The 72,089-nt window shown below is 40.0% G+C and overlaps 2 protein-coding genes across 4 annotated transcripts; both read left to right on the forward strand.

Annotated features, from left to right (window-relative positions):
- The first annotated feature begins 8,095 nt into the window (after positions 1–8,095).
- On the forward strand, positions 8,096–19,505 carry kbtbd8 (kelch repeat and BTB (POZ) domain containing 8). The gene is made up of 5 exons (XM_061874941.1): positions 8,096–8,223; positions 11,642–11,849; positions 11,922–12,228; positions 15,596–16,415; positions 16,777–19,505. The coding sequence occupies exons 1-5, from the start codon at positions 8,208–8,210 to the stop codon at positions 17,238–17,240; spliced, it is 1,815 nt and encodes a 604-aa protein (XP_061730925.1). The 5' UTR covers positions 8,096–8,207; the 3' UTR covers positions 17,241–19,505.
- Positions 19,506–22,336: 2,831 nt separating this feature from the next.
- LOC133535269 (monocarboxylate transporter 2-like) lies at positions 22,337–57,458 on the forward strand. 3 transcript variants are annotated; one of them, XM_061874943.1, is made up of 6 exons: positions 22,366–22,502; positions 26,677–26,835; positions 28,948–29,168; positions 42,026–42,169; positions 43,967–44,779; positions 49,476–57,458. In XM_061874943.1, the coding sequence occupies exons 3-6, from the start codon at positions 28,952–28,954 to the stop codon at positions 49,769–49,771; spliced, it is 1,470 nt and encodes a 489-aa protein (XP_061730927.1). In that variant the 5' UTR covers positions 22,366–22,502; positions 26,677–26,835; positions 28,948–28,951; the 3' UTR covers positions 49,772–57,458. The 3 variants fall into 3 exon arrangements, with proteins under 3 accessions (XP_061730928.1, XP_061730926.1, XP_061730927.1); XM_061874942.1 differs by lacking the exon at positions 26,677–26,835 and having other exon boundaries at positions 22,352–22,502; XM_061874944.1 differs by lacking the exons at positions 26,677–26,835; positions 28,948–29,168 and having other exon boundaries at positions 22,337–22,502.
- The last annotated feature ends 14,631 nt before the right edge of the window (positions 57,459–72,089 follow it).

Here is a 72,089-nt window from a genome sequence, read left to right on the forward strand (position 1 = left end):
AGATGCTACCTCAGTAGAAACATTTAAGTCTCACCTTAATACTCATTTGTATACTCTAGCCTTTAAATAGACCCATTTTTAGACCATTTGATCTGCCGCTTCTTTTCTTTTTCTCCTCTGTCCCCTCCTCCCTTGCGGAGAGGGTCCGGTCCGATGACCATGGATGAAGTACTGGCTGTCCAGAGTCGGGACCCAGGATGTACCGCTCGACTAAATACTTTTTTGCCCCACTGTATATTTAAATTCCGACATACATACATGCAAACCTTTTTCAAATTGAATTGTACACTAGCTGAACTAAAATGTCTGCTTGTCACTTTGACTTCTGGGTCCGAAGTAAGTTTTCCATCAGTTTGTTGGTACACAATTCTATTAATCAAATTAAAGGGCAATTTTGTTAAAAAGCAAAACAAAAAAACAACAACAACAAAAAAACAGTCCCTCCAGGATTATGCAGGGATTTTTGTGAATGTTGGTGCTTAAAATGCCTATTTTAACTGCATTATTTTCTAAAAATCTTCTGAAAATAGTGGCGATTAGGGCAAAGTTTCAATACTGCGCATAGTTTGCGTGATTTGATTGAGTTCCTGTGAATTGGCGCGATCACAATATTACAAAATCCTGGAGAGATTGGCTGGTATCATGAAGTGGCCCCCCGAGGGCTTCATAATTAAAATAGGTTATACACTCTTGGCCTACTGGTTCTGGTGGCTTGTTTTGAATTTCAGGTTCAATGCTATGTTTTTTAGTGTTGTACGGTGTACTGGTATTAGTTGTAGTACCGCGATACTAATGAATCATATGCCGTACTATACCGCCTCTGAAAAGTACCGGTCCGCCGCCACCCCTATTTCATTTAAAGGGGAACATTATCATCAGACCTATGTAAGCGTCAATATATACCTTGATGTTGCAGAAAAAAGACCATATGTTTTTTTAACTGATTTCTGAACTCTAAAAGGGTGAATTTGGCGATTTAAAGGCCTTTTCAATTGTCCGCTGTCGGAGCGATGACATCACAACGTTAAACAATCTGCCTTTTTCTCAAACACATTACACACACCAAGTCAAGTCAGCTCTGTTATTTTCCGTTTTTTTTTACTGTTTTCTGTACCTTGGAGACATCATGCCTCGTCGGTGTGTTGTCGGAGGGTGTAACAACACGATCAGGGACGGATTCAAGTTGCACCAGTGGCCAAAAGATGCGAAAGTCCGTCGTTTGTTCTGCACACTGTACCGACGACGCAGCTATGCTACGACGAAGATGTCAGAGATGGCAAGAATGTGTGGATATCCTGCAACACTCAAAGCATATGCATTTCCAACAATAAAGTCAACGAAATCCCAAAGGTGATTTTTGTTCATGTTATTGACTTATGTAGAGTGTGCTAATCAGACATATTTGGTCACGGCATGACTGCAAGCTAATCGATGCTAACATGCTATTTAGGCTAGCTGTATGTACATATTGCATCATTATGCCTCATTTGTAGCTATATTTGCATCCAGGCTTTCCCTCCACCCACATTTAATGCCAAACAAACACATGCCAATCGTTGGTTAGAAGGCGATCGCCAAATTAGTACGCGCTTCCTCCCGTGCCGCTGTCTGTCGTGATATGGCTCAATAGCTTCAGTTTTTTCTTCAATTTCGTTTTCGCTATCTGCCTCCACACTCCAACCATCCGTTTCAATACATGCGTAATCTGTTGAATCGCTTGCGCCGCTGAAATCCGAGTCTGAATCCGAGTTACTATGCTATACCTTTCTGAGCTATCCGCCATGTTTGCTTCTGGGGGCTTCACGCGGTGATGTCACAGGACAATAGACGAGTGGATATAACGACGGTTAAAATCAGGCACTTTGAAGCCGTTCTTCGGGATATTGCGTGATGGGTAAAATTTTGAGAAAAACTTCGAAAAATAAAATAAGCCACTGGGAACTGATTTTTATTGGTTTTAACCCTTCAGAAATTGTGATAATGTTCCCCTTTAAGGACTAACGTGCAAAAAGGAACATATGTTTAATGTACCGTAAGATTTTTTTGTTAAAAAAAGCCAAAAATGCAATTTTTTTGTGGTCCCCTTTATTTAGAAAAGTACCGAAAAGTATCGAAATAATTTTGTTACCGGTACCAAAATATTGGTATCGGGACAACACTAATTGTTTAGTTTTTTTCTTTTGCATGGTGGCTCTTTTCAGTGAGACACAGTTTATTCAATACAGCAACAAGGTCATGTGATTTATGGAAAAAGCCCTCTGGCCATAACAAGCCAGCAAATGTTTCTGACTATTACATCAGTTTTCATTTTGATTTTTGCCTATGTGTCAAATTAGTGCACCCATATCACTTGATAATAATTATTGATAATGTCAGCGCGGGAAGAAGACTGCAACAAATAACATGGCAAAACGATCACTGATTAGCAGTGATTAAAATTGGAAGCGATTACACGGCGATAAAAAGTATCAACTTTACCTTTTGACCGGAGGTCTTTTCCATCCGTCAGTCTGGAGGGTTTTAGTTCCGCAAAGAGAAAATGTTCTGTCTTAAAAGATAGAAAGTGTTGAACGTGTATTGATTTGACCTAATCCACCTTAAGTGAGTTTGCACAGGAAATCATGTAGTTTGCAAAGTATTGTGCAATGGTCCACGGCCACCACAAATACATTTTTTATTACCTTCTTCGTTGAAATAACATTTTCCCTCACCCTAAAATGTAAATAGAAAGATAAGCTCTTTCAATTTGCATACTTACATTGGGGTTGCAATGTACAGTAGGGAAGGTATCCATTCGGCCCCATTCCTGGGTGGATCTCCCCGGACAGGAAGAAGCAATGCAGTCTGATGAAAATTATGGAAAGCACATAGCTACTGATGCTGTGGTCAAAGTTGAAATTGCCACAAAACACCTTTTTAAGATATTTAACACCCTACTGCCGGTAAAGTGGACAGTGCAACAACCCATTTTTTCACGTTTCATGTGTCAAGCAAACCATGACGAATGGGGCCATATGAATACCATTCCTATGGTACAATTACGAAGTGGAGTAAAAGAGGGAGCGGGTGATATTGTAATCACAATTTCCGGTAAATACATTAAACTACCTTCACAAAATGCTGAGGAATTAAGTCTGCAGGGTAACTAGTATACACATTGAAGTGTAAGTATGGGAGTTGTGAATTATTTCCAATCATATTTCCTCACTGTTATTTGGACAACTACCTGTTTAGATATTACTTTTTAATGTTACAACCCTTAACGCAGGGGTAGGGAACCTATGCCTCTTGAGCCAGATGTGGCTCTTTTGATGACTGCATCTGGCTCTCAGATAAATCTTAGATGACATTGCTTAACACGATAAGTCATCAATAATTCCGCTGGTAATCACAGTTTTGATTGATTAATTGATTGATTGAAACTTTTATTAGTAGATTGCACAGTAAAGTACATATTCCGTACAATTGACCACTAAATGGTAACACCCGAATTGTAAAGACTGTGAGGCATAGCGTTCTTCTAAGGATGCGCCAGTAAGAACACAGTAAAAGATAAGAAATAAAGATTTATTAAACTCAAAAACAGGCTACAAAAAACACTGGTGCTAATAGAAAAAGGCAAACAAATGGCGTTAGCATGGAGGCTAGGAATAACAAACGGAAATACAAATACTAGGCACGAAAAGGGAAAACAAAACATTAGCATGAGAGCTAGAATAAAACAAAGGCGTAGCGTGTAAGTTAGCGAGAATATACATACAGATCAGTCGTCACTTGTTGCACGAAGGCAAATTAAGAACCCAGGATGAACAACGAAAAGGGGCGAGCTTAAATAAGGGAGGTGATTACAAAAACAGGTGTACGTGTATAGCAAGAGGAAGGTGAACTAATGAGCTACCATGGTGACAGACTAAACAGGAAATAAGGACGTCAAACAACAGAGTGATACCAAAAAGGAACAATAAACAAGAATATGTAAAGATCCGAACAGCGGATCGCAACACCAATATGTTTTTCAACTTGTTCAAGTACGGGTCCACGTAAATCAATTCATGGTACGTGTTAAAAACAACGTTGAAAATATAAAACATTCTCATGCACTTTAATCCATCCATCCGTTTCCTACCCCACCAGTTCAAGAAGTCGCATTAAGAAGTATTTTATTTATTATTGGTTAGCTTCAGAATAACACTGTTATTAAAAGAAGAAGGGACTTATTGTACTCTAAAAATGTTGGTCTTACTTAAAAATGCACGCATTTAGTTGTATTCAGTGTTAAAAAATATGATATGGCTCTCACAGAAGTACATTTTAAAAATATTTGGTTTTCATGGCTCTCTTTGCCAACAAGGTTCCCGACCCCTTATTTAGAATGTGCCGTGGGGCTGTTAAAAAAACAAAACATAAATAGTATGCGCCTGCCTTGAATTACTGCTGGGTCAAACTCGCTTCGCAAAATAATTAGCGCATGCTTAGTATTACCGCCTGGTCAAACTCGTGACGTCACGAGTGACACTTCCCCTGTCATCATTTTCAAAATGGAGGAGGCTGATTTCAATACCGGTAATTTGAAATCGCATAAAGGGAAGAAGATTGAGTAGGATTCAGTAGGATTTAAGGTCCAAGCTTACATCACACTCAGTTTTTTACTGCATGCCTTTGGTAAGTGCCGGAGTGAGAAAAGGTTTTAAAATAATTAGCGCATGCTTACTTTTACCGCATGCCTTTGGTAAGCGCAGGAGTGAGAAGAGGTTTTAAATTAATTAGCGCCTCGGCGGCAAAAAATACGGTAATCATCGACTTAAAGTGCCCTCTTTGGATTGTAATAGAGATCCATCTGGATTCATGAACTTAATTCTAAACTTTCCGTCACAAAAAAATACATCTTTAACATCAATATTTATGGAACATGTCCACAAAAAATCTAGCTGTCAACACTGAATATTGCATTGTTGTATTTCTTTTCACAGTTTATGAACTTACAATCATATTTTGTTGAAGTATTATTCAATAAATATATTTATAAAAGATTTTTGAATTGTTGCTATTTTTAGAATATTTTGGAAAAATCTCACATACCCCTTGGCATACCTTCAAGTACCCCCAGGGCAGTGGTTCTTAACCTGGGTTCGATCGAACCCTAGGGGTTCGGTGAGTCGGGCTAAGCGGTTCGGCGGAGGTCAAGACACACCCAACTCATCGTGTAAATAAACACTTCTCCCTATTGGCATATTACGGATACGGCAACAGCAGAAGTAATTTGTTGTGAGTTTATGCACTGTGTTGGTGTTGTTGTTTGAACAAGGTGATGTTCATGCACGGATCATTTTGTGCACCAGTAAAAAAAACATGGTAACACTTTAGTATAGGGAACATATTCACCATTAATTAGTTGCTTATTAATGTGCCAATTAGTAACATATTGGCTCTTAACTATTCATTATTAAGTACATATTAATGCCTTATTCGGCATGGCCTTATTATAACCTTAACCCTCTAACCCTGGCCCTAACCAAATAACTCTAAATTAAGTCTTTGTTACTTAGAATTAGGGCTGCAACAACTAATCGATTAAATTGATTATAAAAATAGTTGGTGATTAATTGGATCTATGCTATGCGCAGAGGCTACTTTTTTTCTTCTATTTAAAAAAAAAAAATATATATATATATATGTATATATATATTTTTTTAAATAAACCTTTATTTATAAACTGCAACATTTACAAACAACTGAGAAAACAATAATCAAAATAAGTATGGTGCCAGTATGCTGTTTTTCAATAAAATAATGGAAAGGATAGAAATGTAGTTTGTCTCTTTTATCCGATTATTAATCGATATATCGAAGTAATCATCGACAGATTAATTGATTATCAAATCAGTTGTTAGTTGCAGCCCTACTTAGAATATATGTTCCCCTGGTGTCCAAAAAACTCTACATTAAGTTTTTGTTACTTAGATAATCGGGTTGTATTTGTATAGCGCTTTTCTACCTTCAAGGTACTCAAAGCGCTTTGACACTACTTCCACATTTACCCATTCACACACACATTGACACACTGATGGAGGGAGCTGCCATGCAAGGCGCTAACCAGCACCCATCAGGAGCAAGGGTGAAGTGTCTTGCTCAGGACACAACGGATGTGACGAGGTTGGTACTAGATGGGGATTGAACCAGGGACCCTCGGGTTGCGCACGGCCACTCTCCCACTATTCCCCATACAAAAGTGTTCCCAAAAACATATACCGTATTTTTCGGACTATAAGTCGCTCCGGAGTATGAGTCGCACTCACGGCCAAACTATCAATCAATCAATCAATCAATGTTCACTTATATAGCCCTAAATCACTAGTGTCTCAAAGGGCTGCACAAACCACAACACAAACCACTACGACATCCTCGGTAGACCCACATAAGGGCAAGGAAAACTCACACCCAGTGGGACGTCGGTGACAATGATGATTATGAGAACCTTGGAGAGGACGAAAGCAATGGATGTCGAGCAAGGTCTAACATGATACTGTGAAAGTTCAATCCATAATGGATCCAACACAGCCGCGAGAGTCCAGTCCAAAGCGAATCCAACACAGCAGCGAGAGTCCCGTTCACAGCGGAGCCAGCAGGAAACCATCCCAAGCGGAGGCGGATCAGCAGCGCAGGGATGTCCCAAGCTGAAACACAGGCGAGCGGTCCATCCTGGGTCCCGACTCTGGACAGCCAGTACGTCATCCATGGCCATCGGATCGGACCGGACCCCCTCCACAAGGGAGAGTGGGACATAGGAGAAAAAGAAAAGAAACGGCAGATCAACTGGTCTAAAAACATAGTCTATTTAAAGGCTAGAGTATACAAAAGAGTTTTAAGGTGAGACTTAAATGCTTCTACTGAAGTGGCATCTCGAACTGTTACCGGGAGGGCATTCCAGAGTACTGGAGCCCGAAATGAAAACGCTCTATAGCCCGCAGACTTTTTTTGGGCTTTGGGAATCATTAATAAGCCGGAGTCCTTTGAACGCAGATTTCTTGCCGGGACATATGGTACAATACAATCGGCAAGATAGGCTGGAGCTAGAGCGTGTAGTATTTTATACGTAAGTAGTAAAACCTTAAAGTCACATCTTAAGTGCACAGGAAGCCAGTGCAGGTGAGCCAGTACAGGCGTAATATGATCAAACTTTCTTGTTCTTGTCAAAAGTCTAGCAGCCGCATTTTGTAACAACTGTAATCTTTTAATCCTAGACATGGGGAGACCCGAAAATAATACGTTACAGTAATCGAGGCGAGACGTAACAAACGCATGGATAATGATCTCAGCGTCTTTAGTGGACAAAATGGAGATGAAAGAAGGCCGTTTTAGTAACGCTTTTAATGTGTGACTCAAAGGAGAGAGTTGGGTCGAAGATAATACCCAGATTTTTTACCGAGTCGCCTTGTTTAATTGTTTGGTTGTCAAATGTTAAAGTTGTATTATTAAATAGAGGTCGGTGTCTAGCAGGACCGATAATCAGCATTTCCGTTTTTTTGGAGTTGAGTTGCAAAAAGTTAGCGGACATCCATCCATCCATTTTCTACCGCTTATTCCCTTTTCGGGGTCGCGGGGGGAGCTGGCGCCTATCTCAGCTACAATCGGGCGGAAGGCGGGGTACACCCTGGACAAGTCGCCACCTCATCGCAGGGCCAACACAGATAGACAGACAACATTCACACACTAGGGCCAATTTCCATTGTTTAATTTCATTAAGACACGCCTCCAGCTGACTACAATCCGGCGTGTTGGTCAGCTTTAGGGGCATGTAGAGTTGGGTGTAACCAGCATAACAGTGAAAGCTAACACCGTATTTGCGTAGCGGCAGCATGTATAAGCTGAAGATTGCAGGGCCAATACGGTAATTCTGTCTTGAATTTGAAAAAAAAAATTAAATTGTATTTTTCACTAAAGAAGGGTTCGGTGAATGCGCATATGAACTGGTGGGGTTCGGTACCTCCAAAAAGGTTAAGAAGCACCGCCCCAGGGGTACGCGTACCCCCTTTTGAGAACCACTGCATTAAGCCATAAAGTTGTTGTCCTTTTTTTTTTTTTTTTTTTAGAAAAAAGGTTTCTGATTGGCTGATGCACCGGTGCCCCGGCTTCTGATTGGCTCCTCCTTGTTTCCGGGGCTCCACTCACTCTGCACGGTCTCCCCTGCCGAGATCAGACTGGAGAGAATGGCTGCCAGTGCAGGTTAGCAAAAAAAACCTTCCTATTTTTTTATTTTATGTGTGTTAACCCAGACCTGAATAACACGGTTTAAGTTGTCAATTACGAGGTCGTACGCGCTGACAAACATTCTCCCAGGCGAATGTATCGAGACGCGACATGTTACAGGAGGCCGAGCTTGAAAAAAAAAAAAGACTCCTCAAAAGTGTCTGGTTAGCTTCGCGGCTAATGTTAGCCGTTCGGCTAACTTTCGGCCGGTTAGCTTGCTGCCTTCCAGCTGATTGTGTAAACACTTCTTCATGACAAGGAAAGTTGTCCTCAACCGGTGTTATAACTACACAAGGCACATATATTACGCCGTACGATGTCATGTTTAGACACTGTTAATATGTTTGGGCTAGAAGGAGCCGGAAGTTTTTTTTTATCATCGGGTGTTTTTTATCTCGCTAAATATTAGCTTGCTGACGCTAAAAGTTGAGCGTCAATGTTCATCGGCTAACGTTAACTGAACAAAACTCACTGCTGTCGATTAAAATGAACATTGTCAGGAGTGACAACATGGCAGTCATTTAAAAAAAATAAAGTTAAATTCCAGACATCGATGAATGTATTGCTAGCGAGCTTGCTAACCATCTGCTGCTGAGTGTTTTTGCAATCCCCTCTTTGCAAGTCTTTGTCCCGGCAAGAAGCTAACGTTGCTCGACGCGAGGTGTGCGTCCAGAAAGTTTAGTTATCTCTACAAACGTAAATATTCAAGAGGTACAATTTAAGTGTCTTGTTGCCCTTTTAAATTCCACAGATGTGCCCTAACACGCGTGGCAAGAATCTTGTTTACATTAAAAAAGCTGTCATGCTACAAAGTTCATAGTTGTCTTTTCAATGTAAAAGTGTAATATTTAGCAAATGGGTTTCGTTTTCAGTCCCAGTCGATACTGAAAGAAATAGTGGCCAACATCTGGAACAATCCTTTCCACCAGTGTTTTGAATTTATAAACTTGCATTGGTCAACACAGTCACATTTACCTGAACAAAAGACACACTACCTGGCTTTAATTTTGGCCTATTTGGCCCATATCTTATAACAATCCACTGGTTGAGTTTGACTGCTTGAAAAGTTTTTTGAGACAATGGAGGTTCTTCAGTCCTGCACAAACACACATTGTATAAATTACTCCTAAGAGCAGTGGTTCTCAAATTTTTTTCACCAAGTACCACCTCAGAAAACACTTGGACATTAAAATACAGTAACGTATTTGGCCAAGCTCAGTGGTTCTTAACCAGGTTTCGATCGAACCCTAGGGGTTCGGTGAGTCGGCCTCAGGGGTTCAGTAGATCCTCCACTCAAGCCGCACCCGACTCATTGTGTACATAAAAACTTCTCCCAATCGGCATATTAGGGATACGGCGACAGCAGAACCCAAACTGATTTGCAGGTGTGTAATTTGTCACGAGTTCTTGCACTGTGTTGGTTTTGTTCTTTGAACAAGGTGATGTTCATGCACGGTTGTGCACCAGTAAATGATCATATAACTTTGTCTTGAATTTGAAAAACATTTTATTTTTCACTAAAGAAGGGTTCAGTGGATGCGCATATGAAACTGGTGGGGTTCAGTACCTCCAACAAGGTTAAGAACCACTGGCCTAGCTATTCATTGAAAACAAGACAGTGGTTTTATTCAACTAATATATGCAATATTTTTTGGGCAACATTACACAGTTTGAACAGTACCACTGTGTTTGAATACAGGAATATAAAACACTGTAACAGTGTTGGTGCTAGGAATTTTCAATATGGCGTCCGAGGGACCCCATCAAGTCATAAAAAGGGGTTCCCACAGTAAATTTTTGGGGTTTCGCTATTTTATATCCGTTTTGAAAAAAAATGATGAATGTATGCATAATCCTGTTGTATCTCACATTCTATATTGCGTTTTGGAAAAAGGTTGTAATAAATGTTACTTAATTCATCAAAAAATAATCCAAAATAAAAAAACTTTATGCATATGTAAATATATTGAGCTATAAGCATTCATTCACGTTAACCGAACAAAACTTACTTCTTTTAATTGATATGAACATATTCAGGACTGACAATATGTAATCATGGGGACAGTCATTTAAAAAAGTTCAATTCCAGCCTAGGTAGCCATCGATGAATGTATTGCTAGCGAGCTTGCTAACCATCTGCTGCTCAGTGTTTTTGCAATCCCCTCTTTGCAAGTCTTTGTCCCGGCAAGAAGCTAACGTTGCTCGACGCGAGGTGTGCGTCCAGAAAGTTTAGTTATCTCTACAAACGTAAATATTCAAGAGGTACAATTTAAGTGTCTTGTTGCCCTTTTAAATTCCACAGATGTGCCCTAACACGCGTGGCAAGAATCTTGTTTACATTAAAAAAGCTGTCATGCTACAAAGTTCATAGTTGTCTTTTCAATGTAAAAGTGTAATATTTAGCAAATGGGTTTCGTTTTCAGTCCCAGTCGATACTGAAAGAAGTAGTGGCCAACATCTGGAACAATCCTTTCCACCAGTGTTTTGAATTTATAAACTTGCATTGGTCAACATGGTCACATTTACCTGAACAAAAGACACACTACCTGGCTTTAATTTTGGCAATTTGGCCCATATGTTATAACAATCCACTGGTTGAGTTTGACCGCCTGAAAAGTTTTTTGAGACAATGGAGGTTCTTCAGTCCAGCACAAACACACATTGTATAAATTACTCCTAAGAGCAGTGGTTCTCAATTTTTTTTGACCGAGTACCACCTCAGAAAACACTTGGACATTGAAATACAGTAACGTAGTTGGGCTATCTATTCATAAAAAAAAAGACAGTGGTTTTATTCAACAAGTATATGCAATATTTTTTGGGCAACATTACACACAGTTTAAACAGTACCACTCTGCTTGAATACAGGAATATGAAACACTGTATCAGTGTTGGTGCTGCAAATTTTCAAAATGGAATCCAAGGGACCCCATCAAGTCATAAAAATGGGGTCCCACAGTAAATTTTTGGGGTCCCATTATTTTGTAACTGTTTTGAAAACAAATAATGTATGTATGCATTGTCCTGTTTCCGTCACAGACACCCACACACCACTGTTCTCATTTGCGCTCTATTGCAGCGATTGTGCTTAAATGTCCATGTATTTAAAGTTCCGGGCACTACATGCGGTCCATGTTGGATCAATCTTTATTACTTACACTCGTTAAATGATTATTCCAAGGAACAGAATGTAAATAAAAGCTTTTTCTAATCGATTTAATCGTTGCAGCTCTAGTAACATTTTGCTTTTAAAATATAATATTCAATTTTAAGCAAGTAAGCAGTGTGCTGACACATTACAAACCAAAAATTTATTTTATCAGTATTTTGTTATTTCTATTTACTTTTTGATCTCATGCTTTCTTTGCATCTCCTCTTTCTTTGTGTTGTTCAGAGGTAGGGAAGCTGTTACAAGTTCAAAATGGGACACCTCCTAGCACCAACTACAACGGAGTAGATGCCGTTCACGCCTGCAATATACTTCAGCAGCTGAAATCCTTGTATGATGAAGCTCAGCTTACAGACATCGTCGTAGAGGTGGACCATGGCAAGACGTTCTCGTGCCACCGGAATGTCCTGGCAGCCATCAGCCCCTATTTTAGGTAAGAAATGCTCAGTGCCGGTAAAATGTCACCGTCATGGTTTAACAACGTGCGTCTCTTCAACCCACCCAGGTCCATGTTCACTAGTGGCCTTACAGAGAGCAGCCAGCGGAAGGTCAGAATCGTTGGGGTGGAATCGGAATCTATGCACCTCGTCTTAGACTATGCCTACACGTCCAGGGTCACGCTCTCTGAGTCCAATGTCCAAGCCCTCTTCACTGCAGCCAGCATCTTCCAGATTCCTGCCCTACAGGACCAGTGTGCCCAGTTTATGATTAGCAGGCTCGACCCCCAGAACTGTATAGGGGTCTTCATGTTTGCTGATGCCTATGGGCATCAGGAGCTGAAGGAACGCTCACAAGAATACATCCGTAAAAAGGTCAGTTTAACACGGCACATTATGACTTATCGGTTGGGAATTACACATTACACTAACTGCTAGTATTATATCATATTATCTGCACACAGTACTATGCTCCATATTCTTCATCTGTGCTGTAGTTGTTTGTTTTCTTGCTGCATTCGAGCTCCTGTTATATAAAATTAGTTTTGCTTAACATGACTAACAGACACGGCCCAAGAAAGTTTCACAGTAGAGCCTTTTCCTCAAGTGTAATTGCTGCTGATGCAGTCAGTGAAATACTTTTTTTGCAGTTTCCTGTGATATTATTTTGACATAGTCAATTAGAACTGAGATTTACTGAGCCAAGCCAATACAACAAAATTTAAAAAAGACAGTGAAAACTAGAGGGCAGGAATTCCTAAACTGGAGTTGCATTATTTTAATAATGAATAGTTTATGGTGTATTGTTAAGAGCATGACTATAAATAAGAACTAGTGATGTGCGATATAATTGATTTTCTTTCCGATTTGATACCAAGTAAAATTCAGCCCTGTATCGACAATATCGATTGAAAACCGGTTCTTTGGGAAAATATGCCTTTGTGTCTGGTAAATTTTTATAAGTAGTGCATTTCTAATGTTGCTCTTACAGAATCATCTTCAAACAACATACAATTACAGGGTGAAACAAATGATGCCATTATTCTGCACTGACTGCGTTATCTTATACTGTATTATACTTCAAATAGCCTTTGATAAAAGGATAAATGCACAGTTTGCAATGGCTGTTTTATTGCAATTGCTATGTGTAATTGAATGACACCTAGATGATGAATGATTTAGAAAACTTTACCTGAATAAATCAAGGCTTTCTTGCTTGTCAGATTAGTGTTGCGTCGTATCCTTTCCATCTTTATATATATATATATATATATATAGGTATAGGTATATATATATATATATATATATATGTATATGTATATGTATAGGTATGTATATGTATAGGTATATATGTATAGGTATATATATATAGGTATATATATATATAGGTATATATATATATATAGGTATATATATATAGCTATATATATATATAGGTATATATATATATATATATATACATATATATATATATATAGCTATATATATATATATATATATATATATATATAGGTATATATGTATACCTATATATATATATATATATATATATATATATATATATATATATATATATATATATATATATATATATATATGTATATATATATATATATGTATATATATATAGGTATATATATATGTACCTATATATATATACATATATATATATACCTATATGTGTATATATATATATATGTATATATTTGTGTATATATATGTATACATATGTGTACATATATGTATATATATATTTACCGCATTTTTCCGATTATAAGTCGCAGTTTTTTTCATAGTTTGGCCGGGGTGCGACTTATACTCAAGAGCGACTTATGTGTGAAATTATTAACACATTACCATAAAATATCTAATAATATTATTTAGCTCATTCACGTAAGAGACTAGACCTATAAGATTTCATCGGATTTAGCAATTAGGAGTGACAGATTGTTTGGTAGACGTATAGCATGTTCTATATGTTATAGTTATTTGAATGACTCTTACCATAATATGTTACGTTAACATACCAGGCACCTTCTCAGTTGGTTATTTATGCGTCATATATCCATCCATCCCATCCATTTTCTACCGCTTATTCCCTTTCGGGGTCGCGGGGGGCGCTGGCGCCTACCTCAGCTACAATCGTGCGGAAGGCAGGGTACACCCTGGACAAGTCGCCACCTCATCCCAGGGCCAACACAGATAGACAGACAACATTCACACTCACACTCACATTCACACACTAGGGCCAATTTAGTGTTGCCAATCAACCTATCCCCAGGTGCATGTCTTTGGAAGTGGGAGGAAGCCGGAGTACCCGGAGGGAACCCACGCATTCACGGGGAGAACATGCAAACTCCACACAGAAAGATCCCGAGCCTGGATTTGAACCCAGGACTGCAGGAACTTCGTATTGTGAGGCAGACGCACTAACTCCTCTGCCACCGTGAAGCCCATGCGTCATATAATATACATTTATTCAGCCTGTTGTTCACTATTCTTAATTTATTTTAAATTGCCTTTCAAATGTCTATTCTTGGTGTTGGGTTTTATCAAATAAATTTTCCCTTATACTCCAGAGCGACTTAAATATGTTTTTTTCCTTCTTTGTTATGCATTTTCTTCAGGTGCGATTTATACTCCGTAGCGACTTAAAGAATACAGTGTGTATATATATATATATATATATATATATATATATATATATATATATATATATATACCACTAACCACTTTTCATTTAGACACAAGCTCAATGATTTAGTTAATTTACAGTGTTCTTGGTAATGTGATACATGATCTGAAATAACTAACGTATGAAAAGTATAGATATCACGGTGGAAGAGGGGTTAGTGCGTCTGCCTCACAATACGAAGATCTTGAGTAGTCAGGGTTCAATCCCGGGCTCGGGATCTTCCTGTGTGGAGTTTGCATGTCCTCCCTGTGACTGCGTGGGTTCCCTCCAGGGTACTCCGGCTTACTCCCACTTCCAAAGACATGCACCTGGGGATAGGTTGATTGGCAACACTAAATTGGCCCTAGTGTGTGAATGTGAGTGTGAATGTTGTCTGTCTATCTGTGTTGGCCCTGCGATGAGGTGGCGACTTGTCAAGGGTGTACCCCACCTTACGCCCGTTTGTAGCTGAGATAGGCAACAGCGACCCCAAAGGGAATGGATGGATGAATCGACGTTGTAGCATAAAGATTTAGTAACGGTGTTATCAATATTTTATTTTCGTCACTAATAGGAACCACTATGTCAGTAAAGGAAACCTTCAAAGACTGACTTACTGTTAAGGGTTGGTGATTACTCTTACTGTGACACCAGGTAAATCAGTCACTTCGCTCAGGACACAGTAATTGCACAACCTTTGCTACTGATCAGAACAGCACAATGTACAAATGTTTAAGTCCATCCATTTCATGAAGAAATGCAAAGGCCAAACTGGCTAGTCTTAGGAAAATATGATGACCGTTACGTTGTGTTTTTTATTGCGAACAATGACAAGAAGATGAAACATGTCATTGGGCTTTAGGTGCTTGCAATTTAATCTTATGAAGCTGAGGTTTAACACTGTCAGTGTTCAGTTTTTAATAATTTCTCTCTATCCTTATAACACTTGCATCTTTTATTGCATGAACATGACTGTAAATTCCCAACTTGTGAAAAAACATTACATGATCAGTGTTTGTGTTTAACTAAATTTAATTGTGTTGTTTTTTTTGGGGGGGGGTGTGACAGTTCCTGTGTGTTTCACAAGAGCAAGAGTTTCTTCAAATGACCAAGGAACAGCTGGTCAGCATTTTGAACAATGACGACCTCAATGTGGAGAAAGAAGAGCATGTTTATGAAAGCATAGTCCGCTGGCTGGAGCATGATCTGCCTGCCCGTGAGGCCCATCTTGCTGAGGTGTTTTCCCTCTGCATTCGTCTGCCTTTGCTCGATGACACTTTTCTCAGTCGGATACCTGCGCCGTTTGCTTGTGCCCTGTCCCTGTCTAAAGACCCTGTTGAGGCCAAAGCCCGCCTCGCTGGCACCAACGGTTGCCCACAGCGCCTGGGAATGACTGCTTCTGAGATGGTTATCTGCTTTGATGCTGCTCACAAACACTCAGGGAAGAAGCAGACAGTGCCTTGTCTAGACACGGCCACAGGGAGGGTGTTTAAACTGTGCAAACCACCCAACGATCTCCGAGAGGTTGGTATCCTGGTGTCTTTCGAAAATGACATCTACATCGCTGGGGGCTACCGACCAAGCAATAGCGAGGTGTCCATAGACCATCGGGCAGAGAGTGACTTCTGGCAATATGAACATGCGGGAAACCGATGGCTACCACATGCACCTTTATTGAGAGCAAGGATTGGCTGTCGCCTGGTGCACTGCTGTGGGAAACTTTACGCACTGGGTGGCAGAGTGTATGAAGGAGATGGTCGAAACGCATTAAAGTCAGTAGAGTGCTATGATGCCAGGGACAACTGCTGGACGGCAGTGAGTCCCATGCCAGTGGCCATGGAGTTTCACAGTGCTGTGGAGTACAGAGATCGAATCTATGTCCTCCAAGGTATGTTTATGCATCATAGTGAAAAATATTTTGTGTGCACACAATGCAACACTTGTTGGCTTCTATATTTTTCTCAAGCCTGGACTTGTTTTTAATAACACACTTCCAATGCAAGACAGTGGGGCAAAAGAACCCTGGAAATGTCATTTTACATTTCAATTCCCTGCAGTCTATGTTAGTTTAAATAGTTAAGTTTTAGTGTTACTTTTAAATTGAGTTTTCTACGAATGTCATATAGTATATAATACATATTTTTGCCAAAGGGCACATTGTTTTTGATGCTATGGAAAGTAGAAAATTGACACTGTTACTTCAAAACATTTGCACAGTACAGCTCAATCTTGTCCCTTACTCTCCTCAGGTGAATATTTTTTCTGCTTTGACCCTCGCAAGGACTACTGGAGTCATCTTTCCCCGATGAGCGTCCCTCGGAGCCAGAGTCTGGTTGCCCTGTACAAGAACTGTATTTACTTCATCGGGGGCATCTGCAAGAATCACCAGCGCACCTTCACAGTGGAGGTCTACGACATTGAGAAGAACAGCTGGAGCCGTAAGAGAGATCTTCCCTTTGATCAAGCCACAAACCCGTACATCAAGGCCATGCTGCTGCAAGGCAAACTACATCTGTTTGTACGGGCCACACAAGTCATGGTGGAGGAGCATGTGTTCCGCACCAGCCGCAAGAACTCCCTATACCAGTATGACGACGAGGCAGACTTATGGACCAAAGTCTATGAGACACCCGACCGTCTCTGGGATTTGGGACGCCATTTTGAATGTGTGGTGGCCAAACTCTACCCACAGTGTCTACAAAGGGTTCTCTGAGGTAGTTTGGCTCGTTTAGTGAACCCAAACAGAGAAAGAGGGAACGGTGTGGTCCTGCCTGCCTTGTGCCTGGTCTTACCTCGGGGTTTGCACCACAAAGACCATTATTTTGATAAGTCTTAAGCCGTTTAACCTTTTGGTTTAACAAGATCAAGACAGGGGTGCTTTTAAAGTTTGCAGTATTTTTTTTTCCAGACAGCACCAATTACCCACACTGATGCTTGCTCTAGAAAACCGTACAATGAATCATAAGTGCAATTATTCAACGTGCTTGCTAATTTTTGAGCCATGCTGTTCTATGTTGTTTTAGCGGCAAAGTTGATGTGCTCACTCGAGAAATGGATGCTACATTTAAAGATAAAGTAAAATTCTATATATACTAAAACAATATATATGATGAACATAAATACTTATAAAAACTATATATTGATACGGGTAAGTTGAGTACCATAACTCATCGTTAGTTTGTTGGCTCAGATTTATTTAGATGTCCCTTCAAGTCAAATCTTTAAAGGTCCATTAATAGGTGACTTCTTTTGATCTTTAGTTGTAGTAATTTACAATATTGTTTCTGCAGCTTGTACGATATTTTAATGTCCAGCGCTCTTCCACAAACGTCCGTGTGTCAAACAATACACTATGTGGCTTTTGAGCTATTTTGACATTTGATTTTGAGAATCCACTTGCATAGGTGGTTCATGCCACACAATCCATGAGTTGGCGTCCATTTTGTGTCACATTCGAGGACAACATTTCACATTTAATGTTCAAATACTCCCTCTCCACATTGGAGAAATGACAATAGTGAACTTTGTGTCAATACTAAGTGGGAAGTTCAGACCAACGACCAGGCTTACCTCAGAGACTTCAGCGATGTTCCATTAGGAGGAGAATAATAAGGACATTTCAGGCCATTTTGTGTTTGTGAACAATTTGTGAACAGCTCAGTGGAGCATTGAGCTCTGTATAAGTTGCTTTCCGAAATGTTAATTCCAACAATTTGGAAAAGGTTAAAACAGCCTTTCGCTTAAATGCCAAAAAAAACGCATTTGAGGTCTTGTAAAAGCTGCTCTGGATGTCGGAAAATAATGATGTAGTAGCAATAACTCTTGGAACTGTGATTTAGGCTACGTGTCTTTATATGACTTTAGTGTAAGTGTGTTTTGTGTGCTTCTGTCTGGTAGTGAAATCACTTTAGTTCCATTGGTGCATGGGTGCAGGCTTGAAGTGACGTGGAATTTAGTGCAGGTCACTCACAATGCCAATGTGCCTGTGGCTGCAAGTAGGGGCATCTGACTTGAAAAGTGTTCCCCTTGATGAACAATATCTGAAAAGTCTTAAACTCAGCATTGCACTGATTCACTCTCCACTTCAACAGTACTGGACTATACAGACTTGCGAAGCACCCTTCATGAATCCATCTTACATGCAGAGGACTAACAGTTGGTGCTGCTTTCCTTTGTTTTTCGACAATCTTACACAGAAGAAAAAAACGCCAAGGCTAAGAGGCGTTTTCATTTTTTTTTTTTTACGCAAGTTCCTGTGTCATCTTTGCACTACACACACCCTTACACTTTTATCTCAAGAGTGACCCCTGACCCTGAAAGAGGTTCCGTAATCTCATTACAATCATCCAAGGGAAGTAACCATTTGTGATGAATTTGAGCACCGTAGAATTAGAACAAAATGAAGCTTCACCCACAAAGCTACAGTCGTTGAACCAGGAACGGATAACTCAGGATTTCTACTGAAAAAAACAGTACTGTATTTTAATTTTTTTTTTGTTATGCGTAGTATACTGTACTATAGGTTTGCTGTACTTGCACAGTTTTTAAATTTCAGTTTCTTTTATAACTTGAAATCTCAGTGTGTTATTTGTGTTGTCTTTTGTCCCCTCCCCCTTTCTTATTTTATTTTCTATTTAGTTCATGTAGATTTATCCTGAAGCTTACATGCACGAGTGATACATTTGGATTGCCCTCCCCCCATTTTAGTCTCACCTGATAAGCATTACAGATAAACTATAATCTGAACACCAGTCACGACTTACAGTAAAACAAGCTAGGGAAGTTTGCGTGTGTTACGTCATGGTTCATCTCATTACCCGTGTGTGCGTTTGGGTGCTATTTCACCGTGTTTTCCTCGTGCTTTTCTCTTTTTTTCCCTCCACTTGTCTCTTTTGGGTAATGGTTTATAGTGGTGGTTGAGCTCAACTGTGAAAATTCACGTTGCACATCACTTGAAAATAAAACGATTGAAAGGCAAGAGATGTCCTTTTTTTGTACATTCTGTACATCGAAAACTGTGTTATGGTCTGACGTTTCTAGAACTGTAGACATGTATGTAACTAAAACAAAAAAAAGTATAATTTCACCCTGACATATATTTTAATGGAGAAAGAATACAAATTGTCAGCCATATTGGTAAATTGTGTAAAATAATCAAGTTTAATCTCGCGAATTTTCGTGCAATTCAAAATTAAATGTCAACTGAAGCTGCAAATTGTATTGGTATTTGATGATTTTCAGCCACTTCAACTATTGCCTTACCAGCATGTCTTAGGCTGGTCAGAGTTAAAAAAAGAAAAAAAAAAGAAGGACATTGTAAATCTTGTACAAAGAAGCAATAAAGTTTATGGATAAAAAAAAAACCTTGGCACTATCATCACTGCCATCCTAAAAAAAATACAGTATTTTAAACTGGGACAGTCTTCACACATTTGCAGACTTTAAAGTGACCTATTAAGTACTGCATGGATTGGTTCCAAATCCTCTAGCAAAGTTCATTCGCCAAAGAAACAGCCGAGAGCGTGTCACTTGAGGCTCCGTCAGAGGTGACTGTTATATTCCTCTGCACAGTAAGTCGGCCTGGTCAGTAATTGATTGATTGATTCATACTTTTATTAGTAGATTGCACAGTTCAGTACATATTCTGTACAATTGACCACTAAATGGTAACACCCGAATAAGTTTTTCAACTTGTTTAAGTCGGGGTCCACGTTAGTAAGGAGCGCAAATGTGTGGAACACAGTACCTGTGAAGGTACTGGTCACAATTTACAAAGCCTTCAAAAAAACATCGACAATGTATCTTAACGCCTATAGCTGCCAGCACTAAAAGATGAGCCTGTTTTGAGGCTAATCTTGCATTTTATTTTTCATCATATTGTACATGTATTGCAGAACTTGCCAAATCAAGGCCCGAGAGCCACATGGGGCCCGTTAAGCTTTTCAATCTGGCCTGCAGGATATTCCCAAATATTTTTTTTAGATCTTTAAGATGGAAAGTGTAGCTGCCATTATGATATGCAGTGATGTTTTCTGATGAACGTAAGTCTTGAACTTTACAAAGTATTTAAATGGTTGGAAACTGTGCTTATGGCTGATATACCAGTTACTATGGTCATCTAATTAGTTACTATGGCAATCTAATTAGTTACTATGGTCATCGAATTAGTTACTATGGTAATCTATGTCACAGCAGCTCAGATGAGGCACCAAGTAGCGTGGGCGGGAAGTGTTTCCACAGACGCGTAAGGACATTTTCACAACAAAGTTCTAAAGCTTAGTGATATATCAGATTGCAGGTGGGTTTATTTTGTACCCCTCGCGTTCATATTTCACTGTTTGTTGCATTTTTGTGGCGTTTCACTTGATTGTAAAATATGTTGATCGAAAGGGGATGTGACATTCATACTTTGTCGATATTCAATGTTTTATCGTTAATAGAAAAATTTAAAATTCCATTAGGTTTTTCAAGGCGGTTTTTCATAACGTTTTTAGCATTTAATCAGACATTATTGTGAGGTTGTGTATTAGTGTTCCTAAAAGTAGATATACCGGTCCCCAGACACATTTTTTTCTGAATTTGTGGCCCCGAAGTCAAAATAATTGCCCAGGCCTAATGTATTGTGGGGCTTCACGGTGGCAGAGGGGTTAGTGCGTCTGCCTCAAAATACAAAGGTCCTGAGAAGTCAGGGTTCAATCCCGGGTTTGGGATCTTTCTGTGTGGAGTTTGCATGTTCTCCCCGTGACGGCGTGGGTTCCCTCCGGGTACTCCGGCTTCCTCCCACTTCCAAAGACATGCACCTGGGGATAGGTTGATTGGCAACACTAAATTGGCCCTAGTGTGTGAATGTGAGTGTGAATGTTGTCTGTCTATCTGTGTTGGCCCTGCGATGAGGTGGCGACTTGTCCAGGGTGTAACCCACCTTCCGCCCGTTTGTAGCTGAGATGGGCACCAGCGACCCCAAAGGGAATAAGTGGTAGAAAATGGATGGATGGATGATGTGTGTTTTTTATTCTTTTTCTCTCTCTTCTTTTTTTTTGTTTTTAATTGTAATTTTACTTCCTTTTTTTACATCATGGCCAAGGGACTACAGATGAAAACTAGCCTTCTGGGTAATTTCTGGCTTTTTTTTTTTTAACCATGTGTAGTCATGTGATTTTATAAAATTGCATTGTCCCGTTTGACATAAACTAAGCCAGTGGTTCTCAAATGGGGGTACTTGAAGGTATGCAAAGGAGTACGTGAGATTTTTTGTAAAATATTCTAAAAATAGCAGCAATTCAAAAATCCTTTAAAAATATATTTATTGACTAACACTTCAACAAAATATGATTGTAAGTTCATAAACTGTGAAAAGAAATGCAACAATGCAATATGAAGTGTTGACAGCTATATTTTTTGGGGGAAATGTTGCATAAATATTGATGTTAAAGATTTATTTTTTTGTGAAGGAATGTTTAGAATTAATTTCATGAATCCAGATTGATATCTATTACAGTCCCCAAAGAGGGCACTTTAAGTTGATGATTACTTCTATGTGTAGAAATCTATTTATAATTGAATCACTTGTTTATTTTTCAACAAGTTTTTAGTTATTTTTATATCTTTTTTTCCAAATAGTTCAAGAAAGACCACTACAAATGAGCAATATTTTTGCACTGTTATACAATTTAATTAATCAGAAACTGATGACATAGGGCTGTATTTTACTTCTTTATCTCTATTTTTCAACCAAAAAGACTTTGCTCTGATTAGGGGGTACTTGAATTAAAAAAATGTTCTCAGAGGCTACATCACTGCAAAAAGGTTGAGAACCACTGAACTAAGTCAATGGTCGGGAGCGAGCACGCGCGGCGCGTGCACGCCAACATCCTGACTCCCACGCCGCTGGCCACGTGACCAAAAGAGAAGCTACGTATGGAAAGTTTGGCTAACTCGCATTTATATTTGTTGTCGCCAAGGCTTCTAAAGAACGGTAAGATCCTCCCAAAAACACAATTTTATGTACTCCACGCCGTTTTAAAAGTACACGTTTGTAATGTGTTTCCTGTAACTGCCAGGAGAAATCAAATATTTACTCGTTCCGTCACGTCTAATGACAATCATGGTTGGTCGTGGCCGTACATCTTTGTCGGCTTCTTTTTGTAAAATAAAATTTAAAAAAGCAAGTTTTATTTTCTACTGTATTGTGAAGTGCATATGAATGTCTTCGTTAAAGTCAGGCAAGACAAAGCCTTACCACGTGCGGTGCTCCGATGCCACGGTCAACTGTCACATTCCGTCTATTATTGACTCAAAGGCGCTCCATTACTTGCGTGTGAACCCTACGAACACTCTTAAATGTTAAATAACCAATAAACTTATGCGTAATTTGTGTTACTTCAAACCGAAATATTTTTAGTCAGCATTTTGTACATAAAGGATACTAAAACCAATATATGGTAAACTATCAGAAGAAAACATCCACATACTCGCTTTGTGCTATAGGTAGCGTGCAATATGAAATATTTTTGAATGTATACATTCATACATACTTTTTAATTGTCCTGCATATGAATTGTGCTCTAAAATTAAACTGTCTTGCTTATTTTAACCCATACTTGCCAACTTTGAGACCTCCGAATTCGGGAGGTGATTTATTTCCTTCAATTGCCACCAGGGCGCTAATTAATTTAAAACTTCTTCTCACTCCTGCATTTACCAAAGGCATGCGGTAAAAGTAAGCATGCGCTAATTATTTTAAAACCTCTTCTCACTCCGGCACTTTCCAAAGGCATGCAGTAAAAATTTGAGTGTAATGTAAGTTTGGACCTTAAATCCTACTGAATAGCTGTTAATCTTCTTCCCTTTATGCGACTTTAAAAACTGGTATTGAAATCAGCCTCCTCCATTTTGAAAATGATGACAGGGAAGTGTCACTCGTGACGTCACAAGTTTGACCAGGCGGTAATATTAAGCATGCACTTATTATTTTGCGAAGCAAGTTTGACCCAGCAGTAATTCAAGGCAGGCACATACTATATGCGGCAATTCAAGGAAATAGGGTGTATATATATATATATACAAACAAACCCCATTTCCATATGAGTTGGGAAATTGTGTTAAATGTAATAACGGAATACAATGATTTGCAAATCATTTTCAACCCATATTCAGTTGAATATGCTACAAAGACAACATGTTTGATGTTCAAACTGATAAACACTTTTTTGAAAATAATCATTAACTTTACAATTTGATGCAAACAACACATGAGAAGCAAGTTGGGAAAGGTGGCAATAAATATGGATAAAGTTGAGGAATTCTTATCAAACACATATTTGGAACATCCCACAGGTGTGCAGGCTAATTGGGAACAGGTGGGTGCCATGATTGCCTATAAAAGCAGCTTCCGTGAAATGCTCAGTCATTCAGAAACAAGGATTGTGAAAAGGTCACCACTTTGTGAACAAATGCATGATTAAATCGTCAAACAGTTTAAGAACAACATTTCTCATCGGGCTATTGCAAGGAATTTAGGAATTTCACCATCTACGGTCCGTAATACCATCAAAATGTTCAGAGAATCTGGAGAAATCACTGCACGTAATCGATGATATCACAGACCTTCGTTCCCTCAGGCGGTACTGCGCCAGAAAGCGACATCAGTGTGTAAAAGATATCACCACATAGGCTCAGGAACACTTCATAAAACCACTGTCAGTAACTACAGTTTGTCGCTGCATCTGTAAGTTCAAGTTAAAACTACTATGCAAAGCCAAAGCCATTTATCAACGACACCCAGAAACGCAGCCGACATAGCTGGGCTCGAGCTCAGCTAAGATGTACTGCTGCAAAGTGGGAAAGTGTTCACATTTCAAATTTTTTTTATTGAAACCGTGAACGTCGTGTCCTCCGGATAAAAGAGGAAAAGAACCATCAGGACTGTTCTAGGTGCAAAGTTCAAAAGCCAGCATCTGTGATGGTATGTGGGTGTATTAGTGCCCAAGGCATGGGTAACTTACACATCTGTGAAGGCGCAATTAATGCTGAAATGTACATACAGGTTTTGGAACAACATATGTTGTCATCCAAGCAACTTAATCATGGACGCCCGTGCTTATTTCCGCAAGACAATGCCAAGTCACTTGTTACAACAGCGTAGCTTCATAGTAAAAGAGTGCGGGTACTCGACTGGCTGGCCTGTAGTCCAGACCTGTCTCCCATTGAAAATGTGTGGCGCGTTATGAAGCCTTAAATACCACAACGGAGACCCCGGACTGTTTAACAACTTAAGCTGTACATAAAATAAGAATGGGAAGGAATTCCACCTGAAAAGCTTAAAAATGTGTCTCCTCATTCCCAAAGGTTTATTGAGTGTTGTTAAAAGAAAAAACTGATGTAACACAGTGGTGAACATGCCCTTTCCCAACTACTTTGGCACGTGTTGCAGCCATGAAATTCCAAGTTAAATATTATTTGCAAAAAAAACCTAAAGTTTGAGTTTGAACATATATCTTGTCTTTTGTAGCATATTCAACTGAATATGGGTTGAAAAGGATTTGCAAATCATTGTATTCCGTTTATATTTACATCCAACACAATCTCCCAACTCATATGGAAACGGGGTTTGTATATATATATATCTGTTCATGAATGAGTATATCCATTTGGCCACTGTGTTCAAAGGAGAAGTCTGATCTACAAAATTTGCAGGCAGCTTACCCCTTTCGAGCTGTCCTGGATGAAATGAAATTATTTTTTACAATCATTTTGTAACTTGCAATTAGGGCTGGGCAATATGGCCATTTTTAAAATTCTCGATATTTTAAGGCCATATTGCGATACATGATATATATCTCGATATTTTGCCTAAGCCTTGAATGAACACTTGATGAATATGATCACAGCAGTATGATGATTCTATATGTCTACATTAAAACATTCTTTTCCATACTGCATTAATATATGATCATTTTAAACTTTCATGCAGAGAGGGATATCACAACTAAGTCAATAGACTAACACTGTATTTATTAAACAGTTATTAAGCACTGGCACAAACATTCATGTCATTTCAAAACAGAAAGTGCAAGATTGTCAGAGACATTTTAAAACAAGCTATGAGTGCACTTTTGTGCATGGTGTCACTAAGATGACATATCAAAACAACACTAAAATAAAGTGCAGTTTTTGTACAGAACGCCACTACAATAGTTTAAAACAAATAAAGTGCACTTTTGTGAATGATGTCACACAAGATATTTCAATAACCGTCAAATAAAAATGAGCTGCATAATAGGAAATTAAATAGTGTATGTCCTTCGCTATGTGGTAGGTTCCTGCGGATGTTATGTCTTTCAGTTGTTGTTGATGTGGAAATGTTTGCCTCGGCATTTTGTGCGTGTGGCACCGAACGGAGATGTTGACATGCAAGTAAGCACGCTTCATTTCTTGCAGGTGACTTTTCAAAGGATGCTGCATATTAGCAATAATGCTACTTTTGGTAGCAACGCTTTTGCCCCACACTTGACAAATTACGATTTTCTGTTCGACATATTCCCACTTGAAGCCAAACCACCGCTAAACGATTGACCCCCTGCTGTTTTTGTTGGGAATTAATTTTTCCTTCATTTGTTATCAGATTCGCACTCTTTCTCTCATATTACCACTTGCACCACAGCTAATGTTACCCATGCCGCTACTCTCTGCTCCGCGAGGGCGTATACGTATGTAACATATGTAAGAAAGTGCGCTTGTTTTATGTCTCTGTGAGGATAGACAACAAAGAGTGAGAAGAGCCTGTAGTGTAATGCCCGCAGCTAAAAGCAACTGCGTGAAAACATATACTCAAATATCCCGATATAGTAATTTTCTATATCGATTATTTCGATATATCGCCCAGCCCTACTTGCAAGCGTACTTCTTCTTACTCGTCGTCGCCATGTTTCTTCTTCGTTCTTCTGCTTCGTCTATGTTATGTTTTTGGACATTACTACTTAACAAAGTTTTGAAGCAATGCATGATGGGAATCCAGATGTTGTGTGACAGTGTATTAACGTGCGAGCTGGAATAAACACACGCTGACAAATAGCTCCGTGCCTGCCTACTTTATGGGTTATAGATAAATCTATGGATAACGGAGACATATAAAATAGTCTCCTTTTCAGGTGAGAGAGGACGCTAAAGGCTGGCCTTCAAGGCATGCCCCTAATATTGGAAATACATATGGAAATCGGGAGAAATTCATGAGAATGGTTGCCCCGGGACATTTTCGGGAGGGACACTGAAATTCGGCAGTCCCCAGGGAAGATTGGGAAGGTTGGCAAGTATGTTTTAACCCCCTTGAGATATTACTTTTTGTCAATATCCTTTACTCTATTATTATTATTATACCGCTAACTACATTGTTTGCAGGCTGTAGTCCACCCACACATTTGTAGACATGATCAGTGTTTCCCACAGGTCAGGCATCTATTTGTGGTGGTGTGGTCGGGCGGCGGGGGGGGGGGCGATGACCAAGAAGAATGCGGAGTTGGAATATAATTACAACACTTTATGTACATATTTCTATACATATTTATATAATATTTACATATTTATATAATATGTAACTACAAGCTCCATTCACAGACAGAGTCCCATTGCTTTTATCAGCGGTCGAGCGAGTCAAAAGCCGGAAAAAAAAAAAAAAAAATATATATATATATATATATATATATATATATATATTTTTTTTTTTTTTTAATTTTTAATAAAAACATTTTTTTTATTGTTTTTATTTGTGGCGGCCGTAATCCTTTCTTGGCGGACCGCCACAAATAAATGAATGTGTGAGAAACCCTGATGATCTAGTTTTGTCCCGATACCAATATGTTGGTACTTGTACCAAAATGTATTTCGATACTTTTCTAAATAAAGGGGACCACAAAAAATTGCATTATTGGCTTTCTCTATAACAAAAAATCTTACGGTACATTACACATATGTTTCTTATTGCAAATTTGTCCTTAAATAAAATAGTGAACATACAAGACAACTTGTCTTTTAGTAGTAAGTAAGCAAACAAAGACTCCTAATTTAGTCTGCTGACATATGCAGTAACATAATGTGTAATTTTGCATTCTATTATTTTGTCCAAATTATTAAGGAAAAGTGGTAGAAAATGAATTATTAATCTACTTGTTCATTTACTGTTAATGTCTGCTTACTTTCTCTTTTAACATTTTCTATCTACACTTCTGTTTGAATTTAATAATCACTTCTTCTGGTGTTTGGATGCTTTACATTAGTTTTGGAAGATACCACAAATTTAGGTATCAATCCGATGGGTCATAGATTGGTCATTTTCAAAGTCTGCATATGTCCAGGGACATATGTCCTGAGTTTATAAACATAATACAAATAAAAATAGAAAATAAAAATATTTTGTGATGCAAAAAATTATTGATGTAAACATAGTAGTATCGACTAGATACACTCCTGTACTTGGTATCATTACAGTGGATGTCAGGTGTAGATCCACCAATAGCATTTGTTTACATTTTGGCGCCGGTGAGCTACAGTGTGTAGTGAAACATGTTTAGGTATTTCTCGTCCTGTAGGGATGATATTTGTAAGAAACTTACTTTATTTGTCGCCATAGAGGCGAGGATTAGTGATTTAGAAGTAGCTAACACAATGCAGACTGCAGCTGACGGTGTTTCAGTGTTGTAGCTTCACCTTTATTGTTAGTTTTTAAACCAAAATGCGTCCGTTGTTCCTTTTCTGTCTAGACGCTGTTTGCTTCTAAGTACTCCGTGATTGTGCGCTGCCGAACATGCTCGTCTGCTCGTAAAACCAACAATAACACGATGTGACGACGACGACGAGGGGCGGGGGGTGGTTGACCGGCACTTTTTAGAGGCGGTATAGCACCGAATATGATTCATTAGTATCGCGGTACTATACTAACAGCGGTATCCCGTACAACCCTAACATGATCATTACAGGACACATGGGAATGATCAAAAACTTTATACAACCGTATAAACCGTAATTTTGGTTTTCAGGTCCCATTTTTCAGGATAACTAGGCCAGTTTCATTTTAGCTACGTTCAAACCCGGGAAGTGTTTTATTTTGTCTCTCTGTTTCGTGGGCCATCAAAAAAGCTTAGGCCTCAAATGCGCCCCCAGTCTGTACTTTGGACACCCCATGCTATATTCTAAATGTCTCGTGTTTGCTCAGAGGACATAGTGTTTACAACTGTCTTAAGTGAGCAATCACCTTAATGTGCAATGACAATAAAAGCCTATTCTATTGTATTACAACATCATTGTGTTAAATGAGGATAACACATTAGGAAGTTGGCAACACATTGCTAACAGTCATCCACAATTAACTTGGTTTTACGGTTTTATTATGTTTTTAAATGACTGACAAACCTGCCCACTCTCATTAGGAACATGCCAATTGCACCAACCAATGATGTGGCCTTCAGACCTCCAGATGGTGGCTGGGGCTGGATGGTGGTGATCGGGGCTCATATCTCCATTGGGTTCGCCTATTCTACTCCAAAAGCCCTCTCAATTTTCTTCGAGGAGATTAAGGCAGACTTGGAGGCCAGCTACAGTGATATAGCATGGATTCCGTCTGTTATGTTAGCAGCCATGTATGCTGGCGGTGAGTATACTTGGTCTGACTTTGTTACATTAAATAGAGTGCATCCAGAAAGTATGCACAGAGCTTACACATTTTGTTATGTTACAGCCTTATTTAAAAATTTAATAAATTCACGTTTGTCCTCAACATTCTACAGAAAATACCTAATAATGACAATGTGGAAAGGTTTTATTCTTTTTGTGTGCTTACAGTGGGGCAAAAAAGTATTTAGTCAGCCACCGATTGTGCAAGTTCTCCCACTTAAAATGATGACAGAGGTCTGTAATTTTAATCATAGGAACACTTCAATTGTGAGAGACAGAATGTGAAAAAAAAATATCCAGGAATTCACATTGTAGGAATTTTATAGAATTTATTTGTAAATTATGGTGGAAAACAAGTATTTGGTCAACCATTCAAAACTCACTGATGGAAGGAGGTTTTGGCTCAAAATCTCATGGTACATGGCCCCATTCCTTCTTTTCTTAACAAGTATCAATCGTCCTGTCCCCTTAGCAGAAAAACAGCCCCAAAGCATGATGTTTCCACCCCCATGCTTCACAGTAGTTATGGTGTTCTTGGGATGCAACTCAGTATTCTTCTTCCTCCAAACACGACAAGTTGAGTTTATACTTAAAAGTTATATTTTGGTTTCATCTGACCACATGACATTCTCCCAATTCTCTGCTGTATCATCCATGTGCTCTCTGGCAAACTTCAGACGGGCCTGGACACGCACTGGCTTAAGCAGGGGGACACATCTGGCACTGCAGGATTTGATTCCCTGTCGGCGTAGTGTGTTACTGATAGTAACCTTTGTTACTTTGGTCCCAACTCTCTGCAGGTCATTCACCAGGTCCCCCCGTGTGGTTCTGGGATTTTTGCTCACCGTTCTCATGATCATTTTGACCCCACAGGATGAGATCTTGTGTGAAGCCCCAGATCAAGGGAGATTATCAGTGGTCTTGTATGTCTTCCATTTTCTGATAATCGCTCCTACAGTTGACTTTTTCACACCAAGCTGCTTGCCTATTGTAGATTCACTCTTCCCAGTCTGGTGCAGGTCTACAATTATTTTCCTTGTGTCCTTCGACAGCTCTTTGGTCTTGGCCATAGTGGAGTTTAGAGTTTGACTGTTTGAGGCTGTGGACAGGTGTCTTTTATACAGATAACGAGTTCAAACAGGTTCCATTAATACAGGTAACGAGTAGAGGACAAAAGAGCTTCTTGAAGAAGAAGTTACAGGTCTGTGAGAGCCAGAGATCTTCCTTGTTTGAAGTGACCAAATACTTGTTTTCCACCATAATTTTCAAATAAATTCTTTAAAATTCCTACAATGTGAATTCCCGGATTTTTTTTTCACATTCTGTCTCTCATAGTTGAAGTGTACTTAAGTGGAAAATTACAGACCTCTGTCATCATTTTAAGTGGGAGAACTTGCAGAATCGGTGGCTGACTAAATACTTTTTTTGCCCCACTGTATGTATTACACATAAAAACACATGTTCATTAGTATTCACAGCCTTTGCTCAATACTTTGTTGATGCACATTTGCCAGCAATTACAGCCTCAACTCTTTTTGAATATGATGCCACAAGCTTGGCACACCTATCTTTGGGCAATTTCGCCCCTTCCTCTTTGCAGCACCTCTGAAGCTCCATCAAGTTGGATGGTGAGCCTTGGTTTTCATCCAGGATGTCTCTGCACATTGCTGCATTCATCTTAGTCTCGTCAGGGAGGTGACCAAAAAAAACCTGATTGTCTCTGTGGAGAGAGGAGAACCTTCCACTAGGACAATCGTCGCTGCAGCAATCCACCAATTAGGCGTAATGGTCAGACGGAAGCCATTTTTTAAAAGCCTAACCAGGGACAAGGGTTGCAAATTAGCCTGTGGCTAGAAGTCTTATGTAATTTGACATAGGTTACCTGTGGGTAGCAATGTTTAACTGTACTCTCCCTGTCAAATAAATACATATGTACATAAATAAATCCAATTTATAAATTTCTTAGTAAAAAAATAAATAAAAAGTTTGCCAAAAAGCACCTGAAATACTTTCAGACCATGAGAAACAAAATGTTCTGGTCTAATGAAACAAATATTGAACTCTTTAGCGTGAATTCAGGCGTCGTGTTTGAATTCCCGACAGCAGCGGTCCCCAACCACCGGTCCGGGTACCACTGGGTTACTGGTTCAAAGAGCCGCACAGAAACATTAATTAATTTATAAACTTAACTTTCGCCTGTCCCACTAAACGCACCAATAAGCTTGTTAACAGATGTATAGTAATACTCCTTTGTTACAGTACATGGGAAAATGCACATCAATGGACATGTAAAATGTTATGTGCCAGATTGTAGCCAAAGGCTAATGTCCATCTGCAGTGCCCTGCAGGCTCATTGTATATAGCAGGGGTTCTTTGACCTTTTACATCTTTTCCAGTAAGAGGAGCCCAGGGACCACTCCAATATTAACACCGAATTCGTAACCTTACTCTTGATTTTGATCATATTCAATAATTCTATCTAACCTACTTACAGTTTACTACCTTGTCAAATGATAGAAAAGCATGTTTTAATCACAAATATTATATTATTAATTCAACAAATAAACCTTCGGCTTAAGTCAGGCTGATTTGAAAAAGAAGTACTAACCAAATAAACAATACATTTACATATGTGTATATTTAAATATGTTTCATGTGCTAAAATAAGTGAAGTGAATTATATTTTACATAGCGCTTTTCTCAAGTGACTCAAAGCGCTTTACATAGTGACACCCAATATCTAAGTTACATTTAAACCAGTGTGTGTGGCACTGGGAGCAGGTGGGTAAAGTGTCTTGTCCCAGGAAACAACGGCAGTAACTAGGATGGCACAAGCGGGAATCGAACCTGCAACTCTCAAGTTGCTGGCACGGCCACTCTACCAACCGAGCTCTGCTGCCCCAATAAATAAACAAAATAACAATACATATGTTTCTTAACTAAACTGTCAATAAAATTAAATTGCAAATGAAAATGCAGGTTCACCACTAGGGTAGTACGATATACCGGTAGCAGTATGGTATCGTGGTACAAAATAATCAAAAATGGTATACTATACTCTTAGAAAAGAGTACCAGTTCCCAGGCATGACGGTGTATGCCCGGGAGTACGTATAAGCAGACACGGTGTGTAGACAGAAAAGGGAGAATTGGTGCATTTTGGCTTAAAAACTCAAGATAAAGGTGAAGCTATAACACTAATGCTTTTAGTAGGAAGTGCTTTAAGACATGGCTAGCTAGCTAGTGGTGATGTCTTTGATTGATTGATTGAAACTTTTATTAGTAGATTGCGCAGTACAGTACATATTCCATACAATTGACCACTAAATGGTCACACCTGAATAAGTCTTTCAACTTGTTTAAGTCGGGGTCGACGTTAATCAATTCATGGTAAGGTGATTTAACCCCCAATTCCAACCCTTGATGCTGAGTGCCAAAAAGGGAGGTAATGGGTCACATTATTATAGTCTTTGTTATGACTCGGCCGGAGTTTGAACTCACGACCTACCGATCTCAGGGCGGACACTCTAACCACAAGGCCACTGAGTAGGTAATACATCCATAGGTCGATCCGCAGTCGCCAGTGTTTTAGGTACTTCTAAATCACTAATCCTCGCCTTAAACTTAAAGTAAGTTTCTTACAAGTATCATTGATGCAGGACGAAAAATAGCAAAACATGCTTAACTACACACCATAGTAGGATACAATAGCTAACCGCTAACAGCAAGCTAGCACCCCTGTATGTAAACAAATGCCATGGGTTGATCTACACCTAATATCCGCTGTAATGATACAAAGTACAATAGCGTATCTAGTCAATACTATATCAATATTTGTTTTTTTTCACAAAATCCTTTTTCCTTTTTTAAAAATTCATAATATGTTCATCCATCCATCCCTCCATTTTCTACCGCTAATTCCCTTTGGGGTTATGTTTATAAACTCTGGAAATATGTGCCTGGACACATGAGGACTTTGAATATGACCAATGTGTGATTCTGTAACTACTTGGTATCGGATCGATATCTAAATTTGTAGTATTATCCAGAACTAATGTAAAGTATCCAAACAACAGAAAGATAAGTGATTATAACATTTTAACAGAAGTGTAGATACAAAATGTTGAAATGGAAAATAACCAGATATTAACAGTAAAAGAACAAGTGGACTAATAATACTTTTTTTTACAGCTGGTCTTTCTTTTTGGAATCCATACTGAACATCACGCAGCATTACTCAGATATTATTGTAAACATGTTTTAATGTAATAGGGTATATACATATCTTCTGTAAAAATCCATACTATTCTTATTTAATATTCTTAATAATCCCTTGGCTCTACAGTATAGCAGTTGATGATCAAGTAATTAATTGAATATTACTTGCATATACCCCGGCCGAGTCATACCAAAGAATATAAAAATGGGACCCTTTACCTCCCTGCTTGGGACTCAGGATCAAGGGTTGTAATTTGGGGGTTGAATCACCAAGAATGATTCCCGGGCGCGGCCACCGCTGCTTCCCACTGCGGGTGATCAAGGGTGATGGGTCAAATGCAGATAATAATTTTGCCACACCTAGTGTGCGTGTGACAATCATTGATACTTTAATTTAATATACAAAGCCGTCTAGGCAGAAGCTTATCAGAAAGTTTCCACAAACAAACGTGTCCGTATCCTTCAACGTGTCATGACCTGCAAAAAAAAAAACAATCACCACGCCACCTCAACCTAAAGACTAGAAAAGTCAGTTTTAGACCCATAATAATAAATGGGTTGGTGTTTTCATACCTACCATTATTTTTTGTTTGAGTCATTTCACTTTGTCAAGCGTTTTCTAACGTTCCACACTACAGAATAATAAATGTATGTATAACTTGTGATGATAGCGTATCGAGTCAATTTTGGTATCCGCAAATAGTCGAGGCACCAATATCGGTATTGTATCAGAAGTGAAAATGTTGTATCGGGAAACTCCTTATAGCGTAAAAATAGTGTAAATAATCAGCGTACATACATGTATAATATGATAATTTTTGTAATTAATCATACGTTTAAGTGTTAACTTTGACAGCCGTGGTGAAAACAAATATTTAAGTCTTAACCTAAATGCCTCTTGACAATGACCTAATGATTCATAGACTTTTTAACACCCTGTAAGATAATGCCAAATTAAAATCACTGTTAATAGTTTGATGCTCAGTGAAATAAGGTCAGTGAGGTATGCTGTACTTTAATGTGATGTACGGATGATCCTATCCATGTTTTTATTCCAGCGAGACTACTACAAAAACACCTAAAAAGTACAGAGAAAAAGAAAATCACATGCTCAGACTTATTTGTTGCTTGCTGAACTGAGGCGAGGACCATGTGCTAACATGTTGCATGAGACACATGATGTACTGTACATGGTGATGGTTCAAACTTCAGGGTTGTAGACATACTGCACACTTTGAATACAGTTGGCTGAACTTAGGTTTGTTAACCCAGACTGCAGCTCGACCTGTTGTGTTGACTGAAGGTGGCCCGTATTTTTCCAAAATCAGTCTTTTTTGTCTTTAGGAAGTATGCCGTGAGTAGTAGTTTTGTTGTTGACAGGAAAAGCGAATATTGTGAAATTAATAAGCCGTATGTTTAAAATGGGCAAAATACGTAAAATAACATGTTATTGTGAATGTGCATGTTACTACATTACGTATATGCTTACAGCATGTATATATACCGTTGGCGTTTTTGGGACGTTTTTTTAGAGCGCTCTGATAAATACAGTAAATGATAAATGGGTTGTACTTGTATAGCACTATTCTTTCAAGGTACTCAAAGCGCTTTGACATTACTTCCACATTTACCCATTCACACACACATTCACACACTGATGGATGGAGCTGTCATGCAAGTTGCTAACCAGCACCCATCAGGAGAAAGGGTGAAGTGTCTTGCTCAAGGACACAACAGACGTGACGAGGTTGGTGTAGGTGTAAAGGACGACTCTCATTGACTCAAATTTTTGCTGACTTTTACTAAAGTTTATTTACGATTTAGAATGTATGGAAAAGAAAAACATAAGGATTGGGAATGATAGGCAAGATTCCAAAAAAGTTCAGTTCCCCCTTGAAGTACCAGTTGAGTGGAAAAACAACGTGTTTCTATATTGAGAGTATTATCATTTTGTGATTTATGACATCTAAAAACTTGAAAAGTTTGTGACTAAATAGACATGATAAGAATAGTATTAATCTCATGGAGATTTCTGAGCCATTTTAAGAGACAATTATAAAGCCAGTCATGTCATAGTTTGACGTAGAGGTAAGGACCACAGATCCTTCATCACTAGGGCGGTACAGCTCGGTTGGTAGAGCGGCCGTGCCAGCAACCTGAGGGCTCCAGGTTCGATCCCCGCTTCCGCCATTCTAGTCAATGCCGTTGTGTCCTTGGGCAAGACACTTTACCCACCTGTTCCCAGTGCCACTCACACTGGTTAAAATGTAAGCTAGATATTGGGTTTCACTATATAAAGCGCTTTGAGTCACTAGAGAAAAGCGCTATATAAATATAATTCACTTCATTAACATCAATAAATATTGCGCAGACTTTATAGGAGCAAACATCGCATACTTTCGAAAAAATTAGGATCCATAATCTTATAAACTTATGATCGATTCTGAATACAAGGATGAGCTACAAATTTTAGAAGCTCTCCTAAACAGATCCAGCTTTAGTAAAACACAAAGCATCATGTAGCAGTATTGCTAAGTGCTTAACAAGAAATACATAATAAAACAATAGCTTACTATACAATGTCTGCTCTTACTTTGATGGCGACTGATAGGATATCCATATCTTCCGGTTTAGATGAATAATTAATTATGATGCACACAAAGGGTAAACAAGGAAACGTCTCCCTGCAGACACTGTCTTTAGTTGTGTGTGTTTGTTTCTATCTCTGAGTATGAATTGAATATCACAGATGTACAACTTCTAGATTCAGGGCTAAATCCTCCTAATATTCAGATGAGAGGCATGATTTATAATGTAGAATAACTCTGACGAATCGAGACGCGAAGATGCGGAAGCAGCATGACATCGCAACCAGCTCACTGTAAAAGCAGCAGATGGCTACTGAGCTCTGTGTTATCAATCCGCCGCTAAGAATCAGTCCCCCTGCGTAAGCGCTTATAATAACAACATCGCTAATATTTGGTTAATATTCAGGTGACAGTGGGGTCTGGAATGTAACTCCCGCGATAATCAAGGGAACACTGTTAAAGTGGGCTTCACGGTGGCAGAGGAGTTAGTGCGTCTGCCTCACAATACGAAGGTCCTGCAGTCCTGGGTTCAAATCCAGGCACGGGATCTTTCTGTGTGGAGTTTGCATGTTCTCCCCGTGAATGCGTGGGTTCCCTCCGGGTACTCCGGCTTCCTCCCACTTCCAAAGACATGCACCTGGGGATAGGTTGATTGGCAACACTTAATTGACCCTAGTGTGTGAATGTGAGTGTGAATGTTGTCTGTCTATCTGTGTTGGCCCTGCGATGAGGTGGCGACTTGTCCAGGGTGTACCCCGCCTTCCGCCCGATTGTAGCTGAGATAGGCGCCAGCGACCCCGAAAGGGAATAAGCGGTAGAAAATGGATGGATGGCACTGTTAAAGTACTTGGGAATTGACAGTTCACCACAAAGCAAACCATTAAAAGCTCTTCAGGGCATGTCTAATTGATAAATGACTTCACATGACTGACTGCACAATTTGAATTGCTTTACACAAGGGGGACTCTTGTAAATGTTGTTAGCATAGATTACTCACCTGATCTAGTCACGTTCACTACTCATAGTGGCTGTTATTTGACCTACAGTAAATTAAATTTATTTTAATCCTACTCTAAAAACAATCCTTGTGATAAGTAGCAAAGTCCTCACATTGTGGCGATGACTGACAAAATTGCTGGTCACATCTTTGACAAAAGACAGTTAACATGTTTGTGCTTCCATGATTGTTGTTCAAAATTAAAGGCCCCATAAAGTTATTGGTTTTGATGACGACAGCACACTGTTTTCGAGGTTAAATCACAACAAGGTATGTTCTTTACCTGAACTTCATTCACAGAGGCCAGACTGGTGAAATATTTGCTTCAGCTGAAGCTCAGGCACATGGCTCTATCATATTGTCCTTGCAAGGCTACGGCAATGTCACCAAATGGTAGAAAGAGACAGCGCAAATACATCAGCAGAAGGTTTCACAAACTGGGGTCTCATCGACCCCCCATGGGAGAGAGATGGAAGCCTTTTCTCAAAACCTTTTGACTCAAGAAGTCAGAATGATTAACTTACGATGACTGTGGAAATGGTGGGAGAGTGGTAGATGTACTACAGTGACAAAAGGCTCAATCAGCAGGGTGATCCATGTGTTTGATCCCCACAAGCAGCGGGTCAACCCTGTAAATACATAGATGGCCGTTTGTATTTAAAATACAGTAGCTTGATTTAAAATGGAAATGGTGCTTTACATATGAATATGTCTAACAGCAACCATTTCATTGTATTTTCTCAAGCACCAATACTATAACAAATTAGCCTGAATACAATAGATCAGTCAGTTTGTATTTTAAGTGGTATACATTTACTGTCTTCTTAAAAAAAAAAAAAAAACAACAAAGCCAGTATTGTCTAGTTCACTAAAAAAAAGTGAGTACACCTCAGAGTGAACATCTACAAAATTAGTTGCTATGTTATATGAGCTTGGACTCAAAATCAACACATCAAAAACTAAGTTAATCCGTATCAACAACTCCCCAATAAACATGTATCATAACCAGTTAGACGAGGTCGCCACCTTTACATACTTAGCAAGCATTATTGCAGTGGACGGAGGAACGGAGGAGGATGTCAGTGCCAGAATTGGAAAAGCAAGGACCACATTCATTATCTTAAATAAAATCTGAAAATCAAGAAACATATCACTCAAGACCAAACTGCAAATCTTCATCTCAAACGTCAAATCCACCTTACTCTACTGTTCAGAAACCTGGAAGATCACTGGCAACATACTCAACAAAATACAGACATTCTTCAACCACTGCCTCTGTCGCCTCCTTGGTATCTACTGGGCTAACACCATCTCCAATGCCCACCTTTGGGACCTCTCTAGACAAGACAAAATAGAAAAACAAATCAGGAGGAGAAAATGTAACTGGATTGGTCACATTGTGTAGACACAATATATCAATCACGAAACATGTTCTAACATGGAACCCGCAAGGCAAGAGGAAGAGAGAATGGCTTAGAGCCTCCTGGAGAAGAACCACAGAGCAGGAGATGAAGGCGCAAGGGCTGTCATGGCAACAACTGGAGCAGAGGGCATGAGACCGAAGGGGATGGAGCAGTTTCATCAATGGAGTATGTTCCTTAGGTAATTTAAAGGCCTAAGTAAAGTAAGTTACGTGAGCACCGTTATCTAGCACTGCCTTGATTTTCTTTGTCATGTAATTCACCAGCACACCAGTACTTGACTGCCTTCAGCTTCCTTAACAAGGCAGATGTTAACTTAGAGGTGTGTTTAGGCCTGTTATATTAAAGGCCTACCGAAATGAGATTTTCTTATTTAAATGGGGATAGCAGGTCCATTCTATGTGTCATACTTGATCATTTCGCAATATTGCCATATTTTTGCTGAAAGGATTTAGTAGAGAACATCCACAATAAAGTTCGCAACTTTCGGTCGCTAACAGAAAAGCCCTGCCTTTCCGAAAGTCGCAGACGATGACGTCACATGTTGATGGCTCCTCACATATTCACATTGTTTTTAATGGGAGCCTCCAACAAAAACAGCTATTCGGACCGAGAAAACGACAATTCCCCCATTAATTTGAGCGAGGATGAAAGATTCGTGTTTGAGGATATTGATAGCGACGGACTAGAAAAAACAAAAACAAAAAAAACAAGTTAAAAAAAAAAGCAATTGCATTGGGATGGATTCAGATGTTTTTAGACACATTTACTAGGATAATTCTAGGAAATCCCTTATCTTTCTATTGTGTTGCTAGTGTTTTAGTGAGTTTAACAGTACCTGATAGTCGGAGGTATGTGTCCCCTGGTGTCTTGACGCAAATGTCTCAGGGAAGTCGACGGCAGCTTTATGGACAGGGCAAGCTCAGCTGATCTCCGGTAAGAAGCGACTTTTTACCACAATTTTCTCACCGAAACCTGCTGGTTGACATTCAGTCGGGATTCACATTTTCTTGACCGCTGTGATCCATAGGAAAGCTTCACCTCCGGGAATTTTAAACAAGGAATCACCGTGTGTTTGTGTGGCTAAAGGCTAAAGCTTCCCAACTCCACCTTTCTACTTTGACTTCTCCAATATTAATTGAATAAATTGCAAAAGATTCAGCAACACAGATTTCCAAAATACTGTGTAATTATGCTGTTAAAGCAGACAACTTTTAGCTGTGTGTGTGTGTGCAGCGCTCATATTTCCTAACAGTCAGTGACGTCACGCGTACACGTCATCATTACGCGACGTTTTCAAAAAGAAACTCCCAGGAAATTTAAAATTGCAATTTAGTAAACTAAAAATGCTGTATTAGCATGTGTTGCAATGTTAATATTTCATCATTGATGTATGAACTATCAGACTGCGTGGTGGGTAGTAGTGGGTTTCAGTAGGCCTTTAAAAAACTGCCATGCCCATTTTCTGAAGAGAGTGGATCACGCTTCGTTTCAGAATTTCACAAGGGTGTGTTGGAATTGATCTTTTCTCAATGAACCATATCTCCCCAGTGACGTCAGCATTTATACAGCACCAGACCATGACGCTACAAACAACAAGACTCCGTCCGGTCACGGGAAAGGGAGTGCCTCAGAACTGAACAGAAACGGCGCAAGTCAAAGCACCAAGTTCATTATGAGATCTGAAAGGAAAAGTTAAAGTACCATGTGGAGATCCTCGTCCTTGATCCTCCGTTCCCTACCCGGAAACACCACGCCTGGTTCAGTGGTTTCAATTGTTTTAATGGTTTTTCACAATATGACAACGTTCAACAGTCTTTTAGCTTTTCAGCTTATGTACACGGTTATCTTTTCGGCTTGCTCTTCTCGTCTGGCAGTCCCCCTCTCGGTTGACAGCCCTCCTCATGGTTTCCAACGCTGCTAATAAAGGAAACAGGTGATTAGATAACTCCTCCCAGCTGAGGTATCTGCTCACCTGATTGCTGCTTCACGACCGCACATGCTCCGCCCGCATGGGACGCGTAGGACACGCCCCTCTCCACATACCAGTAGAGTGGAAATAACAAGTTGCCTCTGTATATATCTGATGTATGACACTGAAAGACTCCCAAAGTTTGCAAATAAATAGATATGATCAAAATAGTATCAATCTCACAGAGATTCCCTAGCCATTTCGAGAGATAATTAGGAAGCCAGTCACGTGATCGCGTGACGTCGTGCTAGGAATCAAAGATCCCCTCCCTATCAACAACAATGCAAATCATGCAAACTTTGTAGGTGCAAAAAAACGATTACTTTGAGGCAAATGATGGTCCTGAACCTTATATCTCTGATTCTGACTACAAGGAGGGTAAGCTACAAAGTTTAGAAGCTCTGATCTGCATGTATATCAGAGCTTTTCAAATTTTTGTATTTAGTGTATTAGATTATGCAACTAGTAGCGGGGGAGAGGAAAGTCTGGGTTTCCCTGCTTAAGCTGCTGCCCCCGCGACCCGACCTCGGATAAGTGGAAGAAGATGGATGGATGGATGGATTATGCAACTAGTGTTTGGATCCCACTGTACGCAATATCTGAAGAGCATTGAAAAAAGCATTTCACTGTGGTGTACTCTGCATGTGACGAATAAAACCTTGAACTTTGCTAAACAAATCCAGCTTTAGTGAATCACTACGCATCATGTAGAAGTATTGTTAAGTGCTAAGCATGAAATACAAACTACAAACATAACAAAACAATTGCTTTCTGTACAGTATCTGCTCTCATTGTGATGATGACTGGTAGGATGTCCTTATCTTCCCGTTAAAATGAATAACACATTTTAATCCACACGAAGAGTAAAAAAAAAAGTTGCTCCTGACACTGATATTGTTTTCTGTTGTAGTGTGTTGGTCTCCATCTCCAGGTATTAACTGAATGTCGCAAAAACTTCTAGATTCAGGGCTAAATCCTCCTATGATCCAGATGAGAGGCAGGATTTATAATCTAGAATAACTTTGAAGAGCTGGGGCACGATGATGCAGTAGCAGAACGGCATCTTCAGGGTGTGGTCACCTGCTGGTGCCCAGAGTCAGGATGAAACATGAAGAGGCTGTGTTTCCGTTTTATACTTCTAAAATCTGGAACAATCTTCCAGAAGATCTGGGACAGGCCTCAACTTTGGAAATGTTCAAATCCAGACTAAACATACTTTTATTCAACATGCATATGAAAACGTAATGTCTTTTATCTATAGTTTGATTTTAATTGAATTGATTATTGATTATTTTAATGATGATTGTATTCTTACTAATGGTTTTGTTTGCTTTCTTTTATTTTGTTGGCTACTGTAAAGCACTTAAAATTGCTTTGTGCTCTTAAAATAAACTTGACTTGCCTTTAGACAATAATAATTGGCTAATTGGATAGTAGATCTGTAATGCTCTACAAGCTGTAACTGTTCAAAATATATCCAAATTTCTTTGGAAGTGACCCATGAAAATATATGATAATATCTATACATAATTGGGAAAGGTTATTCACTTCTATGAAATACTGTAATTGCTGAAAAAATAAATGATATTTGCATGTCTAAACTGAAGATATCCAACTCTGATGTCTCCTATTTTTACAGGACCAGTGAGCAGTGTGTTGGTCAATCGCTACGGAAGTCGACCAATAGTGATACTGGGGGGCCTTATGTGCGGGGTCTCCATGGTTGCTGCTTCCTTTGGGAACTCCATCATTTACCTTTACTTATTCATCGGAGTCATTGCTGGTACAGTACAACAGTTTTCTTGTTCTTGCTCACCGGCCGTAATCGTACTTAGGAGTTTTATGATGACCGTGTTGTTAAACCACCCATTAGCACTTGTTTGACCCATTTGGTGTTTAGCGGCTGTCTAGGTGGCTTTTTGTTCATCAGAGGCATTAGTGTCCCCAGCTTCACGAGGGCAGTTATTGCACCTAAAGAGGAGGAGAATCGGGACAGTAAATGAGAAAAAAAAAACCAAATGGGTCCCAGAGAGCATGGCATAAAGTGGTCCACTGTTTTCCCTTTTATGCTCTTATCGCAGCTGTCACATGGGGGCTACCTGCCACCTTTAGTGGCTCATTACCCTTCCAAGGACAACTTTATAAGGATTAATAAGATAAGCAATTGGTCCTGGTTCGTACCGGGGGGCATTTGTGTCCTGTTTTCACACCCTGACTTAATAAGGCACTTTTAAGTAGCATACATTGAGTCATACAGTACAAAGAGCATTCGTACCACATACAGAGAACTGGGGTATAAGTGTTTTTGCTCACTAGCAAGTTACATGATATTCTTGTCTTTGCATGCTTAATGTTTTAATGATAGAAACTTAGTACACACCAAAGGAAAACCAAATTCAAGAGGCAAATCCCATATTCTACCCTGAAAGAATATGCCGTAACAGTGATATTAACATTGATATCAAAAATAGCTAAACATATACAGTATGTTCATATACATAAACAGCTAAAATATATACAGTATACATTAAAGCTTTTATGTCAGGCATGATATTTGATCATCTTAAATAATGTGATATTAGTTTTCCTAATGTAATCAAGCACAGTAACTATCCATAATTTGGAAATCTATCAGTTGTGCTCCCAACTACGCTGCTTTGGTTAGCGAGAGCTCTAGCTTCTAATCTACAGGGCTTCCAGAAAGTATTCATAGCGGTTCACTTTTTGTACATTTTGTCATGTTACAGCCTTTTTCCAAAATGAAATAATTACATTTTGCCCCCATAAGGACAAAACTGTCAATTTGATTTTTTTTTTAGAAATGTTTGTAATTGTATTTAAAAAAAAAAAAATACATGCACATACGTATTCACAGCCTTTGCTCAATACTTTGTTGATGCACCTTCAGCAGAAATTACAGCCCCAAGTCTTTTTAAATACGATGCCACAAGCTTGGTACTCCTACCTTTGGGCAGTCTGAAGTGGAAAGGCCTTTTAGGCTGAAACACGTGGGCATGTTTTTATTAGACTAGCCACACACTAATAAAGATGTGTTTCAGACTTTTCCTCATAAGTTTCGCCGGGCCGCGGCCCGATTGGTACCAGGCCACAGAAAATTTTTTTTATTCATTTTTATTTAAAAAAAAAAAAAAAAAAAAATGTTTTATTTTTTATTAAATCAACATAAAAAACACAATATACGCTTACAATTAGTGCACCAACCACAAAAACCTCCCTTTTTCATGACAAAAACCTCCCTTTTTCGTGACAAAGAAAAAAAAAAAAAAGAAAAAGTTTCCCCCCCCGGGCCGCGGGACAAATTATTAAAGCGGATACAAAAAGGTTGGGGACCACTGCTGTAGAGCACCTGAGGAACACCTTTTCCTACACCCAAGTTGCACTCCAATGCATTCTGCTTTTTTTGTTAATTGATTAATTGTTGCATCCTTTTTAGGTAGTGTATTGAGGCGGTGTGCATTTTTTTCATCTACTGATCAAAGTCATGCAGGATGGGTGAAACATGGTGGCTATCCACCAGAAAGTGACTGACTCTCCTCTCTTTCCATGTTTCTCCACTCAGGCTGCGGGCTCGCTTTAAACCTAAATGCATCCCTCACCATCATCAGCAAGTATTTTCTGGCCAAGCGTCCTCTAGCCAATGGACTTGCAATGGCTGGGAGTCCCGTGTTTCTCTGCTTCCTGGCGCCTCTTAATCAATACCTGCTGGACAAGTTTGGGTGGAGAGGAAGTCTTCTCATCCTTGGGGCTCTGATGCTCAACTGTTGCGTAGCCGGGGCCTTGATGAGACCTGTTGGGTCGTGCCTATCCTCTCCTGCACTACAGAAGAAGTCCAAGGAGCAGGCAGATAACTCCGACTCCAAACAATGGAAACAAAGCTGTGGCATTCATGCCAAAAAATTATTGGATTTGTCCTTCTTTAAAGATAGAGGCTTTGTAATTTACCTTATTGGGAACATATTGTTTATTTTTGGTGCCTATGCTCCCATTGTGTTCCTGTCTGCCTATGCTGTTAGTCAGGGTGTAGACCAATACTCCGCAGCATATCTACTCTCCATTATGGGTTTTGTGGACATGTTTGTTCGGCCTGGCACCGGCCTGATTGCCAACAGCAAGTGGATAAGACCTAGAGTCCAGTACTTCTTCAGCTTTGCCATGGTGTTCAACGGCACGTGCCATTTGCTATGCCCACTGATCAAAAGCTACACTTTTTTGGTGGTTTACGCTGTATTTTTTGGCTTGGGTTTTGGCATGGTTTTTGCCCTTATATTTGAGTGCCTTATGGATCTAATGGGAAATGAGCGCTTCCCCAGTGCTGTTGGACTGGTCACCATCATTGAGTGCTTCCCTATGCTGCTGGGACCTCCTACTGCAGGTAAAAAATGACATACATTTCCACTTACATACATGATAACATTGTAGAACTGCCTCCTTGTTGACTTGTTTGTAATATACCCAATATCCTTATTGCATATATTTTGTCAGCACATTGAGATTCAGCATTCTAGCTGAATTGAATTGAAGCAAAATATGTTCCAATATCACAATGAAGCGGCCGGAATGAGAATCAGCACCTCCAAATCCGAGTCCATGGTTCTCTCCCGGAAAAGGGTGGAGTGCCATCTCCGGGTTGGGGAGGAGACCCTGCCCCAAGTGGAGGAGTTCAAGTACCTAGGAGTCTTGTTCACGAGTGGGGGAAGAGTGGATCGTGAGATCGACAGGCGGATCGGTGCAGCATCTTCAGTAATGCGGACGTTGTACCGATCCGTTGTGGTGAAGAAGGAGCTGAGCCGGAAGGCAAAGCTCTCAATTTACCGGTCGATCTACGTTCCCATCCTCACCTATGGTCATGAGCTTTGGGTCATGACCGAAAGGATAAGATCACGGGTACAAGCGGCCAAAATGAGTTTCCTCCGCCGTGTGGCAGGGCTCTCCCTTAGAGATAGGGTGAGAAGCTCTGTCATCCGGGAGGAACTCAAAGTAAAGCTGCTGCTCCTCCACATCGAAAGGAGCCAGATGAGGTGGTTCGGGCATCTGGTCAGGATGCCACCCGATCCCCTCCCGAAGGAGGTGTTTAGGGCACGTCCAACCGGTAGGAGGCCACGGGGAAGACCCAGGACACGTTGGGAAGACTATGTCTCCCGGCTGACCTGGGAACGCCTCGGGATCCCCCGGGAAGAGCTAGACAAAGTGGCTGGGGAGAGGGAAGTCTGGGCTTCCCTGCTTAGGCTGCTGCCCCCGCGACCCGACCTCGGATAAGCGGAAGAAGATGGATGGATGGATGGATGGGTTATCACAATGAATCCATGTAGGTTATTAGCCTGTTCATTTTATTGGCTTACTGCACAGGTTTAAAAGGTTAACCAGGAAAATCTCAAAAGCCACCTTGTTGGTTTCAAATACCTCGTTAGAAGTTAGCAACAGGTAGTGGGCCCATTTAAATTGAAAACAATCTTGGTCCGCTGTCACTTCCATTATGTCTGTCACTTTCGCTGTCGCTTATTGTTGTTGTATTGTGGCTTTTATGTTGTGTTGCGGCGTAAGGTTTTTGTGTTGTGGCTTTTTGTTGCTGTGTTACACCGTTTGCAACCTGTCTTGTGACTGAAAGTTTTTATTGGCTGATGTTGTTTTGTACCATTTGCAATCGTTGTTGTGTTGTGGTGTTTGCATTTGTTATTAGTCTTACTGGCCACCCTACAATACGGTGCATGTTAGCATCGGATCACAGAAGCGGTATTGAAATGAAGAAAATAACCCAACTTTTCCCATGTGACGCTTCTTAATAATTGATGCCTGGTGTGTCAATTTATATGTCCGCTTCAAAGATCATTCAGAGAGGACTGCAATGTGTTAAAAAATAAAGGCACTGAAGAAACACTGACGCTGCACAGTTTAATTAGCTGTGCATGCCAGCAACACTGACAAACTTACTGTGCCTGAACCTGAGTTTTAATGAGGTGGAAATGTATAGGCCCCCGGTTTGTCTGGTGCGACCCTGTTCTGAGGCGCTCATTTAATAGGGTAAATAAGTGCCTCCCTGCACATCTAGCATACTGCTCCAGAGCGCCTAATCATTACGTCTCCTCTAAGTATAGTACTCCGCTTGTTACTCTACCCCCAAACCTTGGGGTGAGTCCAATTAGATGAAAGTGAGGCGTATGTAATTAGCTTCTTGCTTTGGGTGTTTAATGGTGTTCTGTTCAAACTCCTGTCATTGTGATTATTGTACCTGTGCCATAATTAAACTGTGACTACATTTAAAACAATAGGTGAATACGCCAGATGGACCCCATTAATGCTTTGCTAATCAAAGCCTTTCTTAATGAGGGTGATGGTCATTTGTGTTTATCCACCAGATGACTGCTATCAATCAGATGCAAGGTGCCCATTTCTAGAGTAGAAACAACCATCATTAAAGTTCTCTTTAGAGACCATTCTAAAACTGCTTTATGTTCTACCCATAAGTGACATGTATTAGATTTTTTTCATGTCAATGTAAACCGTACAATTCCGATATTTTCAAGTCCGATCCAGGCCTCTTTCGCATGTGGATATGAATAATATTATGTTTATTATTATTGTTGTTTTTTACTTTATGAACAGTGTGAACTAAACATGTTCACAGGACTCAATGGGCGCACCAGATTTAGCTAATAGCTAATTCATATGTAGTCCTTACAACATACAACACACATGGGAGAAAACAAATAACACAATCACCAAAACAAAAGGACGAGTCATAAAACTACACCTAGTCGCATTGAAAAAATACAATATTAAACAGCAACATATTCAAAAAGCACATGGCACGTAAGCCCTAACATAACTAGACACCTCCTCTCACAAATCCCCGGTATTCAAAAGGAGACCTATACAACTATCCATCCATCCATTCCCTACCGCTTATTCCCTTTGGGGTCGCTTGGGGCGTTGGTGCTTATCTCAGCTACAATCAGTTGGAAGGCAGGTACACCCTGGACAAATCGCCACCTCATCACAGGGCCAACACAGATAGACAGACAACATTTACACTCACATTCACACACTAGGGCCAATTTAGTGTTGCCATTTAACCTATCCCCTGGTGAAGTGAAGTGAAATTATATTTATATAGCACGTCTTTGGAAGTGGTAATCGTGGAGTGAACCCACGCATTCACGGGGATTACATGCAAACTCCACACGGAAAGATCCTGAGCCCGGTATGAACCTTGACTACTCAGGACCTACGTATTTTGTGAGGCAGACGCACTAACCCCTCTTCCACCGTGAAGCCCCCTATTAAATTAAAAAATGCATATGCTGGAGAGTATAATTCATAAACTGCCTGTTCCAAGAGGTCCACAATTCATAAAATACCCAAGTATACAAAGCATATCCAAAAAAACACATACTTTGAAAACAATATAACATTTATAAGACACATGCTCAAAACCTGTACTTTACACTATTAGTAAATTAATGAACACATTTAAAAGATCTACTAAAACACTACAATACTACACAGGTAAAATATTATACCTTTCCATTGCCAAACAAGCTATGACTGTATGTCATATTAGAAATCTGGAGAGTCTTACAATTGGGGCCCGAGTTTTAGACTTAGAGCAAAGCATCACGGTTTCTCAATGGGGTGGGGAATTAAAAATTACTTTTTGCACCAGAAGAATATGAGAAATAACAATCACATGATCAAAACTCGAGTATGTTTAATTTAGAGAGAATCTTACAATGGTTGCAATCTTTTTTGTTTTGTTTTAAATCCTATAGTTTCTGTGCTTGCCTGTACAACGATCTAATTGGCTTTGATTCGCCCGAGTCCTGCATGGCATACAATATTTCAAGTAAGAATAATAGCATGCAGATATGTTTTCATTTTTTTTTATGTTTTCAGGAGAAAGAGAGTTTATTTTATGCCGGAAATTATTAGTAATATACTTCAGTTCATGGGCTACGTTTTGTAAATGTATGTACCTTAGATATGTATCCGATGCTGCGGCAGTCTGAACGCTTTAGTAACGTGAAGAACTACATAAAAATATCGGAATTAACAAAAAATCTGAATTTGGCAGCATACCCTGTGTAGCATAAATGTACCTTTGTGTATAGGTGTGTCATAAGTTATTATGTTTGATTATTTTGAGTGGAACATCAAGGTAAACGATAAGTATTGGCGTCCTGAATTTAAAAAAAATTCCCCTTTAGGCATAACACAAAAGTCCACTGTCCACAAGGATGCTGGCTTTTGGAATAATGTGCTAAAACATACAAACCTGGTTTGAGAGGGCTTTCCGGAGCAGTTGTCTGCTATCTTTTTTTGCACCTCGGATTATTTGCATGCTCACACTCGTGCGTTATAAAATATGTGATGATTTGAACACACCTTAAATGCGTTTCACATTGGGATTTTGAGAAATTGGCGCATCAGTATACCCTGGATTTATTCGATTGTTTTATTCACGCTGACACGATAACATAGCAATGCAGAAAGGACGTTAAACAATGCCACAGAAACTCACTTAATACTTTTGAAATATGATTTTTTTTAATGTGGATTTTGGTCCTCATCACAGAAATAGAAGCTTTCTGTCATTGATCAAATACGATGAATGAGAGAATGCAATTTGGAGAGCCGAACAGAGAAATAGATGACCATACACACTGAAAGTGGAAGAGATAAACACCTGACAATTGATCCGTGTCTGGGGGTGAGACGGTCCTGGAAACCTGAAGGCTTAAATGATCCAAAGCACATTTGTCACTTTGCTGTAGACTTGGCTTTGGTATCTGTGGCTCTGAGAATGGGCCTCTCTTTTTGATTCGTTTTGGTAGCAGCTGTCCAAATTGCCTTCTGAGGGACGCAGGGGGACCCATGAGGGGTGTAATGGGCCGTGGTCATTTTCCAACACGGTGCCTCTCAATTTGGCCCCCGTTAGGACACCTTCTGACTTACACACATACACTCATGAATTCATTCAAGTAGATGCAGTGTCATGCGTGTTGTGCCTTTTCAAAAGCAATGTTATTATGACAAAGCATGAGGTCAAATGTGTGGCTTCTGTCTCAATGCAGGTTTCCTTGTGGACATATTTGAGGACTACAAGTACCTCTTCTTCATGTGTGGCGCTGTGATTGTGACGGGTGGCCTCTTCCTCTTTGTCATGAACTTTTACAACTACCATATGATTGAAAAGCAGAGGAGACAACTGAACCCCAAAAGCCATAAAGACCAGGACCAGGCTGAGATGCAAAACACGCTCAATCACAATTTTCTTGCGAAGAAGTCCACTGTGCTTGGAAATGAAACTGGCAGTGACCCCCAAGGAGAGCTTGCGAGCTCCGACAATGTTGAAGTAATACCTATTTAATTTTAATTTTCTTATTTTGTCTACATGAGCTGTACATGTGAAGTTGTATTTTATAACTAATGAATTATTTGAAAATCCTACAATAAGAAGGGGATACATATGGCCGCTTTCGTCGCTGTTTGCCTTACAGATTAATTGTGACAAATTTGGCCACTTTTGCTGCCAGATGGCGGTAAAGTGTTAAATATCTTGAAATATGTTTTGTGGCCAGTCCAACTTTAACCACAGCGTCAGTTGCTATGGAGAGTGGAGGTTTCCATCATTTTCAGCAGACTGCATTGCAAAATGAGTAACCCTCCCCATGTTTTCCTCACATGCAAGATCCATCCAGGTATGGGGCCATATGAATCCCTTCCCTACTGTAGTTATTTTACCAATTAACCTTACTCAGTATTTTAGTTAAAAACAAATTCCAAAAATTCCGGACTTTAAGCCGGTACGTTTTTTACGCTTTCAACCCTGCGGCTTATAACATAGTGTGGCTAATTTATGGATTTTTCTTTGCTGACGACCATAATGCAAATAATTTAAAAAAAAAACAAGCAAAGACTGAGCTTTTAACCGGAAGTAAAAATGCCGTATAGCCGTCCTAAGCGTATCTGCTCAAATGGATTCTTCATTCATCACTCCAAGCAACGTTTGTACGTTTTACAGAATAACTAAAACAATTGTTACTTACTTACTAAACCGTCTGATGTGTGATGTCTGTAGGAGTGTTTGCAAATTTGGACGTACTATCGTAATGTAATAAAGTTAGCGTCATTAGCATTAGCTAATGTACTAACCCGTTTACAAGTGTTTGTGTTAGTATTATTAACTTACAATGGCTTTCTTTATGTATTGTTTCCGTTTCGTAATTCATCAAAACGTTTCCGTTTACTTATTGAGTCTGTTTTGTTGACGATGACTTCTGTTTTGTTTGATCAGCTGTTGCCATGTTACGGACACCGTTTGGAAACAGTGTAAATAAGTAAATATCTGCAGCTTATAGTCCGGTGGGGCTAATACATAAAAAATATTTTTTTCTTATAAATGTTGTTGGTGCGGCTTTTTTATAGTCCGGAAAATACGGTACAGTCATGCAGTGAGGTTCATGGCTGGCATGACTCTTGAGTCAGCTATACATGTGTGTCCAATTCACTGGTTGCTTCACCTTGTGTTGTTTCTCCGCAGTTTGTTTTCTGATCCGCAAGAATATTAATGGGACACGTTTCCATTAAACACATAAGACAGGCTGTTGGGGAAGGCTTTGAGAAACAGGCCCACGCAGCGCAATCCACTTAATGAGGTAGTTCACATTCTGCCATGTATTTTGGGAATAGCTCAAATTAAGCTCAAATTAAGCAAATAAAACGTTAACAAGGATATCAATCAGACAGAAAATTAATTTGCAACCCAAAATTCCCTTCACAGACCAGTGGACACAAACAAAAAAGTATTCACAATTTTTTATTAGTTTTTTTTTTATCCTTTTTTTTCACTTTCACTATCTTTGATGGCATTGCTAAAATGTACCTGATAGGTTAAAAAAAATCATATCAATTATGCTTGAGTTTTTACTCATTGCGAAATGTAACATTCTTCGTATTAAATCAGTTAGTACCTCCAGGATTTTGCAATGCTGCGAACACGCCCATTCACCATCCCGCAACTTCCCTGCACGTTTGCCAATCATCGTCATTTGTGCCAATCGTGTTTGTGTCTGAGATGCACTGAAATGTGTTCGTCAACTGTCATCAAAACAGTGATACACATCAAAACATATAGTTTTTTCTTGTGTAGACCAAGCCAGAACAAACGCTTATCATTCAATCAAAATGTTTTTATACCACCCTTAAACACAAGTCTCTCAAAGAATTTCACTTACAATGAAATCCCCTGATCTAAACAAACATCCGAACAATGAAAAACTTTAAAGACCACCGCTAAGGAAAAAGAAGAAACCTTGAGAAGGGACTGCAGATGTATGATCTGAACCGAGGATGTCGTTGTGGCTTGTGCAGCCCTTAGAAAGACTTGTGATTTAGGGCTATATAAAAAAACATTCATTGATTGATAGGAACCCACCTTCCAGGGTGACCAGCTGCGATGGATTTCGAGTGGGTATAACTATTGAATTGTTAAATTGATAGATCATGTGGGAGTCCAGTCCATCGGGAAGCCAACAGATAGTCAAAGGGGGATTTTCCGAGTTTAGCCAGTGAACTTAACATGCATAGGTAAGTTATTTGGATCATAAATGAAAGTTTTAGAGTAAAACATACACTGAGAATGTCTGCAATTTGTGGATAACAGTGGACAATGAGGAAGCCTTTAGTGGTGTTTCGTTCTGGTACTACAATTATTGCTAATATTAGGTATAATTGATTAGTATGGTGATTTGACAAGCGAGCTCCGAGCATATGCTTGTCTACTTTTAAGCCTTGTATAAAAAGAGTAAAACATCAATACAGTATTTTTTTAAATTTTTGTTAAAATATTTTACTCTTTGATATCATTGATTACAAATTCATAATATCACATGTCGATCCAATATTAAAATAAGCCTCAAAACATCACAACTTTTATCCGAACTTTCTGTGTAAGTCCCTGCAAATTCAGTGCATTTTTGGCCCAACAATCACAAAAAAATCCTGGAGGAACTGGATATTGCCGATGTAGTCGACGTTAGATAATGCAGCCATGCGGCAGGAAGTTGTGTAACTTCCACACCGATAATGTGTTGACACCCTGCGGCGTTAAGCTCACTGGCTAGCATTGCATAAATACCTCAACCGGTCGGGAGACGCGTTACAAAAATATGAACTCATTGTAGTTCTAGGCACGGTTACACGTGAATAACTTTCTGTCTAGAATTATGGACTAAAGTAGTGCTTAGGTTAAATACATCGAAACATAAGCTTGTACTCTATTTTGCTGTCTCCCGAGGCCCCGAACCCATGAACATGTCATCTTTCAGCACACTTTTTAAACATTTGCCAAACAAACTACTGAAAACTGAAAATGTTCTACACGTGTCAAATAATGTCACCTACTTGCCCTGGAAGTGAGGAACACGCTATACGAGGCCTGGACAATTATTTGGACAAAAGCGGCAAAATTTAGGAAATAAAATGTGTCAGAGAGCCGGTGTATCTGTTTTTAGGAACACTAATACAAAAACCTCACAATAATGTCTGATTGAATGCTAAAAACGTTATGATAAACCGCCTTAAAAAAACAGAATGGAATTTAGTTTTTTTTTACTGAATAAGACACCCAGAATGTAAATGAAAATAAAGAATGTAGGATTTACAATATTAACTATGAACGATAAAACACTGAATATTTTACAATCAAGCGAAATGCAACAAACACAGCAAAATATGAATGCAAAGAGTAAAAAAAAACAACCCACCTACAATCTGATACATCTGAGTTGTCACTAAGCTTTAGATCTTTGTTTTAAAAATCTCCTTCCGAGTCTGTCCATGACACCCTCATTTCAGGCTGGCAGCTATGGAAACACTCTGTTGAAACGCTCCCCACCCATACTGCTTGGTGCCTCGTCTGAGTTGCTGTGATTTAGATTACCATAGTAACTAGTAGGGGTGCGGGAAAAAATCGATTCGAATACGAATCGAATCGAATACGTTGTGCGATTCAGAATCGATTGTCTTTTTTTATTTTTATATTTTATTCTATTTTATTTTATTATTATTTTTTAATCAATACAATAAACCACTACACAGCAATACCATGACAATGCAATCCAATTCCAAAACCAAATCTGACCCAGCAACACTCAGAACTGCAATAAACAGCAATTGAGAGGAGACACAAACACGACACAGAACAAACCAAAAGTAGTGAAACAAAAATTAATATTGTCAACACAGTATCAACATTAGTTATAATTTCAGCATAGCAGTGATTAAAAAGTCTTCATTGATATTATCATTAGACATTAAAAAAACCAAAAAAAACAATATTGTCACAGTGGCTTACACTTGCATTGCATCTCATAAGCTTGACAACACACTGTGTCCAATATTTTCACAAAGATAAAATAAGTCATATTTTTGGTTCGTTTAATAGTTAAAACAAATTTACATTATTGCAATCAGTTGATAAAACATTGTCCTTTAAAATTATAAAAGCTTTTTTCAAAAAAATCTACTACTCTGCTTGCATGTCAGCAGACCGGGGTAGATCCTGCTGAAATCCTATGTATTGAATGAATACAGAATCATTTTGAATCGAAAAAATATCGTTTTTGAATCGAGAATCGAATCGAAAAAATCGATATATTATCGAATTGTGACCCCGAAGAATCGATATTGAATCGTATCGTGGGACACCCAAAGATTCACAGCCCTAGTAACTAGTATATCATGCAAAATGGCAGATTTCACCATTGAAATACTTTGTATAGTTCAAGACTTATGGTCATTTGAAAACCTCACTGCACATCATAATGGCAGCTACAGTTTCCATCTTAAAGATCTAAAAAAAAATTTGAGGGGAAGGTCCGGCGGGCCAGATTGAAAAGCTTAACGGTCTGATGTGGGATCTAAACCGAGGATGTCGTTGTGCCTTGTGCAGCCCTTTGAGACACTTGTGATTTAGGGCTGTGTAAATAAATATTGACATTGATTGAACAGCATGCAGCCCCTGGGCCTTAATTTGCCCAGATCTGTGCTATACTGTATTACAAAAAAAAACCCAAAAACGCCATTGAAATTACTATTATTATTTGTGTTGTACATTGATCAAAGTTGTCAGTCACCCTTATGTGACGCGACGGTGTTCACAGATATCAACAAATATGTCTGTGACTCCCTGAATCACCTCAGCTTGGTTACAATAAGGACGTATATTTATTGTACTTGTGTTGTGTAACTACTGTATCTCCTGACACTGTTGCACTGACTCCTTTCCTTCAGATTGATGTCCTGAAGCAGAACTTGAATGTGTTAAAAGTGTAATTACTGTACGAGTATCATTTCAGATCAGGTGCACATTTCCTATCATGAACACTGTATATCAAGTATTCCAGCGGTGAGTAATGCTGCAATCCAGACTGCTTGAAACTTCTGACGTCTAGACCATTTTTCTTGTATTCGTTCTTAGGCCTTTCCTCGTCTTCAATGATAATGAAACAGAAATACAATATTCAACAAGTAGAAATAATTTTTATAAGCAGTGTTTTTTTATGTTATTTAGTCTTCAGTTTTATTTTATACCATTAAGCAGGGCCCGTAGCTAAGTTTTTAACGACAACGACACTTGTTTGCATAATATCAAAACGCTAGCTTTTTTTGTTAGTTTTGCAGGTATACATATTTTGTTACTTGATGAATGATTCCTGTTAGGATGCTAACGTTACTATGCTTGCTTCTTTTTTTTTTTTCAAACCTATTTTTGTAGGTTTACACCTCAGTCATATTTTGGTACTTGATACATGCTAACATTTCCATGTGCAAGCCTCATAGATAGATATTGTGGTACCTGATGTATGTTACAGTTAGCATTTTAGCATGCTAACATTAGGTTTGTGTTTTTTTCTTTAGCTAATTTAGCAGGTGACCTCAGTGTCATATGCTTTGGTATTTCGCTAATGTTAATTGTAAGCATGCTAATGTCAGTATAGTACTTTTAGCATGCTAACTTTGCTCAGACACGTTGTCACTGGATGTTTTTTGGCCAGCGGGCTAAATGTTAGCGTCATAGTTGGGCTACGGTCATATAATCAACCATCAACCATTGTGTGTGACCAGTTTAACAGTACAGATTGGACATATTTAACAATCATACACATTTACACACAAAAAGAAAAGAAAAGAAAAAGAATGATCGAAAAAGGAATGGGTTGTAGCCAAAGCTTATATTTGCCTATCCTATACATTCACTGAAAATTAGATTGCCTGAAACATCAACGTTTAAAAAAAATCAATGGGATGAAAGTAATTGTTACTATATATTATATTTTTCAATTATTTAACCTTTCAAGGTTTTCTCAAACCTTAAGAAAGAACTACATGTCTTCAACTCATCACTGAACTTGTTCCACCATTTAACTCCTAAAAATGAAATACATTTGTATTTTATATTCGTTTTTACTTTATGTATTTCAAAAATCAATTTCCCCTGTAAATTCTAGTTTTCTCCTATTAATTGAAATAACCTAAAAATACAAGCTGGAAGGCTGTTCTTTACTCGAAACATAATTTCCATTGTTTTTAAAACACAGCATCTGAACATTTTAACACATTAGAACTTATAAATAATAGATTGGTATGTGCACGCTTGTGTGTTATTCTAATGGCCCTTTTTTAAAGTTTAATTATTGGGTCTATGTTTGTTTTATAAACATTTCCCCAAATGTCAACACAATATGTTAAATATGGAAAAATAAAAGAATAATATAACGTTTGCCAACATTTCTTATTCAGCATGGGTTAAGGTTGGAGTTAGACCTTTCTACCAAAATTGCATTTTCTGGTTCTTTGAAAAAAACATTATACGTTGCACTATTTTTGAAGGCGATAACTGCCAAAATGGCCCCTTCATCCTTTGAGTTGTCGGTCTGTGGCCCTCAGGTTTAGGCAGTCCTGGTATAAAAAGTTCCAAATTATGCAGCAAAGAAAACAGATGTTTTGAAAGTAAACTTTGTTTAAATGTATTGCTTTGTTTGAACTTTGTTTTTTAATGGCTTTCAAAATAAAAATGTCCAACCAAAAAAATGTGACAATACCTTTGACTATTTTGTGAATGTGTTTTGTGATGTTAAATAAAAGATTGAAGATTCTTGATGGAATTGTTATAGTTAGTCGTATCTGGTCACGATGCATCTTTTTCATTTTTGATACAATTGAGTATTGGCCAACGTCCATATTAATCTGATACAGTATCAGCATGAACCATAGTACATATTTTAAGCATATTGTACTGAGGAACAATAGAAAAGTTGAACTTAATCGAATGAAATTACAATCGGAGAATAGTTAAAACCCATTTATGAACTTTAATGGACTTTTGCTGTCTTTAAGTTAAAGTGTAGTGGTATTTTTTTTGGCAAAACCTAGTGGTCACGATAATTAAGATCATGACAATATTTCGAATGATGCGGACACATTTGTTACTGGATACGTTATTACGCCTTTGCCTTGGAGACATTGTATTGCCAGTACTATGCAACTTTAATTATTTGATACTCGTCTATATTGACAAATTAGGTGTTTTAGACTGCAATATTGTTCTATTAAGGACACTTGTTACTGTCAGACTTTTCCCTGACAGTTTGGCTATGTTTTAGTTTTTCCTCTGCATTTGTCTTTGTTTCCTGTCTCCGCTTTTATTTTGTCTTTATTTCCTGCTTGTTTCTCTGAGTGCTGTGTCCCCCCAGCTGTGGCTGATTGGCACCTGGTGTCAATCAGCCAGCTGCTATTTAGACCTGTTTTCTCCTCCAGTCAGTGCTGGATTATTGCCGCACCTACCGGTTGTTTGTAACTACTACCTGTCAATGTGATTATTACTTATCGTCGTAGCTGTGTCTACTTTTGTTCACTCTGCTCATGCCATAGTTCCTTCTTGTCACAGTGTTTTTTTCATAGCCTAGTTTATCCGCCTCGTGCGCACCTTTTATTTGTACCCTTTGTTTTGTTTTGTTTTCGTGTTTAAATTAAAACCATGTTTTTGTACTCAATGCCTGTCTCCTTCTCTGCACCTTGGGGTTCGTCACAAACTCACTCTGACAGAATAATCCAGCCAAATTCGAACCCCGTAGAGATGTCTATGGCAGAGAGGTTTAAATTAAAACCATGTTTTCTTACTCAATGCCTGCCTCCTTCTCTGCACCTTGGGGTTCGTCACAATCAAAACCTGACAGTTACGCATGTCTAGCTTCTCTGCTAGGCTGTTGTGTAGCTGCTAGCTTGGAGTAGCCTACAGTGTAGCTTAGCATGTTTACCATTTGCAAATTACTTTACTAAAATAGAGAAATCCAATTTTATGTTCCTTAAATCCAGATTTGATGTCTATCAGAGGTTCTTAACCTTTCTGGCCTAGGGTCCAGACCAATTTACTTCAGAGGGATCTGGGGCCCACTCTAATATTAACACTAAACTAGTAATCTTACCGTTGATTTTAATCATATTCAAAAAATGTATCTAAATGTGTTGATTACAAATACTATTATTTATTTAACACATGAATGTTTCGGTCTGACTGATCAGAAAAAATAGTATTAACAAAATCTACTGCATAAGAAGGGACTCAAATAACTGTCGAAAAATACTTGCACATAAAATCATGTTGTGCTAATGAAAATGTGTCTTAACCATGCTGTCAATAAAATGTAAATGCAAATAAAAATACAGCTTCACCACTTTAGTCATCCTTTTTGCGCTTGACAAACTTCTCTATTACTTTATCTCCAGACTTCGTTTGTTTGAGATTGTCATTACTGACACAAGTGGTTGGAACGTGTAATACAACTGAGTACCTCAGCGGCCCATACGGACCACAGCTGAGAAACCGATACATTTTCACGGCCCTCTTAGAAGCCCAATGGACTGGACTCTCACTGTTATGTTAGATCTACTATGGACTGGACTCTCACATTATGCTAGATCCACTCGACGTCCATTGCACTAGTCGCCCTGGAGGGTGGGTGGGTCCCCACATCTGCGGTCCTCTCCAAGGTTTCTCATTCTATGCGGTCCTCTCCAAGGTTTCTCATTCTACCATTGGGTTGAATTTTTCCTTGCCCTAATGTGGGATCTGAACAGAGGATGTCGTTGTGGCTTGTGCCGCCCTTTGAGACGCTTGTGATTTAGGGCTATATAAATAAACATTGATTGATTGAAACACTGGTATAAGGCAAACCAAATAACCAACTTTTATTAACATTTTCATGTCTGAACAGATTGAAGTGAATTAACACATATTATGTTTTGCATATCGTGAATGTTAGTATTCACCTAGGAGAAAGCCAACCACCAAGTTTAAGTAAATAGTGGTATTTCAGTTTGAGCACATAAGATAAGGCCCCTTAGTTTGACATTTGCAGGTGGATTGGATCACTTCTCGTTGAAAAGAAGCCCTAATTGGGACTTCGGAATGCCAAAGTGATAGCCCTATCCTTGAGAAGAGACTACCTGCTAGTGCAACGTCAACATCTAAGTTATGACTTAAAGCAGTTGTTTTCCAGACACTTACACACAAACATATATATATATATATATATATATATATATATATATATATATAGGCTTCTCCAAGGGAGGACACATTTTCTCGTAATAAAGAAACTTTTGATCCAGCCACACTGCCGTGTCACCCTTCTGTCTGGACGAGGACGACAAGACCAGAAATACACATCAAGATGAAGGTTAAATATTGTCACCATATCACAATTTGCATACATATTGAGAGTATAACATACATGATTATGCCTGCCTGCATAATTGCCTTGTACCAGTGTCGGGTGAGGAGATTCAAATTCACAAGTGATGAATGAGACTGTTTCCTAGAAAAAACCCGACCATAAGTCATTATTTTAGTAGAAAGGTCATTAGATGGCATGAACATGACATGGGCTGTATGGATATGACTGAGTTGTGTTGCAGACTGACAAAAACATGCCCTACATACTTTGTTCACTTCATTAAAACTTTTGCGTGTTTCATGTATCAAAACCCTTGTCACTGTTTATTGACGCGACAATAAAGAATAGAACCAGGACACGTTCAAACGCCTTCTAATCAACATCTGCCAGGGATGTTTTTCAGTACGGGGGATCTCGCTCCAATTTTTCACGACAATTATAGTGCTGGGGGAACACATTTGGAAATGTCAGCAGCTTAAGGGCTCGAGCACCTAATGAAGCGAGGCCTGGTTGCTCCAGGCTGGTGCTCGGAGTTGTGTCGAGCTGCACACACCTCAGCAAATCAGCAGGGCGCTAAATTATTGTGTGCAGAAAAAAAATTAAAAAAATGAAGTGTGCACTTTTTTGTGCTTTTTCCTACACCTGAATATTCTACCAGTCCTTTGACCGTGACACAGGGTGAGAGTACGAGAGAAGGAAGACTCAGTCACTAATGGTGTACTGCATTTATAATCCTGTAGTGTTGTCCCGTTAGCAATATTTTGGTACCGGTACCAAAATGTATTTAGATACTTTTCGGAACATTGATGCTTTTGTAACTAAAGGGGACCACAATAAAATTGGATTATTGGCTGTATTTTAACAAAAAATCTTACGGTACATCAAACATATGTTTTTATTGTGAATTGTCTTTGAATAAAATAGTAAACATACAAGAAAACTTCTCTTTTAGTAGTAAGTAAACAAACAAAGGCTCCTAATTTAGTCTGCTGACATATCCAGTAACATATTGTGTCATTTTCCAGTCCATTTTGTCAACATTATTAAGGACAAGTGGTAGAAAACGAATTATTAATCTACTTGTTCGTTTACTTTTAATATCTGCTTGCTTTTTCTTTTAAAATGTTCTAGCTATCAATCAATCAATCAATGTTTATTTATATAGCCCTAAATCACAAGTGTTTCAAAGGCCTGCACAAGCCACAACGACATCCTCGGTTTAGATCCCACATAAGGGCAAGGAAAAACTCACAATCCAGCGGGATGTCAATGTGAATGACTCTAACCTTGGAGAAGACCGCAGGTGTGGGTGACCACCCCCCTCTAGGGAAGATCTACTCGACGCAATGGACGTCGAGTAGATCAAGCATAATATTGTGAAAGTCCAGTCCATAGTGGATCTAACATAAAAGTGAGAGTCCAGTACAGTCTTGATGAAATTGGTAATTGTGGGAATCCTCAGGGCTCAACTTTAGGACCCCTATTGTTCCAGCCTGTACATGCTGCCTGTTCTTGACTGGATCACCTGTCTCGATCACAGGGCATTCTTGATGAAATTGCTAACTTTGGAAATGGCTATGACCTGTGGGGTTCCTCAGGGCTCAACTTTAGGACCCCCATCCTTCCAACTTGTACATGCTTCCAATAGGCCAGCTAATACTTAGCTTAAATGTGTCCTATTACGCAGCTATGCCGATGACACTCAGATCTACGTGTCACTGACGGTAGGTTGATTCACTTTGTCTCTGCATGGAACAGACCAGTGTGTGGATGCAAAACAATTTCTTCGGCTCAACTCCGACAAAAGTGAACCAATTGTCTTTGGCGCAAAGAAGCAAAGAGACACTATTATTAGTCACCTTGAAAGTCTCACTAAACCCTATTAATCAAGTTAGAAATCTCAGGGTAATAATGGACAAAGACTTGAACTTTAAAAGCCACGTTAAGTCAATAACATCAGCAGCTTTTGACCACATAAAATCATTGCCAAAATCAGAGGAATATTGTCGAAATCAGACTTACAGTAGAAAGACTAATCCAAGCCTTTGTCTGACTACCGTAATGGCCTTCTCACTGGGCAGCTTCAGTACACCCATGCTGCTGCTCGAGTCCGGACAAGAACCAGGAAATACGACCATATTAGTCCAGTCCCTCTTTGGCAACTGCAATGGCTTCCAGTTTCTCAGAGAAAAGACTCCAAAAGAGCTCTGCTTGCTACACTTTTCTTCGAATGTGATAATCACATATTTTTCTGTTGTTTGATACTTTACATTAGTTTTGGATGATGCCACACATTTGGGTATCAATCCGATACCAAGTAGTTACAGGATCATACATTGCTCATATTCAAAGTCCTCATATGTCCAGGGACATATTTCTTGAGTTTATAAACATAATATAAATAAATACAAACAAACCAAAGATTTTGTGATGTCAGAAAATATCAACGTAATCCTAGTACTGTCGACTAGATACGCTCCTGTACTTGGTATCATTACAGTGGCTGTTAGGTGTCGATCCACCTAAGGCGTTTGTTTACATTTTGACACCAGTGAGCTACTGTACAGTGTGTAGTGAAGCATGTTTAACTATTCCTCGTACTGCAGGGATGATACTTGTACGAAACGTAGATAAAAGGTTAACAATATGACTTTAATATTATGATATATATATTAAGATAACTATTGCTACAAAAGTTGTCTAAACCACGTAATGTAGTAATCTGGAAGTGAATCTGTGGGACACACCCAACAGCCAGCCCTGTCGTGATATCGCCTCAGTATGTTGACCAATAGTTAATTAGTGAAGTGAATTATATGTATGTAGCGCTTTTCTGTGGTGACTCAAAGAGCTTTACGTCGTGAAACCCAATATCTACAGCGGGGCAAAAAAGTATTTAGTCAGCCACAGATTGTTCAAGTTCTCCCACTTAAAATGATGACAGAGGTCTGTAATTTTCATCATAGGTACACTTCAACTGTGAGAGACAGAATGTGAAAAAAAAATATCCAGGAATTCACTTTGTAGGAATTTTAAATATTTGTAATTTATGGTGGAAAATAGGAATTTGGTCAACCATTCAAAGCTCTCACTGATGGAAGGAGGTTTTGGCTCAAAATCTCACGATACATGGCCCCATTCATTCTTTCCTTAACACGGATCAATCGTCCTGTCCCCTTAGCAGAAAAACAGCCCCAAAGCATGATGTTTCCACCCCCATGCTTCACAGTAGGTGTGGTGTTCTTGGGATGCAACTCTGTATTCTTCTCCCTCCAAACACGACGAGTTGAGTTTATACCAAAAAGTTCTATTTTGGTTTCATCTGACCACATGACATTCTCCCAATCCTCTGCTGTATCATCCATGTATCCATTTTGGTATAAACTCAACTCGTCGTGTTTGGAGGAAGAAGAATACTGAGTTGCATCCCAAGAACACCATACCTACTGTGAAGCATGGGGGTGGAAACATCTTGCTTTGGGGCTGTTTTTCTGCTAAGGGGACAGGACGATTGATCCGTGTTAAGGAAAGAATGAATGGGGCCATGTATCGTGAGATTTTGAGCCAAAACCTCCTTCCATCAGTGAGAGCTTTGAATAGTTGACAAATACTTATTTTCCACCATCATTTACAAATAAATTATTTAAAATTCCTACAATGTGAATTCCTGGATTTTTTTTTCACATTCTGTCTCTCACAGTTGAAGTGTACCTATGATGAAAATTACAGACCTCTGTCATCATTTTAAGTGGGAGAACTTGCACAATCGGTGGCTGACTAAATACTTTTTTGCCCCACTGTATGTTACATTTTTAAACCAGTGTGTTGCACTGGTAGCAGGTGGGTAAAGTCATGCAACAGCAGTGATTAGGTTGGCAGAAGCAGGGATCGAACCTGGCACGGCCACTCTACCTATTCCGCCCCTTCCAATATGGTGAAATATGGGGCCACGAAGGAAAGAAACTTTATGTTTGGAAGATTAGCATGGTGATAAAAAAAATACCCTGAAATTGGTAAGCTAAAACAAATTCCAATAAGTCAAACACTGTGAAATGCAAATTTGATGACAGTTTGTTGTTCATTTTAAAGATACTGAGAGCCGAGGCTGTGTACTGCTCCAGCTCGGAGCTGCGGATGCGCACTAAGGCCTGACACTTGGTGAGCTATTCATTGTGTGTGTGTGTGTGTGTGTGTGTGTGTGTGTGTGTGTGTGTGTGTGTGTGTGTGTGTGTGTGTGTGTGTGTGTGTGTGTGTGTGTGCGTGTGTGTGCATGTGTTGTTAGTTCAGTGCTTCTCAAATATTTTCTGTTACGTCCCCCCTAGGAAAAACAAAAGCTTCAAACCCAACTCTCCACCATGACTATAAAAAGTATAATTTGTCAATAAAGATTTTTATAACTCTACCTCTGCATAGCAATGTAAGCTTATTAACATTAAAGGAAACAACACAGTAAAGCCACGTTCTTCATTCGCTTTATCATACTCCGGTACGGTAAAAAAAAAAAGTGTGTTCCCCGAGGTCCCCCTGCCATCCAAACCCATACTTGTCACGACGTGGACTTGGGCATGGATTGTTTTCTCGAGGTGCAAAGTGATTAGAGCGGAGACGGCGTGAAGGTAAACACATATTTTAATTATAATTCAAAAAAAGGGATAAACGAAAACCACTCACAATGGAGGTACAAAACTTGGCTATGAAAAACAAAAACTTGCACTATGGCGTGAATAACGAAAACACTTACTGTGACCGAGACAGGGGGCAAGGAATCATGGGTTTGTAGAAGGTGATAGATGGTGATGTTGCCAGGCTGAGTACCTGGTAACTGTGGCTTAAATAATACTATGGTGATTGAAAACAGGTGCGTGACATGGGTACAGGTGAAAACTAATGGGTTGGCATGGAAACAAAGCAAACACAGAAGTGCAAAAACAGGAAACAATGGAGTCTTAAGCAAAACAGAACATAACTAAACAAAACATGATCACAAGACATGACAATACTAAACATGAAAACCAAAGTAGTTCCACACGCCAGGTCTGAATGATGGTGGAGGATCTCAGATGTCAGGTATATTTGAGGCATTAGCCACGTTGCAAGGGGCTATAGAAACTATAGCTTTGAATCTAGCTTTTGTCGCAGCAGCTTGTTTTTCGTCTGAATGAATGTGGGAGGCGTAGCTTAGTGGATCTGTACTCCCCCATGCAGCCTAAAGCGGCATATATATATATATATATATATATATATATATATATATATATATATATATATATATATATATATATACATATATATATATATATATATACGTTTCTTTTTTTTCACTAAATAAGCGTTTATCATTTGCAACTTAAGAAAAAACTAATAATTTGGAATAAGACACAGTTAGTGTAATTCCCCCATAAGGGCCCGATAGTAAAGGAGCTGGTCGGATCTCAGGATGAGGTGTCTTTTCTGCAGTCAGACACATTTTAGAACTGTCTGCATTACTTTGTTTACAATAAATTAATATATTATCGATTGATATCAATTGATAGCGAGTTCAGTGGTTTTCTACTCAAAGTCCGTTATGATATGCTCCAGAACAGGATGAACGGTCCAGAAAATGGATTGATGTTCAAAGCTTACTTTTATCTATGCTGACTATTTTGTGCTGTGCATGTTGGTTATAGAAGGTGAATATTGAAAACCCTGTAAAAAAAAAAAAACAACAACAACAAAAATTATCAATCATCCATCCATCCATCCATCTTCTTCCGCTTATCCGAGGTCGGGTCGCGGGGGCAACAGCCTAAGCAGGGAAACCCAGACTTCCCTTTCCCCAGCCACTTTGTCTAGCTCTTCCCGGGGGATCCCGAGGCGTTCCCAGGCCAGCCGGGAGACATAGTCTTCCCAACGTGTCCTGGGTCTTCCACGTGGCCTCCTACCGTTTGGACGTGCCCTAAACACCTCCCTAGGGAGGCGTTCGGGTGGCATCCTGACCAGATGCCCGAACCACCTCATCTGGCTCCTCTCGATGTGGAGGAGCAGCGGCTTTACTTTGAGTTCCTCCCGGATGGCAGAGCTTCTCACCCTATCTCTAAGGGAGAGCCCCGCCACACGGTGGAGGAAACTCATTTTGGCCGCATGTATCCGTGATCTTATCCTTTCGGTCATGACCCAAAGCTCATGACCATAGGTGAGGATGGGAACGTAGATCGACTGGTAAATTGAGAGCTTTGCCTTCCGGCTCAGCTCCTTCTTCACCACAACGGATCGGTACAACGTCCGCATTACTGAAGACGCCGCACCGATCCGCCTGTCGATCTCACGATCCACTCTTCCCCCACTCGTGAACAAGACTCCTAGGTACTTGAACTCCTCCACTTGGGGCAGGGTCTCCTCCCCAACCCGGAGATGGCACTCCACCCTTTTCCGGGCGAGAACCATGGACTCGGACTTGGAGGTGCTGATTCTCATTCCGGTCGCTTCACACTCGGCTGAAAACCGATCCAGTGAGAGCTGAAGATCCCGGTCAGATGAAGCCATCAGGACCACATCATCTGCAAAAAGCAGAGACCTAATCCTGCGGTCACCAAACCGGAACCCCTCAACACCTTGACTGCACCTAGAAATTCTGTCCATAAAAGTTATGAACAGAATCGGTGACAAAGGACAGTCTTGGCGCAGTCCAACCCTCACTGGAAATGTGTTCGACTTACTGCCGGCAATGCGGACCAAGCTCTGGCACTGATCGTACAGGGAGCGGACCCCATACTCTTTGAGCACTCCCCACAGGACTTCCCGAGGGACACGGTCGAATGTCTTCTCCAAGTCCACAAAGCACATGTAGACTGGTTGGGCAAACTCCCATGCACCCTCAAGAACCCTGCCGAGAGTATAGAGCTGGTCTACAATTCCACGACCAAGACGAAAACCACACTGTTCCTCCTGAATCCGAGGTTCGACTATCCGGCGTAGCCTCCTCTCTAGTACACCTGAATAAACCTTACCGGGAAGGCTGAGGAGTGTGAGCCCACGATAGTTGGAACACACCCTCCGGTCCCCCTTCTTAAAGAGAGGAACCACCACCCCGGTCTGCCAATCCAGAGGTACTGCCCCCGATGTCCACGCGATGCTGCAGAGTCTTGTCAACCAAGACAGCCCCATAGCATCCAGAGCCTTAAGGAACTCCGGGCGGGTCTTGTCCACCCCCGGGGCCTTGCCACCGAGGAGCTTTTTAACTACCTCAGCGACCTCAGCCCCAGAAATAGGAGAGTCCACCACAGATTCCCCAGGCACTGCTTCCTCATAGGAAGACGTGTTGGGATTGAGGAGGTCTTCGAAGTATTCCTTCCACCTATCCACAACATCCGCAGTTGAGGTCAGCAGAACACCATCCGCACCATACACGGTGTTGATAGTGCACTGCTTCCCCTTCCTGAGGCGGCGGGCGGTGGTCCAGAATCGCTTTGAAGCCCTCCGGAAGTCGTTTTCCATGGCTTCCCCGAACTCCTCCCACGTCCGAGTTTTTGCCTCAGCGACCGCTGAAGCCGCACACCGCTTGGCCTGTCGGTACCTGTCCACTGCCTCCGGAGTCCTATGAGCCAAAAGGACCCGATAGGACTCCTTCTTCAGCTTGACGGCATCCCTCACCGCTGGTGTCCACCAAGGGGTTTTTGGATTGCCGCCCCGACAGGCACCAACTACCTTGCGGCCACAGCTCCGATCAGCCGCTTCGACAATAGAGGTGCGGAACATGGTCCACTCGGACTCAATGTCCAGCACCTCCCTCGTGACATGTTCGAAGTTCTTCCGGAGGTGGGAATTGAAACTTTCTCTGACAGGAGACTCTGCCAGACGTTCCCAGCAGACCCTCACAATGCGTTTGGGCCTGCCAGGTCGGTCCGGCATCCTCCCCCACCATCGCAGCCAACTCACCACCAGGTGGTGATCGGTAGAAAGCTCCGCCCCTCTCTTCACTCGAGTGTCCAAAACATAAGGCCGCAAATCCGATGACACAACTACAAAGTCGATCATGGAACTGCGGCCTAGGGTGTCCTGGTGCCAAGTGCACATATGGACACCCTTATGTTTGAACATGGTGTTTGTTATGGACAAACTGTGACGAGCACAAAAGTCCAATAACAAAACACCACTCGGGTTCAGATCCGGGCGACCATTCTTCCCAATCACGCCTCTCCAGGTTTCACTGTCGTTGCCAACATGAGCGTTGAAGTCTCCCAGTAGGACAAGGGAATCACCCGGGGGAGCACTTTCCAGTACTCCCTCGAGTGCTCCCAAAAAGGGTGGGTATTCTGAACTGCCGTTTGGTGCGTAAGCACAAACAACAGTCAGGACCCGTCCCCCCACCTGAAGGCGGAGGGAGGCTACCCTTTCGTCCACTGGGTTGAACTCCAACGTGCAGGCTTTAAGCCGGGGGGCAACCAGAATTGCCACCCCAGCCCGTCGCCTCTCACTGCCGGCAACGCCAGAGTGGAAGAGGGTCCAGTCCCTCTCGAGAGAAGTGGTTCCAGAGCCCTTGCTGTGCGTCGAAGTGAGTCCGACTATATCCAGCCGGAACTTCTCCACTTCGCACACTAGCTCAGGCTCCTTTCCCCCCAGTGAGGTGACGTTCCACGTCCCAAGAGCTAGCTTCTGTAGCCGAGGATCGGACCGCCAAGTGCCCTGCCTTCGGCTGCCGCCCAGCTCACATTGCACCCGACCTCTATGGCCCCTGCGATGGGTGGTGAACCCATTGGAGGGGTGACCCACGTTGCCTCTTCGGGCTGTGCCCGGCCGGGCCCCATGGGTACAGGCCCGGCCACCAGGCGCTCGCCATCGTGCCCCAACTCCGGGCCTGGCTCCAGAGGGGGCCCCGGTGACCCGCGTCCGGGCGAGGGAAATCTAGGTCCATGTTTGATCTTCTTCATAGAGGTCTTTGATCTGCTCTTTGTCTGATACCTCACCTAGAACCTGTTTGCCTTAGGAGACCCTACCAGGGGGCATAAAGCCCCCGGACAACATAGCTCCTAGGATCATTGGGACACGCAAACTCCTCTACCACGATAAGGTGGCAGCTCAGAGAGGAGTGATCAATCAATCAATCAATATTTATTTATATAGCCCTAAATCCCAAGTGTCTCAAAGGGCTGCACAAACCACTACGACATCCTCGGAAGAACCCACATAAGGGCAAGGAAAACTCACATCCAGTGGGCAAGGAGATAAAATAAATAAAAGTCTACATTGACCTTTCTTCTCAGTTACATGAAGCATCTTGGGTAAGACCTTCTGCAATCTTATCTGGTTTCTTGTACATTTTTACACACATGCCCCAATATGACCTTTAACCTCAGATACCAGCAACATGCGTGGAGGTGTTCCCTTTGAGGCAATTAAAACCCCAACCGCCCCCAATTCCAATAGTATCAGAACTTGTCTTTTGAAAATGTACACTTGTATTTTAATACATTTTAAAGATATACAAACCCCGTTTCCATATGAGTTGGGAAATTGTGTTAGGTGTAAATATAAATGGAATAAAATGATTTTCAAATCCTTTCCAACCCATATCCAGTTGAATACACTACAAAGACAAGATATTTGATGTTCAAACTCATAAACTTTATTTTTTTTGCAAATAACAATTAACTTAAAACTTCATGGCTGCAACACGTGCCAAAGTAGTTGGGAAAGGGCATGTTCACCACTGTGTTACATCACATTTTATTTTCACAACACTCAATAAACGTTTGGGAACTGAGGAAACTAATTGTTGAAGCTTTGAAAGTGGAATTCTTTACAATTCTTGGTTGATGTACAGCTTAAGTTGTTCAACAGTCCGGGGTCTCCGCTGTCGTATTTTACGCTTCATAATGTGCCACACATTTTCGATGGGAGACACGTCTGGACTGCAGGCGGGCCAGGAAAGTACCCGCACTCTTTTACTACGAAACCACGCTGTTGTAACACGTGGCTTGGCATTGTCTTGCTGAAATAAGCAGGGGCGTCCATGATAACGTTGCTTGGATGACAACATATGTTGCTCCAAAACCTGTATGGACCAATTCAGTATTAATGGTGCCTTCACAGATGTGTAAATTACCCATGCCTTGGACATTAATGCACCCCCATACCATCGCAGATGCTGGCTTTTGAACTTTGCGCCTATAACAATCCGGATGGTTACAGTATTTTACTCTTTCTTCCGGAGGACACCACGTCCACAGTTTCCAAATATAACTTGAAATGTAGACTCGTCAGACCACAGAACACTTTTCCACTTTGCATCAGTCCATCTTAGATGAGCTCGGGCCCAGCGGAGCCGGCGGCGTTCATGGGTGTTGTTGATAAATGGCTTTGGCTTAGCATTATAGAGTTTCAACTTAAACTTTCAGATGTAGCAACCAACTGTATTTACTATCAGTGGTTATATGACGTGTTCCTGAGCCCATGTGGTGATATTCTTTACACAATGATGTCGGTTTTTGATGCAGTACCGTCTGAGGGATCGAAGGTCCGTAATATCATCGCTTACGTGCAGTGATTTCTCCAGATTCTCTGAACCTTTTGATGATTTTATGGATCGTAGATGGTAAAATCCCTAAATTCCTTGCAATAGCTTGTTGAGAAATGTTGTTCTAAAACTGTTCGACAATTTCCTTACAAATTGGTGACCCTTGCCCCATGCTTGTTTGTGAATTACTTAGCATTTCATGGAAATACTAAAATACTAAAACAAGAACAAACCAAAGGGGTACAACAAAAAGCGCGCACGAGGCGGATAACAAAAAAAGAGAGCTAGCATGGGAACTAGAAAATAAACGAAGCTTAGCATGGAAGCTATCAAAAAACAAAAAGGCCTAGCGAGGAAGCTAGCAGGTATCGAGCAGGAAACAGAAGTCGTACATGTAATATGAAAACAAACTTGAAAGCAGGGAACAAAAGGCAGTAAGCTAAAAACCGCAATCAAGTATAGCTTACCGCAACACTGCATTGACAAGACATGATACGACACGACACGACAGGTAGCAACGACAAGAGCGACATGACAAGACAATAATCCAGCCCTGACTGGAGGACAGAAGCAGGTAGAAATAGGAGCGGGCTGATTGACACCAGGTGTGGCCAGGTGCCAATCAGCCGTAACTGAGGGGAGAACAGCACATAGGGGGAAAAAAGAGGAAACAGACAAAATAAGAGCGCTGACAGGAACTAAAAACAGGAAATACTTAACACACACAGAGGAAAAACTAAAACACAAACAAACTGTCAGTGGCAAGCCTGACAGAAAGATATAAGTAAAACTTTCCACTACTTTACATTAGAAATGGCAACAGCGGAGGATGAATGTCCCATAACCAGAACATACAGAAAAAGAAGAAGCTTATCGACTACGAAGGCAGGCGCGCAAACTTTTTGAGGATTTATGCAGACCCCAAACACAGATCAGCAGGTACTAAAAAGTAAGAAAAGATGCTTTTGCAAAATATTGCGAAACAAAACGTCCGATAATATGTCTTACCTTATACACACACCATAATAATACTTGTATGTTTAATGCACCGACAATCCATCAAGCGGTGCTTCATAGCTTACCAAAGTCTCACTAAAACATTTTGATAGATTTTTGAGCGCCGTGTGTAGTGTTCTACATTTTCAATGGAACATATAAAATGTTGGCGTTGTTTACTTGAGTCATATTACCATCATATTGTAGTCTACATTTATCTCTTATGTTTGACTGCCATCTACTGGTTACACTTATCATTACACCATGTACCAAATAAAATAGCTTTTAAGTCGGTAAGCAAAACCAAAATTGTTCCCTACATTAAAGAACAATTTTAAGTGCGCCTTATAGTCCGGAAAATACGGTTCGCATTTGTTAATGATATTTTGTATCTGTAAGTAATATGCAGTTTTAATTATTTGATACTTGTTTGGATTGACTAATGTCAGGTTTTGGACAGCAATATTGTTCAATTAAAGACGCCCATTATCTATTGTGTGCTCAGCTGTCGTGTAGCTGCCAGCTCCTAGTAGCCTATAGCAGTATTTTTCAACCACTGTGCCGCGGCACACCAGTGTGCTGTTAGATACAATCTGGTGTGTAATTTCACTTATTTGGGGTAAAAAATATTTTTTGCAAACCCGTAATTATAGTCTGAAAATGATGTGTTGTTGTTGAGTGGTTGGTCGTTGCTGTCTCAAGCTCGGCAGAGTAACCGTGTAATACTCTTTCATATCAGTAGGTGGCAGCAGGTAGCTAATCGCTTTGTAGATGTCAGAAACAGTGGGAGGCAGGGTTCAGGTAAAAAGGTATTTAAAGCTTAAACCAAAAATAAATGAAAGGTAAGTGCCCCTAAGAAAAGACATTGGAGCTTAAGGAAGGCTATGCAGAACGAAACTAAAACTGAACTGGCTACAAAGTAAACAAAAACAGAATGCTGGACGACAGCAAAAACTTACTGTGGAGCAAATATGGCGTCCACAATGTACATCCGAACATGACATGACAATCGACAACATCCCCACGAAGAAGGATTAAAACTAAGTAAATGCGGGAAATATTACTCAAGGAAAGACATGAAACTGCTACAGGAAAATACCAAAAAAAAGAGCGCAAGACAATACGTAAAACAGCACACACAGGAAAACAGCAAAAAAAGTCCAAATAAGTCAGGGTGTGATGTGACAGATGGTGACAGTACACCTACTTTGAGACAAGAGCTATATTTATGCATGCTTGGTTATGCTTTAAAGTCATATCCAACAATTGCGACGACGACATTTCACCGTCAACCGAGTTTCGTTTTTTAATGATTTCTACTGGTGGTGTGCCAAAAAATGTGCCTCGGCTCAAAAAAGGTTGAAAAACACTGGCCTGTAGCATACCTTTTGTAAACCACTTGACTAAAACAAAAGAAAAGGCCAACATTGTGTGTTTATTGTGTGGCTGTCCAGATT

Source organism: Nerophis ophidion, linkage group LG16, assembly GCF_033978795.1.
Source record: "Nerophis ophidion isolate RoL-2023_Sa linkage group LG16, RoL_Noph_v1.0, whole genome shotgun sequence".
In the NCBI taxonomy this organism is placed as follows: Eukaryota; Metazoa; Chordata; class Actinopteri; order Syngnathiformes; family Syngnathidae; genus Nerophis; species Nerophis ophidion.

Bases quoted from the DNA above. Each gene is read 5' to 3' on its own strand.
- LOC133535269 (XM_061874942.1), top strand. From the start codon at position 28,952: ATGCCAATTGCACCAACCAATGATGTGGCCTTCAGACCTCCAGATGGT. The intron at 42,170-43,966 runs GTACAGTACAAC...TTCTCCACTCAG, and splicing joins ATTCATCGGAGTCATTGCTG to GCTGCGGGCTCGCTTTAAAC. The intron at 44,780-49,475 runs GTAAAAAATGAC...GTCTCAATGCAG, and splicing joins GCTGGGACCTCCTACTGCAG to GTTTCCTTGTGGACATATTT.
- kbtbd8 (XM_061874941.1), top strand. The intron at 11,850-11,921 runs GTAAGAAATGCT...CAACCCACCCAG, and splicing joins GCCATCAGCCCCTATTTTAG to GTCCATGTTCACTAGTGGCC. The intron at 16,416-16,776 runs GTATGTTTATGC...TACTCTCCTCAG, and splicing joins TCGAATCTATGTCCTCCAAG to GTGAATATTTTTTCTGCTTT.